Source organism: Gossypium hirsutum, chromosome A11 (genome assembly GCF_007990345.1).
Source record: "Gossypium hirsutum isolate 1008001.06 chromosome A11, Gossypium_hirsutum_v2.1, whole genome shotgun sequence".
Taxonomy (NCBI): Eukaryota; Viridiplantae; Streptophyta; class Magnoliopsida; order Malvales; family Malvaceae; genus Gossypium; species Gossypium hirsutum.
In genome coordinates this window covers 113,637,080-113,698,314 of record NC_053434.1, presented here as the reverse complement: position 1 = coordinate 113,698,314, position 61,235 = coordinate 113,637,080, and the positions used below count along the sequence as shown (strand labels likewise).

The 61,235-nt window shown below is 32.9% G+C and overlaps 5 protein-coding genes across 7 annotated transcripts; 3 read left to right on the top strand and 2 right to left on the bottom strand.

The window, feature by feature from the left end:
- Positions 1-14,712: 14,712 nt before the first annotated feature.
- On the top strand, positions 14,713-18,243 carry LOC107886505 (probable receptor-like protein kinase At5g18500). Its single transcript, XM_041079950.1, has 8 exons — positions 14,713-15,211; positions 15,487-16,183; positions 16,287-16,391; positions 16,509-16,631; positions 16,698-16,868; positions 16,955-17,084; positions 17,351-17,563; positions 17,725-18,243. Exons 2-8 carry the CDS (start codon positions 15,516-15,518, stop codon positions 17,845-17,847), a joined length of 1,533 nt encoding a protein of 510 aa, XP_040935884.1. The 5' UTR covers positions 14,713-15,211; positions 15,487-15,515; the 3' UTR covers positions 17,848-18,243.
- A 473-nt stretch (positions 18,244-18,716) lies between these two features.
- LOC107886484 (E3 ubiquitin-protein ligase ZNF598) lies at positions 18,717-22,933 on the bottom strand. Of its 3 annotated transcripts, XM_016810468.2 has the most exons (8): positions 22,761-22,933; positions 22,168-22,389; positions 21,730-22,032; positions 21,020-21,228; positions 20,874-20,922; positions 20,702-20,791; positions 20,535-20,597; positions 18,717-20,362 (listed from the first exon to the last, which is right to left on the bottom strand). In XM_016810468.2, exons 2-8 carry the CDS (start codon positions 22,333-22,335, stop codon positions 19,028-19,030), a joined length of 2,217 nt encoding a protein of 738 aa, XP_016665957.1. In that variant the 5' UTR covers positions 22,336-22,389; positions 22,761-22,933; the 3' UTR covers positions 18,717-19,027. The 3 variants fall into 3 exon arrangements, with proteins under 3 accessions (XP_016665957.1, XP_016665950.1, XP_016665963.1); XM_016810461.2 differs by lacking the exon at positions 22,761-22,933 and having other exon boundaries at positions 22,168-22,746; XM_016810474.2 differs by lacking the exons at positions 22,168-22,389; positions 22,761-22,933 and having other exon boundaries at positions 21,738-22,032.
- Positions 22,934-27,977: 5,044 nt separating this feature from the next.
- Positions 27,978-31,376, bottom strand: LOC107886475 (ATP-citrate synthase alpha chain protein 3). Its single transcript, XM_016810450.2, has 12 exons — positions 31,063-31,376; positions 30,805-30,981; positions 30,329-30,490; positions 30,139-30,219; positions 29,916-29,967; positions 29,487-29,601; positions 29,306-29,387; positions 29,115-29,210; positions 28,884-28,985; positions 28,676-28,792; positions 28,469-28,585; positions 27,978-28,354 (listed from the first exon to the last, which is right to left on the bottom strand). Exons 1-12 carry the CDS (start codon positions 31,159-31,161, stop codon positions 28,283-28,285), a joined length of 1,272 nt encoding a protein of 423 aa, XP_016665939.1. The 5' UTR covers positions 31,162-31,376; the 3' UTR covers positions 27,978-28,282.
- A 3,509-nt stretch (positions 31,377-34,885) lies between these two features.
- LOC121209361 (uncharacterized) lies at positions 34,886-36,194 on the top strand. The gene has a single exon (XM_041079949.1). The coding sequence runs from the start codon at positions 34,978-34,980 to the stop codon at positions 36,124-36,126; it is 1,149 nt and encodes a 382-aa protein (XP_040935883.1). The 5' UTR covers positions 34,886-34,977; the 3' UTR covers positions 36,127-36,194.
- A 4,377-nt stretch (positions 36,195-40,571) lies between these two features.
- LOC121209360 (importin subunit alpha-like) lies at positions 40,572-45,244 on the top strand. The gene is made up of 11 exons (XM_041079947.1): positions 40,572-41,255; positions 41,570-42,650; positions 42,745-42,801; positions 43,052-43,139; positions 43,222-43,316; positions 43,443-43,616; positions 43,807-43,970; positions 44,082-44,160; positions 44,373-44,501; positions 44,579-44,706; positions 44,805-45,244. Exons 2-11 carry the CDS (start codon positions 42,639-42,641, stop codon positions 44,965-44,967), a joined length of 1,089 nt encoding a protein of 362 aa, XP_040935881.1. The 5' UTR covers positions 40,572-41,255; positions 41,570-42,638; the 3' UTR covers positions 44,968-45,244.
- Positions 45,245-61,235: the final 15,991 nt, after the last annotated feature.

The window sequence follows — 61,235 nt, the reverse complement described above, 5'->3', positions numbered from 1 at the left end:
ATTGCCAAGAGCACATGTTTCCTCTAAAGCACCAAAAACCAGAAGACATATTTGTTGACAAGTTGCAGTACTGCCTCAAGATCTTAGTTCAACTACAATATAAAGCAAGCATTCAGCAGAAGAAATCAAAAGCTTACTTGTTCCTCGTTTTCAGCAGAAGGGAATCTCTACTTACTCTGCCTATGTCATGAGCACCAATGCCAGAAACTAAACAATGAAGCTGAATGATGTCCATCACTGATCCTATGAATTAAAACAATCAATGCAATCAGCTAAATTCAGAAAAACAATTCAGAAAAACAATTACATGACAATGAAACATGAAACATGAAATAGTATAAGAACAATTTTATTACCATAATCCAAGTTTTGGTTAGTTCCCATTGCAACGGTAACATAGACACAGAAACATGCTTAATCATAATGACAGATACAAACACAATAACATCAGTCGAGGAAGATTACCACCATTTGATTGATACGCATGAACCCCGCAATAGTACATTCAATGACATAGAGTTGCAACCAGTAGCTAAGGTTAAATCCAGACGCACCATTGGCAGTTTCTAATGAAACTCTGAGTCGGTTTTGTACACCTCTTCTTAGACTGCCTACGACTCTTTCCCATTTGACTATCTCTAGATTTCAGAAGGATGACTTACAAAGATCATCTATGTGACTGTGTCTGTTATAAGAGAATGTCACAATAGCACAGTAATTGTCTAATAATAACTGCAGGTATACGGAGAAGAGAACAACAAAGTGAAATATTAATAATATTTGGGCTTTGCATAACTGAATGCATGAGGAAATCATATGCGAAGTGCTTGAATTATATTCCTTATAAGCTCACGGTTTTCTTTGGATTCCCCTCTAGTTCATCCTCACCAAAGAAACGAGATTCATAGGTTCACAGATTCACAGATTCTAACATGTAGGTAGTAGCACGAATTGTAAACAAAGAAAAGGATTTCATGAAGTTTATTACAATTGATTCTCCTAATTTGTGGTTGTTAATTGCATAAATATTATATTTGCATGAGCTTGCATTGTATTTTCTTACATTCCAAACATATGAAAATGGTAAATAGTAAATATATTAAACTCTCCTAGGAGGAAGACAACTTCATCCATGGGGGACTGCAGGACACAGTTCTGGCATTTACTAATGGTTTGAGGCTGTGGCTAAGAACGAGCTCAAATGAATACAGACAGTGAGATAGGATCATCTCAAAAGATACTGGTTTTTATTTTCATTGCCACATTACGAGTTTGTATTCTTTGAGAGTTTCTAACAATTCTATGCAATACCAAGATGCAAAAGATCGATAGCCCAACAAAGGGGGCGGATGATCATTTATTTTTCGTTCTCAAAGCGGAACATTCATCATCAGTCTTAGATATTCATCCATCGAAACTCAACAACAAACAAATTATTACCATTTACCATAGGTGAAAAAAAATCTTTGCAACCCACACATCACAAGACTTTCACACAAAAGGTAAGAACACAAGGAAGTGTTGGGGAAGCTCATTAGCAAGTTTGTTATAAGTAACCTATGAACATTTAAACATGTCAATGCTCAAACTCGCTCACCACTACCTTCTGATTCCATGGCCTTTAAACTTTCTGCCATCATTTGATCTCTGTTCTGTCTTTGTCTTTCTACAGCAACCATATACAGGGCTACATAAGAACTAATTGTGAATTACCAGCAAGAACAAGGAAACAAGATGAAGTTTATAATTCAAGAGTGAAAATAATTCAACAAAAAAGTGAAAATAATCCAATTTATCTGTCCGCATCTATCCTTCCTACAATTCACCTTTTAACAATTATAGACCTAGTAAGAAACCTATAACAATCACAAAAGGCAGCAGCCAAACTTTACCTTCCCGGTAGGGAGCCCACTCATGCTTACGCAGATGATGTGGAGCATCAAGTGGAGGCAACATCCCAAATTTCAGCATAATAGATGGCCTAAAACAATAATTAGACCATTAAACAAATAAGAAATTAGGTTAAAAAAACTCATTGATCCGAAAAATAGTAGCAGCATGAGCAATTTGACTCGCCAACTGAAAGAAAAAGGAGAAATTAAATGAAAATTTGTAACATAGGGTAGAAAGAGTGAAGAGAAACAGAGGGATTTTCCATTACTCGAGTGGCGAGCTCGAAAGACTGAGCGTTGTCAACGATAGAACCAGCGATGGCTACGGTGACAGTGGGGATATCGTCGGCTTTTTTGGTTTCACTGGTTGAGAAGAAGAAGGTCGACTGGTTGAGAAGGCAATCGAAAGAGTGGCAGAGCGAAAAAGAAAAGAAAGGAAACGGAGGGAACAAATCGACAGCAAAGAGGCATAATGGACTGGGAGGAAATCGGCAGAAAACAAAAGCAAAGAAATAAGGAAGGAAATCGGATGAAGGAACAGAAGAGAAACAAGGGGATGGGGGGAGGGCAAATCAGGGAGGTGATGCTCAATCGGTAGCTAATCTGGGCAAAGAGGGGGGAATAGAAATCAGTGGTTTTCACCGATTAAGAAGGTAATGGATTAGATGCGTATTACCAATACATCAAACCAAATGACGTGTTAGAGAGGTATTAGGTGGGGCCCACCGATTAGGGGTGTATTGGCAAACCAAACAAGCTGTAAGTACTAATCGATTTATAAAGATTGAATTATTCATCAAAACTTGAAAGTTTATTTTTAAGAATTTAAATAAAAATAATAATTATTTTCAAAATTTGGAGGAAAGTATTAAGCACGTTTAAAATATAAGTTAATATTAGATTCTAATAATTAAAGTTTGAGTTCAACTTAATTTATATTTTTAATTTAATAATATATTTTTTATTTCCAAACTATGTAATTTACATCATAAAAAATAAAAATATAATTTTATAATGTAAATATAAAAAAGTGAGCTACATATTTTTAATGTGTAAAAGTTTAATAAAATAAAAATTATAATTTACTAAATCTTGGAAAGTAACATTTATAAGAAAAAGTAATATAGGTGGATCTAAATAATTTATGTTAGTACTATCTATAAATAGGTAAAAGTACTATGAAGATCTCTATATTAAGAGTCAGATTGCATTTTGTTTTCTTCACTAAAAAATAGGTAAATTAATCCCAACAAATAGGCCATTTTCGTTAAATTTTTTATCCATTTTTACTGTTAAAAATTGGTGTAGCTAATAGAATAATAAGACAATGGCATGTGACACACCACATGTATAGTGTACCTCATGTTGACATACAATAATAATTTTTTAATAGTATAAATGGATGAAATTTTTAGGAGGAGTATCAATTTACTCTTTGATCTAATGTACATAGATTAATTTATTCAATTTTGAGTAAAATAGAGTAAAATGCAGTTTGACTCTGGGTACAAGAGCCTCTATGGTACTTTTACCGCTTAAGCTTGATTCGACTCAAACTTAGTCTACAAACGCTTCGACACCATATATAATCTATGTGTATCATTTTATTTTAATTTTTCATTGCTTCTACATAAACTTGTTCAGTAGTCGAGTTATTCATCCAAATCCAAAATTTTGTCTAATATTTGAGAGGGTTTATACAAAAACATTAAGTCCGAAAATTGAGTTTAAGTAAAAAAAAAATTAAATCATATTTTAAAATATGGATTAACCTTGAGCTCCAATATTTAAGGTTCAATCCTATCTCAAACAGTTTTTAGCTTATGTAATATATTGTTTTATATTATTTATATATTTATTGTAATTTATCTCATATAAAATTAAATTTATAATAATATGTAATATTAAAATGTAAATAGTAAAAATACATTAAATATTATGTTTAAAATTTTAATAAAATACAAACATATTAAAAAATTAGCATAATTTTGTATAAAAATAAAAATAATATAGATAAATTTAAAACGAGCTTAAGTTAACATTTCACAAATATGATCAAACTAGAAAAAAATTAAAAATTCATATTACAGATAAAATCAAATATGAGAAATGTAAAATATGTTACAAAATAAACTCAAACTAAACCTGACTCCCCTTTACTTTTACACTGCTTTATGTATTTTTTTCATGCCACTCAATCTTATGCACTAGTAGGTGTCACTACAATGCAATAAATTTTATTTCTCCAAACAAAAATGAATCCTCAAATTGCAAAAAGAATGTGTTCAATCAATTTTAGAAATGATATTGTTAAAGTATTGCATGACTACATATACATGAACTATATTTGATCCTCACGTGATATTATGTGTCCGGTACTTGTTTTACGGGATTTGAAGACTATATAAGTCACCCCAAATGACTCAAATAAGGGGACTCTCTCATTTGGAGAAAGGGAGAGCTTCTCTTACTCTTCTTATTTGGGCCTAGTTTAGAAATGTTTCTCAAAAATGCTTTTGGAAAAAAAAATACTTTTAGGAAGCTAAAATTTTAAGCTTCTAAACAAGTGTTTTTGGGTCAATTTTTTGCTTGGAAGAAATACTTTTTCTTTCAAAAGTAGCTTGTTTAGTACTATTTTTATCCGAAAAGTACTTTTTAGAAGTAATACTAAATACACACTACATATATATGAACTATATGCGATCCACATATGATATTATGTGCCCTACACTTGTTTTATAGGATTTGAAGGCTATATAAGTCGCCCTAAATGATCCAAATAAGAGGACACTCTCATTTGGATAAAGGGAGAGTTTCTCTTCTCTTTCTTTTAGAAGACCGCATGTGACTTTTGATTTCTAAGCGAATTATCATTAACCGCTAAACCCATACTTGTTTATAAACTCTATTAGACAAAAAACTAGTATGGCTATAGGTAAAGAGATACGAAACTCGATATCCCTTAAGTAAGTTCTTGGATTTGAATTTTGTGAAAGATGAAGGATTCACAAGCAAAGCATGAATATAATTTATGAATTATAGGGTGTGGAGGGAGGGGGTCCAAAAAGCAGGTCTGCCCTATAAGAATAAGGCATGGGATCCGTTTGTACACAGAAATACGAGGGGAAGGCAGACATAATAGGAATCCCACACCTATTTTAATATCTTCTGCTGTTTATATTATTGCATTATTGTGATTAACTAAACCCTAAAATTTGCTTCTAATACAAGCCACTTGATTTTTATTTATTTTATACATATATTGTCTATTATTATGGATAATGGGTTTGTTAAGACTTTGTTTGTTTGTCTAATAACATAATTAGGTAAGCAGACAAGCCAACCAGTTGAAAGCAGTTTGCCAGATATGTGTTCTTCATTTGCCTTTGTAGCCCCCCTCTCAAGAACTACTGCTCCTTACCACATTAAATACTATTTCAAGTGCACCTAGCAATAAATATTAAAATTTTAAATTTTTTATTTTTAGGAAGGTAAAAATAAGTAAAATCTAAATTATTGATTTTAAAAAATATTTAGGGAAATGTGTTATTTTTTTCGATATTTTGGGAAGTTATTAATTAAAAAGATTAAAAAAACTTGAATGTAATGTATTTATTAATTAAAAATAAAAAATTCGAAACATCGTGAAAAAAAATTATAAAAGTTCTTAGAAAATGAATCAATTTGAGATTCAAGAATAAAGTTACTATTATTTAACCATATCACAAGAGGAGCTAATATATTAAAAATAGTAATTAAAATAAAAACAAAGCTTAAAACAACCTAAAATAAAAATATAAATGTGAGTAGGAGAGAAATAGAACCCAAGACTTAAGGATAAAACTACTAATATTTAACTATCTTATAAAAAAAATAACATGTTAAAAAAGTCAGAAAAAACGCACTATAGGATGAGCTTTCATTTGAGATGACTGAAAGCGTGCCTTGTAGCTCACATTTTCGTCTTCTCTTTCCATTCCTTAAATATTATAGAAATTGACTCATTTCCTTAATTTTTCTCTAAATTTGGCCTTTTCATCAAATTTGGCCAGGTAAAAAATGTTAACCTTTTTTAATTAGTAGTTAAAAAATTGGAGTTAAAAGCCGATTGAATCTTAGTTTGATTGGCATTGGCATTGTTGTTAATATAGGAAAACGTGCGTTCAAGTGCGCTGAAGCGCATTATCTTCCTATTTATGGGTTGAGGAAGAACTATGGGTACTTCTAAGTATTATACTAATTAAAAAAACAAATATGATAACAACATCTATTAAAATTAATATTAAAAAAATAGTTAAAAAAAAAAAGGTTTTGTTTAACCGAGGGTGCAAGGCAATGGTCCCCTATGGCTTTTTTTATTGCTATTAGTGTGTATTGCGTTTACGTGAAAGTTCAAATTGATATGAGGTTTGACCTATGAATAATATGTGCTTCGAAAAGCCTTAAAGACATTGAAATGGAAGTGAACTGCTTTTGGTGCATACCTACGTTCTTTTTCCTTCTCAGAGGTTCTCTAATATTTCCTTCTCAAATTCGTAGTTAAATCGAGTTGGACTTTTAAATGGAGAGAAAATTTTTATCAACTTTCTTTTTAATCCATAAAATTAAAAATTTGGATATCACATATATAATAATGATAATTACATTTTATTATTTACTATCATGATAGGTTAGCCTAAATAAAAAGTGATCTAATTTGGTTAGAATTTTACTGGGCTTTTAATTATTAAATAAAGTATGGGTCAAATATGTGTAGATACTCTTCTAATCAAATTCTAATTAATGATAGGCTAATTAGAATTTGATTAGAACTAATATGCTAATGTTATAAATATTAGGGTTATAGTCCTCAAATTATACACAAGATATCTTTTCTAATATCCATCATTACGAAAGAGAGAGCAGATAATCTCTGAATTTGTTGTGTGCTAATTTGGAAGATCAAATCCCCAAGTTCCAGAAAGTTTCAAGGAATCCATGGATTCAGATACGCTTCTGAATCTAGTTTTGTTCTTGATTTATTCTTAATGATTTGACATGACAGATCCTAGTTTATTAAGTTATATTGTAGATTTATTTTATAAATTCTAACAAGTGGCATCCGAGCCTCATCATATCAAATCATTGGGAATTGATTCAGGTTCTTCGTTTGAATAATTGATTCATGAAATTTCATGGGTTTTATATTTCGGATATATATGTTGTTTTTTGAAGATTTATATTAAAGTTTTTTATTATCTTGAATTCATATATATAAAAAAAATTGGTGAAATTAAGTTTTGATGGATATCATTGAAGTTAAATTTTTTTTGTTATGGTTATATATTCAATTTTATGGGTGCTTTGGTGCAAATTCTTGTCAACTATATACATATTTAAATATTTTGGTTTTAAATTTGGTTATATAATCTTAGGTTTTGGTATCTTATGATTCTAAATATTTGGTTAAATTATGATGATATGGTTTATTGTATGAATTGTGGGATATGCCAACTATTATGATTTTGTTTTTTGAGATTTATTGGCTTGAAAATATTTTTCAAATATTTATGTGAATATCTGTTTAATCATAAATACAAATTTGGATTTACATGATAAATTCAGGATAAGTTTTTCTATTTGATTATGAATACATGTATATGCATAAATTGCTTTGGTGTCTTTATCCATGCCAAAATTATGAATACATGTCCTTGTTAATTATTTGGCTTTGAACCACTACATTATTTCTATTTGGTTTTGATATATATGAAGACAGCCTTATTTTGGATTATTTCAGAGTCTATAAAGTAATAAAAAATAGTTTTGACATTTGACTATTGGGGAAATTTAAATTTGAATATTGCTATGTTTATATATATTTTAAAAATAACTTAATTGAAGCAAAAAGTCACTAAAGTGATGATTTTTTTGTATAAATTATTTTGTTTTAAAATTATAAAAGTTTGTGTGCATGTAACTTAAGTTATGTTAATATTGATTGGCCCAAGTGAAGGTTAATAATATTACATGTGCAACTATGGTGATAAACATGTGACAGTTTAAATTATTATTTTTAAATTATTTTGGTTTAAATTTGAAGTCTTATGTTAAGTTGTTTATGGTTTATGATTTATTTAACTATTATTATATTTGCCAACATCATTGTGTGTTGTTTTGGGATTACTATATATATTATTATTATTATTATCTTTTAATTTGATTGAAAGATGAAATTAAGGTAAATATTTTGAAACAAATAAATTCAGATTTTGGCTTTTAATTAAAGATGTTTAATATTTTAAATAAATTAGTTGAAACAAAATGCCGCCAAAGTGATCTTTTTTGTGTAGATTAATTTATTTGAAATATTAAGATGATTATATGTTTTTGTGATTCATGCGTTTATTAATTTTACCCAAAGGTAAGTTAATATTTGACAGAATTACAACGGCATCTGTGGTGATAAATGTGTGACAATTATAAGGTATTTTATGTGAGCAATAAGTTAGTCCAAAGATTAATTCATTATTTGACATAGTTTATTGTCAATGTTTGATTGCTACAACAAAAATACCGCTTACTGTTAATATTACTGTCCAAAGACTTGATATTAATGTTGTGTTTGGTATCTTGAGATGGGATTAGCCATTATCCTGAATTTATTATTTACTATGAATGTTGATGTGAGCTTTTTTTTTAAAATTTAATATTCTACTGCCACAATATCTGTTAATATAAATTCTATACCCATACTTAATAGGGCTAATTTCAATGAATGGAAAAGGTACTTACTTATAGTGCTTGGCTATATGAACACAGACCTTACACTAAAGGAAGAACTACTCGCACCTCTCACTGCGGAAAACACCCCCTATTTTCAAAGGGATTTTGAGAGGTGGAATCGTTCAAATTGCATGAGTCTAAAGATCATGAAGCACAACATTTTAGAAGCCTTTAAGGGCATAGAATCTGAAAAGATTACTCAGGCCAAGGTTTCCTTGATGAAATTGAGAAACGTTTTGCTAAAAAACGATAAGGTTGAAATGACATCATTATGACTTCTTTGATGTTTGTAAAGTTAAGGGTTAAGGAAATTCTGAGCAATCTAAGGGCTATGAATTTTATGATCCCACAATTAGGAATATTTTTGAGACGAGAATTGCAACATTCTTTTAGGACGTTGAGTTTGGAGGGAGAAATAAAGTTAGAGACATTGTTTTTAAGGAGGAATTGAATTTTAACTCAGTTCCTACTATCACTTTTGATGATGTTTAGGTTCTCATACCTATCATTGATTAAGAAGTGAATCTAGAACCTCAATAAGACAATGTTAAACAACTCCCTATTCAAGATGAGGTAATTGTTCCAGAAGAACAAACTCAACAACCTCAAAAATGTTATTAAAAATGTCCACTAGAGAAAGGGTCATAATGGCTTTAGTGGAATATTTTGACTTTAAGTTACATCAGATGAATATTAAGTTAATGGTTTCTCAATGGTAACATTGATTATACATTTATATGGTGCAATTAGAAAACTTTAAATCTGATGATGCAAAGGTAATGATTTGAATATTAAAGAAATTCATCTATGGGCTTAAGTAGACTTCTTATCAATAATATTGCAAAATTTACCAAATGATTATCTCATATGAATTTTGTTGATAATCGTATATACCATAAGTTTAGTAGGAGTAAAGTTCTATATTTGGTTTTATATGTTAATGACATACTGCTTGTCTATAATAAGTATAGCCTCAATTAATGCCCTAAGAATGATTTTGAGATTACAAAAATGCATAAGATTTTTTACATTTTAGCAATGGAAAATCTAATGTACATTCAGGTTTGTATAAATTGGAATATTGTGTATATTATTAGGATGTTAGGCAGATATTTTAAGCAACTCTGGTTTAGACCATTGGACAGCATCCAAAAGGGTTATAAGGTATTTTTAGAGAACAAAAGATTACAAGCTCACATATCGGAGATCTAATTAGTTAGAGATCATCAGGTATATAAACTCCGATTTTGACGGAATATGGATACAAGATTTTGTCACTAAGGTGCAAATTGTGAAAACAAATTGCAGTCTTTTATTCCACTAGCAACAGTAGCATATTAAAGTCAAAACACATAGACTTTAAGTTCCTGGTTGTTAAAGTAAAAGTTCAGAGTGGTTAAGTGCTTATAAAGCATATTAGGACAAACTCCATAATTGCAGATCCGCTTACTAAGGAACTACACCTACGGTTTTATAAGAGCACATTGCTCATATGGGTGTAATGTCATTTAAAGAATATTTGGTTTTAGTGGGAGTTTGTATTTTTAAATGCTTTTATGTTATAGACACATTTTCAGTTATTTCAGTTTAAAGACAATAAGTTTATTTTCTGCAGAAATAAAGTTTATTTGGTTTATTCACACTCTAATTTTGGTAAGGTTTGATCTCACTAAAGAGGACCAGTTGGAAATAGACATGTTTAGATCATATTGCATATAATTTCCATGCTACACATCCATACTTGATCTATGTCATTTGGTTGTGTTAATATATGTGATCATGGATGGATTTAGTTACGATATTTGTAACGAAAGTCGCCTTGGTTCTATGTTAACATAATTAATGGACGAGATTGTACGGAATGCCTTTTAGATTTGAGAGTAAAATTTTGAGCTCATAAGGTTATATAATGACATGTAATTATAAAGTAATTAGTATATATATGTGGTCCAAATTAATTAATGATGGGCTAATTAGAATTTGATTAGAACTAATATGCTAAGGTTATAAATATTAGGATTATGGTCCCCAAATTATACACAATATATCTTTTCTAATATCCCATCATTAGGAAAGAGAGAGCATATATTCTCTGAATTTGTTGTGTGCTAATTTGGAAGATCAAATCCCCAAGTTCCAGAAAGTTTCAAGGAATCCATGAATTCAGGTACGCTTCCGCGTCTAGTTTTGTTCTTAATTTATTCTTAATGATTTAACATGATAGATCCCGGTTTATTAAGTTATATTGTAGATTTATTTTATAAATTCTAACATGATACACCAAGTAAGCGCGACTACCATAAGCTTTCAGTCTTTAATCCACTAGGAATCCAATAAGAAATGAAGAGCTAACTTAATCACCATAATTTTAGTGAAATTAGAATCTGGGACACTTAAGGGACCTGAAACATAGCAATGACATGATCCTTCGAATTTCTAAGAACCTGTCCACATCCTGTTGGACCAAGTTTACCTAATGCCAAAGCATCATCGTTAAACTTTAACCAACCTCCATTTGAAGGTTCCTAACGCGCCACACTCTTGGTATGATGGCTACGAATACTCCCTTCACAATCTCACAGACACTTCCACCACATTGACTCGACAAAATTCACACCTTCTAGCAAGACTTTTATCCAATGCAAAGATCTGAATTTAACTAGAAAAAAAGAATCGCCACTAAATTAAAATCTTTTCATCTAAACATAGAATCATTTCATGCACTCCAGAGGGTCCACAAGGCAGCCATAATAGACATCAACCACGAATTAAACAAAGGTTAAACAACAACTTATCAAAGCATAACGAAAGAACGGAAAAAAGACCTCTAGGAAGCACCCAACAACATTCCACCATCCAACAAATTCATATCAGAATTTGTTAACTCCGGTACATTTCAGCAAAACGTGACCAACATCCTTAGATTCCACTTTGCACCAACGGTAGGAGTCCTTTCCAAAATCACCAACCATACAAAACATTGTTGCTTTGGCAGAATGTTCAAGGGGCTGGTTTACTTTTAAGCATGTTTGGTTTGCCATGTTTTTTTTTTAAAGACATTTGTCATGGTACTAGAACTCTGTTCAGAGATGTTTTTGCCGGTATTGATCCAGATTTGGATGCTCAAGTGGAATTCGGAGCATTCCAAAAACTTGGAGATCCAACTTCAAGAAGATAAGTAGTTGGATACAAGATTGCTTTGTTATTTTTTGTTTCTATTCGTGATTTGCCACATGCTGTTAGGAAAATATTAATTTAAATAGCTGACTTTTCTTTAATTATTATTCTTTTTTTATTTTATTCGAGAGATTATTCTAAATAAACAGGTATGGAAGTTATAATTGTAAACGAGGATCGAATTTATGGAAGCATTGTACATTCCACTTAATATCTACTTTAGGGATGCCTAAAAATCCAACTAAAAAAATAAATGATTTTTCATTATTTAGGTATTGATATATTTGTATTTATTTGTGTAGGATAGTTTCTAGTGGAGGGAATAGAAGATATGGAGATAAATAGACTAATTTCATGTACATATAATAGCTAGCAATTAAAAAAAAAAACTATGTCAACTGTTTCTGAAATTGTCAACCATTTTAAATTTGGTAATTTGAGACCACTTGAGAATTTTAAAAATATTATATAAAGTTTAAAAATACAAAAATATATATTAAAAAAATAAATTTTTTAAGTGATGATTTGATATTATTTTAGAGTACCACGTTACCACATTTTAAAATAATCAAAGTTTAACAACTAAATTGAAAAAGAGTTTCCAAGTTACATGATTGATGTGGGCCAAAAAAGTTCAAGGACTAAAATAAAATATATCAAATTTAAAGATTAAATATTAAATTATGCAATTATATCATAAGCATCGATTTCATGGTAACAATCGTGGAAGCAGAGGTGGATCTAAGGGAGACTAGCAATGGTCTCGACTCCTTAAAATGAATTTTTTTCATCTAAGTCCTTTATAATTTATAAAATTTTAAATTAGTAATGGCAAAATTGCACTTTGGCCTCTCAAAATGATAAAAATTGATTTAATCCTCAAAATTATAAAGATCTAGGCGATTAAAATGACGAAATTGTATTTTTACTATCATAAAAATATATAATTTAATTTCGGGCCTCCCAAAAAAAATTCTGACTTCACCCTTACCCCCAAGTCGTATTTCTAGATCTGCCACTGTGTGGAAGTATTGTTGTATATAAGACAGAGGCACTGGCAATATTGGTGCTTGATATGGAATAGTAAATAAGTTAACTACGGGATATGGTGTGAGGTCGAGGGGGGTCGATCTCTGCTCATTAAAATGGAACGCATTTCATGGTCAACCTTTTATTTCTTTAAAAAATACTTATGATAAAAGAATTAGTCACTACTATTGACGATAAGTATTCTAATTTTTTATGCTTGCAAATTGAGCATTCATTAAATGTGTATGTGTATATTTGGCTAAATTGAGCATTCATTAAATATATATATGTGTATATTTGGCTGACGGGCTAAATGAGAGAAGGTGGCACCACATGCCGTGCATTTCGGGCATCCTGGCGTGTGGACCTTCCTTCACCTTCCTATCTTCTATACTATACAACACTGTGTTTTGGCTTTTGGCATTATCCCCCCTAAATTTTGAGTTTTGGGGTTAGGATCTTTCAATTTTTTTTTTAAAGTTACAATCGTCCGAATAAAATTAATTATTATAAGTTAAGTAAATATACATGAATTTCCCCTTAAAGTTTAATTTAGTATCTAAATTTTATCGAGGCTAATTTGATATTCGAACTTGGTTTATAATTTAAATTGATTTAAATAAGTAATTTATCGTAAGTATTAAGTTGGATAAAAAAATCAAATTCAAATACCAATTTGAATCAATAAACTAAGTTTAGGTACCTAATTGAATTAAAATAAATTTTAGATACTAAATTGAAATTTAAAGTCAAGTTTAAGTATCAAAATGTATATTTTTAATAATATTATTATAAGTTCTGATTATATTTATTTTTTATACAATGTTTAGAATTAAACTACCCATAACTTCTCCCCAACTCATACATAAAAAAAATAATGCGCTTCAGCGTATTCGAATCTACGTTCTCTTTAATTGATAATAATAATATTCATGCTAATCGAGTTAAGACTCAATTGATTTAGTGTAATTAACCTTTTTAAATTTATAGCTGCACTCTCCCATAATCTCCTTCATTTGCTTGTTTTATCCTGTACTGGATATCAACATGATTGGCTTTGTTTATCATCATGTTTTTTTTTTCTACAGTTCTAACAAAATTCCAAACAGAAACAAGACATTATGAAAGACTACGTTAAAGTCAAATAATTATTACATTCAATGATAATAGACCTTACACACCATACACATATATATATGTATATATATTATTACCCACACCATATGTGGATAAGAGATGGTACTATAATTTTTTTCCATAATGTAATCATTTATGATTTTATCTATTCATAAGTGAATGATGAACCTGTTTCATGTGCTGGTTACCATAAACCCCAAGTACAGTAAACTTATATATTCTGAATTTTTATTTAATTACAGGTTTTTTTCTTTAATTTTTTATATGGGTAAATTATATTCAATTTCAAAAAATTATATGATGACTGAATTTAAGTTATTGGATTGTAGAAAATCGTTGTTACATGGTATTCTTTGTTCGTATCATTTATATTAATCGATTTTTTTTCTTATTTTAGTTTACTTTTTAAATTCTTTTCATGAAACAATTTTAAATTTCATGAATCTATAAATTAAAATTAGTGTAACTTTCTTTTTCATATTTGACATTAACTGTTATATCAAATTAGATCAAATGTATGTCATTTTATTTGTTAATGTGTATTACTTATTAAATCATCACTCAAAACTTACTAATTAAACTTTAAAAAAAATCAATTTAACAGTTCAAAATAGTTTGGGTGAATGAAAGGAAAATTTTTAAATAATTTATTAGTGACTGTGGGTGGAATTTAGCCTTAAAGTCAAGACTTTTTTTTTGCAAAATGCAAGCTTGAAGTTGAATGCTTGTGTTTTACAGTGGTGTTTTTTTGATATAAAAAACTCATCACCTACCACTGATAATTCAATCCTTCTTCCCTTAATTTATTTTTACTCTTAATTTTATCAAACCCCACACCATTCATTTTCACCTTCACAGCCTTTCTCTCAAAAAACCCACTTCCATGTCCAATATCCCCTTCATTCAGTTTCAAGCCTTTCATTATCAATTCTGCCTTTTGCCTTTACAAGGACCTTCATTTCTGGTGCAAGATAGCTCCATTCCAGCTTAGATTCATGTCCACATTTCCCCACAAAACCAATTATCTTCTTTTACTTATTTAAGCTCCTTTTTTTTTCTTCTTCTTTTTGTGTTTATTGGACAAGTGGGTGCATTTGAGGGTTCTTCAATTAGTTCACCTGCTCTTGTTTCTGGGAAATGGCCACATTGGGGGCTTCCTTTTCTGAGATCTGAGATTATCTTTTCAAAGATCTGAGCTTTACCGTTGGAAGGTGAAGTTGCCACATTTGTTTAATTCTTAATGTTCTATTTATGTATCAAAATTTTTGCTTTTTTAGCTTACTGTACATAATTTTTTTTCCTTGTATCTGAATCTTAATTGACTTATCTGTTTATTTACTAAAATTAAGGGTCTCTTTTACATAGCTTGATGCTTTTGCCCCATGGTTAGTTTTCTGCAAATGCTGTATAACAAGTGAAATATGAGATTTGGAATGTAATTTTGAATACTAAGCCTTATTTTTATTGAATTTCGTAAATTTTGTAGGTGTTGAATATCTGAAACTAGGGGGGAAAATGGCAAATGATCTCAATGCTGAAATGTCCAAGAAGACAGCCATTTTTGGACTTAAAGTGTGGGAAGTTATTGGGATTGTTGTTGCTTTATTTATCATAATCATCCTTTCTTTGTTGTCATTTTGTTTAACTTCAAGGAAGAAGAAATCAAGAGCTAGAAATAAGCTCCCCCTTACTCAAATCCCATCTATATCTAAAGAAATCAAGGAAGTTCGAGTCGAACAAGTATCAGCCAACGATTTCGTTCCTCGGGACGGTATTCTTCTCACCATTCATGATAAATCCAGTGACAAAGATTCAGATAGGGTTATGGTTCATCTTGGTATTGGGAAATCAAGGAATGGAGATAATAGTAGTCAGTCAGGTTCATTTCACCATTTAGAAAAAGATGGTGCAGGATCTCAATCAGGAGAAGAAGGGAGTTCCGGTACCATGACTGTCTATAGACCATCTTCTTTGTATCCCGTCACTGCTCCATCTCCTTTAGTTGGCTTGCCTGAATTCTCTCATTTGGGTTGGGGTCACTGGTTTACATTGAGGGATCTTGAACTTGCTACGAACCGGTTTTCAAAGGAAAATGTTCTTGGAGAGGGTGGATATGGCGTTGTTTATCGGGGTCATTTGATCAATGGAACGCCAGTGGCTGTTAAGAAAATACTCAACAACTTGTGAGTATATATATATATATATGTCTATGCAGACTTTAAACATGGTGTTATTTCCTTGTCCCAAAGACTTGTTTAGCTAAACTGCCTATCATCTTCTTTGTAGGGGCCAAGCAGAGAAAGAATTTCGAGTCGAAGTGGAAGCCATTGGGCATGTTCGTCACAAGAATTTGGTCCGCCTTTTAGGTTACTGTATTGAAGGAACACACAGGTATAGTCTTCTTTTACTATGTTTTTGCATGGTTAAATATTTTTGAATAGTTGACTATAAATTGGATCATCATTAGCAGTTATTGCCGTTAACGAAGGACATTGTTTAAAAATACAGGATGTTGGTTTACGAGTATGTCAACAATGGAAACTTAGAACAATGGCTTCATGGAGCTATGCGTCAACATGGATATCTTACCTGGGAAGCTCGCATAAAGATTCTCCTTGGAACAGCTAAGGCGTAAGTCACTATATCTTCATACATTTTCAGGTCCGGTTCTCTTTTGACACATGTTTTCTCGTGCAGTCTTGCCTACTTGCATGAGGCCATTGAACCAAAGGTTGTGCACCGAGACATAAAGTCCAGCAATATTCTGATTGATGATGAGTTTAATGCCAAGGTTTCCGATTTTGGTCTGGCGAAGTTGCTAGGTGCTGGGAAAAGTCATGTTACAACCCGAGTTATGGGAACATTTGGGTATTTTATCTCTCTAGTGCATCTTCATGTTTATATATTTAGGACCTTTAGTCATCTCTTGACAACTTTTTCCTTAAATCACGCAGATACGTGGCGCCTGAATATGCAAATACTGGCCTTTTGAACGAAAAGAGTGATGTCTATAGCTTTGGGGTTGTACTATTGGAAGCCATAACTGGTAGAGATCCCGTGGATTATGGTCGTCCTGCCCATGAGGTACACGAATATGTATTTCTGCAATTGAATCTTCACCCCTTGTGGTTTTGGATGTATTTCTACCTTCCCGAGTTTTAATTGTTGTTCTAAAGCATCCCTATAACACGAATATGTAAAAGTTAACAGCATTCTACACCTATACTATCATAAGACCTTGATGTTTCGTCTTGATAATCATTGTATATCACTGATGGATTTCTTATTTTGTATTCTTTTTTTAAAGAGGTTTTTAAATTTTATTAAATATAGAATCTTAATGTTTACAGGTTAATCTGGTAGATTGGCTGAAAATGATGGTTGGAAGCAGGAGATCAGAGGAAGTGGTAGATCCAAATATCGAGGTTAGACCGTCGACACGAGCTCTAAAACGTGCCCTTCTAACTGCTTTGAGATGTGTTGATCCGGATTCTGAAAAAAGACCCAAGATGGGTCAAGTTGCACGAATGCTCGAGTCTGAGGAGTATCCTATACCAAGAGAGGTTAGTGTTGCATTCATTACTTAGCAATGTCAATATGCATACATACATACATACATACATACATACATACATACATACATACATACATATATATATAGCTCTGACATTCATGAAGTGCATGGTGGTTTTTTTTATCTGCTGTTCTGTTTCGATGAAATCAGGACCGGAGGCACCGTCGGACTCATGAAAACAGCTCTGAAATAGACTCACAAAAGGATAATTCCGATACAGACAAGAGCGATTATCCAGCTTCAAGGTCAGAGAGTAAGCGGACACAATCTTGAAACTCGAGCGCAAAGAGGGTGGCAATGAAAGGTGGGATCCTTAAAAGCTTGTTTTGTGTTGAAAAAGTCATCGGCTTTGTCTCGGTATTAGCAGTTGTTGATAAGTAGGGAATTGTGGTAAAGAGTGGGGAAAAGGGGGAAGGACTATTGCTTTTATCAAATATTATTATTATCATAATTTGTTTTGTAATTGAATAGTATTAATTTGTAGATGGTAGGGATGATTTGTTGTGTATGAAATTGGTGTTTTGTGAGACTTTTGAAGTGAGACCAAATATAAGGTTTAGTGATGGGGGTGGTGGGGATTTGTTTCATTGTTTTAGGTGTACGGACTAGGATTAGCTCTTTTTGAAATTTGTTTTGCTTTAACCTCAACTGAAATGTTCTTATTTTTCATTGGTTGGAGTTGCTTTGCTTGTATATTAATTTGCTTATTATGAAGAGTATCAAATATGCATACACCAATACTTTGTTATTGCCTTTGCCATTTTTCTTTTGTTCAATAAGCTTCATTGTCCAAGAACAACAAAGAACATGGACAAGAGCATCGAGACAACGAAAGGAAGCAATGGGAACCCCCCGAGTTCGATTGCAGACCCCCAAGGTCAGCCAGAACCGATACCAGGTATTCATGTGAATAAGGACCAGGCCGATGACGATGGTTTGAATCCTAATGTTGCAAGGAGACATGTAATATCAGTTCATTACAGCAACAAAACAGCCTAAGAACTAGACAACAAAACGGCAACTTAATCAGACAGCAACAAATTAACGCGGTCTTCGCCAAACACCATCAAAGGAGGCTCGGGTCTGGTGCTGGTTATGTTCTAGAATCATTTTCAGTGATTCTGTAGTAGAACCCAAATAGGTCCATTCAATTTCAATACAAATAATAAAAAAGCAATAACAATCGGTCAATCACCCTCTATTTTCCCATTATAATAATGTCATTCACCTTTGTTCAAACAACCGTAAATCTAATATAGTAAGGGACCCATACCATACCATGACAGTACCATAGGCACAAAATGACAAAAAGTGGTGTAGCACAAGCAACATCTCCAACAAAAGTGTCTGATTCATTTTGTACCATTACCAACATCCATCTTCAACAAAAGCTCCTGGGAAAGCAATCAGCGCTCAGTCATTTCTATAAGAACTATAATATATATAATAAATATCAAAGGCTTGCTACTCTTTGGGTCTTTGCCATGAGTCTCTGCCCACCACCATCTCGCCATACACTGCGAACTGGCAATCTTTCCGGTGGTTCCTTATTTTCGTCTGTTTTTTCTTGAATCTCACACTTTCCACCTTCAAGTTGTGCAGCCAAAGCGTCGCCAAGGCGATTTCTAAGGAACTTGGAGACTTTTTTCCGTTGCTTATTTCCCCCTCCTTGAGATGCCAAAATTTTCTTCGAGCCACCAACATCTGGCTCGACCTGAGACTGAGGTGGGACATGTGAGTTAGCGTCTTCATCACCCAAAACCTTTGATTTGCCTTTGGAAGTGTGACTGTGATGCCCATCCTCCACTAATACTTTCACCCCACTATGGATTTCACCTGCAAAAGTATGTTTTGAATCAGTACTGCCATAGTCTTCACACTTCTCCTTTCCTTTCTTCGACCTTTTATCGTTTTTCCATTGACCAGCATCATCATTGCGAGAATAGCTGTTACTTATGTTAAAATTGTATATCTCCACAAGTTCTCTTTGTTTCTCAACGTTGGGGCATAACCTAGCTAGCTCAAGAACAAGATGTGATAAACCAAACTGGTGCACATAGGCAAGATACTCCTCGGTGCTAATAAAACCCTGCCGATATTCACCGGTTATTCCTTTGAATGCAGAAAACTTGTCCTGATCAAATTCCAAAGAAACACGGATCTTTTCCACTAGAGCTTTGTTAGCAGATTGAAAATCTTCCACCTTGGGTAAAGATTCCTTAATCCTAGTAGGCTTACTTTTGGAAGAGCCAGATGAGTTATTAGTAGTTGATAGATTCGAAAATTTTGTCACAGTTCTGGACTGGTGCGTACCAGCAGCGGACATGTTAGGTTGAAAGCTCACTGCAGGCCAACCCTGAGCAGTATTAGAAACAACATTTGAAGTTCCATTGTGTCGGTGACGTGAGGGAGCAGCCATGCTCCTTCTAGCTGGTCCCTGTAAACTGTTTCTAACTTTTTGTTGACTGCTATTTGATGCTGCTGGAAGGGGAGGGAATGACGAGTCTTCAAGAGGTCCACCCCTAGAGTTTCCTAGTGCTCGGCAATTTCTTGAAGATGGCACGGAATCCATTGTAGCTAATGCCTCGAAAGGGCCAACGATAGAAGCTACTTCACTATTTAGAACCGTTTGGTCACTTGTTGAAGTAGAATGAAAACTTCCAGCGGTCACGAAACTAGCTTGCATAGCCAACGAAAGTTGACTATCAGATGAATCGGGATGAGAGACATGTCCTCTTACTGGATGGTCCTGCCCACAACTCCGCCGGTACCGGAAACTTATCGGTATCTGGATATAATGAAAATAAAAATTACTAGCAATCTACATCTCCTTATAATATACAGTGGAAGATTACAAGTGACCAAGCAATGAATTGTCTAAAACAAGCATACCAAAATAAATATGTAATAAAATAAGGGACATTGAAGAAACATGATTGTTTTCAATGATCCGAACAAACCTGCAATGCAGCATGACGCTTGGAACGAGACATGCGCCCACCGTGTTCGAGAGTATTGTGCCTCTACAGAATTTTGTTTTTCTTAAAAAAAAGGAAAAAAGAAAAAAAAAAGATTGTACTTAAAATAAGAGGAAAATGTACATAAATATAACAACTATGCCACAGACCTTCAATTCAGATTGAGTCGCAAAAACAACAAACTTTTTGGCACGACAGGTCTCGTCCTCGCATAAATGATGCTCCCGACTAAAATGGATCTGCGACAAAATTTCTGATTCTATGGAGAATCAAAATGGAACAATTACAAGAAGAACAGGAAAACACGAAATGGATACTGACCTCCATGTCATCATAATTTCTATAGTATTCATATTGTCCGGGATGCCGCCTGCATTGAGCCATGTCAGTTGAATGCATGAGAGAACTAGCAATACCTAACATATGCAATCTCTGAACTATAATTATATCACAATAATAAGGCTTACCTTTGGCATATGTGGCAAGTGAAATGTTCAGTAGACATATGCAAGTAGAGCTCATTCTCGCCATAGAATGGATTTTGACAGAACTCACACATAGGATGTCCTGTAAAACCTCCCCTTTCACTTTCAGTGCCATCAACCACAGAATCACCTGTCTTTATATGCTTATCCAGTTGTTCTCTAGTATATAACTTTTGCTCACACATAAAGACCTGACTCGGATATTAAAGATAATATCAAATACATCATTGTGCAGCCAGCGGTTCTTGCCTCACAGTCTTAGTTAAAACAGGGTGTATATCTAATGAAAATTCCAACTGGGTAAAACGAAGCAGCAAAAGAAAAGATCAACAATCACATAAATGGAAGTACTTTAGAGATCAAACTAGATCACTGTCTCCTACTTTGCTCCGACTCTTCATTTTTTTTCTTGGGAATACGTGTCCAACACATATTTGGACATAAGTAAGAGGATATGACCTTCCAAAAATCCTCCAAATGCATGGAAAACTTTGTAAAAATTGAACAAATAATGTCTCATACCAGTGTCCGAGCAACATAGGTATTCTCTCATTCGCAGAATGTATCTAGGAGGGTTATCAATAAGAATGCAAGACGTATTGTTGAATTAGAACGCCACTTGATAACATTTTTCTAGCATAGTTTATAATTTTTAGGGCATTCATAACATAATATAACCAATTGTATCTCACCTTCCTACCTTCAAGACACAGACTGCAGTTAAGCAGTCTATGCCGGTTAAACAAGTGACTCTTAAGCTGCTCAATGTTCTTAAACTCTGCTCTCTTCTTTGGTCCACCATTTCGCTGTTCATCCTTTTTATCGCAAACAGTACAAGATAGCCTGCACATCGCTTTTATCATCTTGTAGTGATCCAGATCATCGAAATATGCTTGTGTCCCTTCATGGTACCAGTAAGAACTAACTTGACCCTCAATCGGATCAACTGGAAAAGCCGAGAAATCATTTATCACCTTCGTATAATCTCCCAAAGCCTGAAAAACTCATTAGATGTAAACTTAACCAGATATTGTTTCCATTATTCAGCATAGACATGGTTCAATATTATCAGATGTCAATCTCGAGAACATAAAAAGAATGACCTCGAGAACATAAAAAGAATGACTAACTTTGGTAATAAAGATAGTTTTCAGTTCGGACTTGCAAAGGCAACAACGGTAGTCATCGCAGATGAATCGGAGACGAACGATGCAAGTTGAACATACTTCTCGATGGCCACACGGCCCATATGCAACCCACTCAAGTGTGTCAGCACATACAGCACAACTATCATCCATTTTTTTTATTTTTGGCCTCCTCTGAATCTGACCCAACAAAGGAAATACGAAATCCTGCAAACAGAACAAATTTGTGCTAAAGGGGGAACCCATTTCTAATTCATCACCATACACAGATCAATTCCTCAAATCTATTTGGCTTTGTAATTTAGTTTGGAATTTCAAATTAATTTACTGCTCTGCACTGCGTTTTAAGTATTAGAACAGAAAACAAAGCTGAAACTCGAAACTTGCATGAAACAGCATTCACAATTCACAAACCCTAAAAGTATCAGATCATTTTGGTTGACACTTCGAACAACAAGTATATACATGTATAGGCGAAGTTATACTTATATTCATTGAAGTAAGTACATAAAGCGGGACAATGCAAGTTAATTACAAGGAACTTTAAGGGGGGAAAAAGTCAAAAGGGAAGTACATACCTGCTTTCTTGAATCTGGATCCTTTGTTTTTGAGTTTATAGCACAAAATAAAAAGTACAAAAGTGACAGAAAACACTAAACCGTTGTTTATATGCACTAATCAAACTCAAAAAGACAAAAGGGAGTCAAAGTAATCAAATTTTTGCTATTTAGTCGCTGGGTGAAAAAAAGAACCCCCAACAGTTATTTCAACTGATTGAATAAAAAATAATTAGCTGGACAGTTTAATCTCAAAAGTTAGATAGGAAAATAAGAGAATCCATTAATGTTTACGGGTTGGATTATTCATCCAAATTTGAAGGTTTCGATGGAGATATCAAATATTAGGCCAAAAAATAGATTTGGGTAAAAAATCGATTCATTTAAAATATGAATTGAGTCTGAGCTTAAGTAATAAATGTTTAATCTCATCAGTTTAATCTTATCAATTATTTCAACTGGTTGAATAGAAAATAATTAGTTCGAGAGTTTAATCTCATAAGTTAATAGAAAAATAAGAGAACCCATTATGTTTATGAGTTGGATTATTCATCTAAATTTGAAGGTTTGTACAAAATTTAATAAGGTTTCGATGAAAATATTAGGACAAAAAGTAGGTTTGGGTAAAAAAAAAGGTCTGATTAAAATATGGATTGGGTTCGAGCTTGAATAATGAATATTTGTATTATGTTAATTTTATATATGATGTAATTTATAACACTTAAAAATTAAACCTATAATAGTTTATGATATTACTATAATGTAAACGATAAAAAAATGTTATGAATACTTATAAATGTTTAATTAAAAATAATATAATATATTTTTATTTAAAAATAATAATACGAGCGAGCTTAAAATGAGCTTAGATTTAGCTATTTCTAAATATAGACAATCTTGAGCAAAATTTTAAGCTCGTATTTTGAATCGGATCAGGCTTGAACAAGCATAAATTGTATTAGTATTATGTTTAGACCAGATCCAATTCATGAACACCTCTAATATATTGGAACTAATTAAAATTTGGGAATTATAAACAACGTAAATTGATTAAAAATAAATTTCTTTTAATATAAAGTAGTAATTTTATTAAAACTCGAAATGCTAACACAACTTACAAGTTACTATAATCACAACACTACCCATTAAAGCAACGGAAGTTAATTACATCTTCTATATAAATGACAACAACCGCTATACTGGTAGTGCTAGAACTACTAGAAATGCATCACATTAATCAATCACTTATAATTGCATCTTACCCTAACCTTGTCACTATCAAACTATGCCGATGATAAACCATTTATAACTCATTCTAGTCTTACCATTGTTGAAATGTGCCAACAATAAATCTTGGTCAACCATGATAACATGCATCCTAACCTTATCACTACAAAACTACGACGACAATAAACTCCGATCAACCATGATGACAATGTTAGAAGTCCTTGATGCCTTGCGAAGCCATTGACCATGATGACAATGCTAGAAGTCCCCTAAGACTCTTCCACACTGATTATGTAAAAAAAGCAGTCCCCTAAGTGACTTATATATCATTTCGTTTAAATGGCAATTAATATTATTATGATACTTTTATCTTTTGCATATTTTTATGTAATATTTAAATAAAATAATTAAGAACCATATACTCAATTATCGAATACATATTTAATAATATATATATTATCACTCTACTTATAATAATTATGTAACATAATCTAATAGTTAATAGTACTATCACACCCCAAGATGGAGCATGACACAACAATATTGTCTTAGTACAATACTCAATAATTTAAGTATTATCTTAAGATGATATAAAGCCTTCTATAAAAAAAAATAAGCTCCCTTTAATAAGTAAGGTCTCAAACCACGCAAATTTTTGTAATAAGTAAAAACATCACATCCACATTTCTCATAAAGAAATAAAAACATTATTACAAAAGTACGATATTCTCAAAATTAATTGGACAGTTTTATCATTTTTGAGGGTCAAGTGTAATTTTATCATTATTAATTTAAAATTTTATAAACCATAAAAAGGTCTAAAATTTCATTTTAGCGCAAGTCAGGTCCTGCCAATATCAACCCTTGAATTCAACACCGAATAAGAGTCCTATTATTAAAAAAAAAAGTGTAATTAAAACGTTAAATTAAGCTTCCATGATAATCTTCCCCACTAAACATCTAAAAAGTGAAAGAGAATAAAAGAATGAGTGACTAACGCTCAATAAGTATAACCATGACTTGTTAAAAGCATTGTTCTACTATTAACCTATGAAAATGAGGATAGTTGGGAAAGAAAACAAAATAAAACAATAAACCCCAGTTAAGTTACTAATATGTTTGGTTACAATTTCTCTTGAGTGTCACTATGATTTCACTTAAATTAGAAATAATTTGTCAGTTAAACTCTGTTTATTTGTTTCAATCAAATTCTAATTAGTCTAGATTATTTTATTATTATTTGACCTATGGATTTAGCCTATAAATAGGCTCTTTTACAACCCATAAGATGTTTTGAGGTTTCTTTGTTTTGGTGTATTCGAGGTTAGTTTTTATCTTCATCTTTTGTACTCTTTGTTCTTTTGTCATTATAGTAAAATTATCTTTGTCAATTGTTTTTTATCCTCTTTGAAGGGGTTTTTCCATGTTAAATTTGTATGTTCAATTTATCAATTTCTTCTGCTATTTTTATTTGTTCATTGCTTAATCAGGTCGATCCCCAACAATTTCGAATTCGTTATTATATGTTTATTCTAGTTTTTGTTGTTTTGGATGTTGAAACGATTTTTCTTTATCCATGGCAATGAGTTTCGAGGTATTGAGGGTACCCACATTCATGGAATCTTTCATTTTTGTGCTCATCTTAATTGTTGGTTCAGTTTATATATGGCGAAAAAGAGTATTGGAATGGTCTTAGTTCTTGAATATTCAAATAATAAAAAGAAAGGGAAAAAAAGTAAAAATAATAATAACATTGAGTATGAACTCCATCGAATTTTCCTTACTTGATGGTGTCAGTTGTTGTTTTATTAAATTTGTTTTGGAGATATCCCAATATTACCAATATATTTTTACTAAGAAAATAAATAAAATTCCAACCAAATAATGAAAATTTGAGCTAACTACTATAACCCGTTAACAGTAATCTTTTAACTAAGTCTAAACAAATTATTATAACCCGTTAATAGAGCCGATGTGAATCAATTATAAGCGAAGCCAGAACAATTTTTAAAGGGGTCAAATGAAATTTTAATTTTTTATAGTCTATATCTTTACAATTTTTAAAGGATTAAATTGAATTTTTATAATTTTAGGGGAAGCCAAAGTACAATTTTACCTTTACTGATTTAAAATTTTAAAAAAAATTAGAGGGCCTAAATGAAAAATTTTCATTTTAAGAGTGGCCGTTCTTTTTGGGTTTTGGTTCTATGTTGGCAGAATATTTTGGTTTAATAACTAATAAGTCCTTCCCCTCTTGAAGTTTTTATATTTTAAGCCCATAATTAAACATTCATTACAAATAAAGCCCAGCCATAATACAATATATAAATTATGGGTTACAAATATCTTTTAACTTAATTGGTTAAGTTTACAATTGAATCAAAATGGAGTGGAGGGCCGGGTTTGATGCTTTTCAAGAACAATGTTTCCTAATTTCTCACTTTTCAATTGCATTAAATATTATATTAGTCAAATAGAAAATAATTAGTATCTATTTGCATTAAAAAATAATTTTGTGCTGAATTAACTAGTAATATAATCAATATTCAACATTCCTTCAAAAATATCAAACATAAATTAATGTGTACATATAATTAATAATTATAACATGCTTTAGCGTATTTGAACTTACATTTTCTTGTATTGATAACAATATTCATATTAATCAAATTAAGACTCAAACCACCACTCAAAATTTTTAACTGTTAAACAAATTATTAAAATTAATAGGCATACAATAACAAAAAATCATTATATATATATATATATATATTTCCAGCTCCTAATGTATAATTGTCACTTAAAATTTTCACATATTAAATAAACCATTGAAATTAATAAGCATAGAGTAACCTAATATCATTTGTTTTTCTCAAAATTTTAAAAAAAAAGGCTCAATTTTTAAAATTTTTAAATGTTAGAAGACTATGGAACCTACTGAAATTGTATGAAGCACTACTCCTATAAGACAAGTGTTGTTTCCAAAGGCATGCTTGAACTGCTCTCAACCATTCTTTGTGGGTTAGCGCTGAGAGAAGTGAAATGTTTTGAATTAATTATAGAGAAGTTATAATCTTTAATCAAAAGTTAAAAAATGTCATTCAATTAGTTAATGTGTCAAATCAGTAATTCATTAGTGGATTAACGAATTTTTTAACGATGATAATTAATTTAAACAATTATCTTAATTAGAGTGACTAAACTAAAAAATAATCAAAATAAGACAAACTTTATTTTAGAATAACCTTACCTCTAATTTACTCTATATAAAATCTACAACAAAATAAAACTTGAACGTAGGACATCATAGTTTCCAAAGCCTTATTTGATTTATTTTATTTTATAAATATACTTTTTTACATAAAATTTTATTACCTATATTGTGTTTCATAATGTGATTCTATTATTAAATCATTGATAGTGATTAGCATTAATTGACTCAGTAATACCAACTTAATAATAAGAACACATAAGAACCAAACTTCAAAATAAACAATAAATTCTATTAGTTATGTCAATAAATTTATTTTATGATTTATACTATTATTAAAATACACACTTCATATTGGATATTAGGAAAAGTGATACGAGATGAAAAGGGAAAGTGGATATTAGGGTATAATCATTTCTTGAGAAAGTATTAAATCTTTGTCACTGAGTTATGGGGCATATTGGATGCTTTACTTCTACTTCAGAAACAAGGCTATCATAGGTTACCATCCAATATGATAATATTGAGGTTGTTAAGAGTTATTGGTGACAATAAATTCAAAGGATCAAATTCATCACTGTTTAAGAGAATTCAACAAATTTTATCAAATGAAGAGAAATGGTTTTTGAGATACATTCCTAAAGAATCCACCGGCAAAAATAGCCCTTTTGAATGACCAAGACTTGTTTTAAAAGAAGATAAAACTAGAGGCAATTTGTTTATGAATAAGTCTATGTAAACCATTCGCTTGTTTTAGTTATATTACACCAAAAACACACACACACTTCGCTCTTGCAAGATACTGGGAATTGCATTTTCGCATTTTCTCGTTAATTCAAACATTTTTCCAGCCCATCATAAAGCACAATTATAATCAGAAACACCAAAATACCAACTACCAACAAACAAACATGGACCGACAGAAACCAAGTTTCGTGTTTATTGCACAAGAACACACACACACACACAAAAGAGGATGAAATACTCAGTAATTTGAGTATTTCGGTCTACAACAACAGTCTTGTCCAGCTTATGACTTCAACAAAGAATACCAAACTGCATTGGCAGCATAATTCGACTTTGGAGAACAAAAATAATACCATACTTATGCTTCGGACAGAATGCAATCTATAGCCTGCTTGCATATGCCAGTCATCGTGGCCTCCGGCCCGTAAACCTGTATCAAGACAACAGTAAAATAGTCAAGTGGTAATACCAATGTTTCCTTTGCTAATTACACCACAACATCAGTAATGCAGCATTTTCAAAGAAGCACACTGTGATTTCATACCTCAAGGGGTACTCCTAGTTCCTCCCCAAGAGCACGCATCCTTGCCAAACCAATTTGATAGTTTGGACCACCTCTTCGAGCAAAGATGTGCATTCTTGCTGCTTTTAACTTGGCTTCCTGGAGAGAGGGGGAGGAAAAAGGACCGGAATGTCAAAGAAGAGTCTCAACCATTGAACTAAATTTTACTTGTTTTCAGCTGAATCGTACCTTTTCTCTCAATGCTCGAATGATTCCGTTGAAAGTAGCAGCTACATCAGTGAAGTTAGCAATGCCACCTCCAATGAGAAGGGCTCTCTTACGACCATCAGGGTTTGCAGTGGCACACTGCAACATCCCAAATCAGTAAAATTTTCCAGAAACTCTAATGGCGAATTTGCTTCTATTAAAATGGCTTAAACCAGTCACCGTTTCTTACATCAATAACAACTCTTGCATATTGCAAGACCTCCTCTTCATTTGGTGCTCCACTATACTCCGCATAGTTTCCCAGTTCTGAAGCATAACCTAAATCTCCTACCTAGTTAAATAAACAGAAATAACTCTAAATCCTTAGAATGGCATCAAATGATATCAAACCTGCGGAAAATAACGATAAGGTCAGTGGAACGTAAAACAAAAAACACAGATCCTTTAGAAGGCCACTTACAGTATCAGCATAAATGACACTAGCACCACCTCCAGCAACCATTGTCCAGATACGCCCTTTTGGATTCAAAACAGTGAATTTCAGAGATGCACTTGTCTGTAATATTAAGCGAAGATTATGATAAACAAATGTCCTTCAACCATGTGAAAAGAAATCTACATTGAAACATGGTCTACAACAAGAATGGCTACCTTTCCATCCAATGAATAAATGAAGCTTTCTGTAGAGCTCAGGACTCTCCCAAAAGGTAGAGGAAACTCTATGTTACCCCACCTGAATGCACAAAATTGTTTTGATGCAAAACAAATCTATATGAGATATATATTTCGAGGAGATATATAGCTATCAAGCTTGGCCTGGAAAGAAGCTTACTTGTTGAAGTTCTTGAATGCAGCAGTGTCGTCCAGCTCCCCCCTCATATCCAGTGGGTATGGTTCTCCATTCACCAGTGTAAATGGATTCATCTCGAGAAAGCTGAAGTCAAGATCTGCAGCCAACAGAAAACATTGGCATAGATGCTAAGACAAGAGAGCTTTAGAACAATACAATAATGTGTTGAACTAAGGATAATGGACAAAATCAGAGATATTGTAAAAATAGAAGCCTCTATCCCAATAAAAGAGATGATGATATTCAAGATCATAGTGAAAAATACTAGACATTTGGTGATCCTTTTAAATTCTGGCATTTAAGTTTTATATAAACGGGTGGATTATTGCATTTTCAGTCATGAAATGCAATTTCGCTGTTCGGTGAATAAAACATAGAGCCAACAAATCTGAAACCATCAACTCCATGTACCTTGAAAGACAGAAAAGACACCCATGATGAAGTCACCAATCTTCCCGCGGACCTACGTGATGCTTAAATGGTATCAACACTAGCTATATAAATGCAAGACTAAGACCAGTAATTCAAATAATACATTGCAAAATATAAGTATATATGAAGGATATGAGAACAAAGGCCAAACAGATTCCATTAAGGAAATAAAAACAACCGGGAAAATACTAGTGAAACTCACTTCCAAAGGAAGTGTAGCTATCAACGGTGCACATGTCTCCAAGGTCATAGGTTTCTCGGTTGGAAGGAAGATGGTTTTAACCTGCAAAACCAAAGATGAAAATACATGTAATCTTTTAAAGTCACATATCCCTTCAACAAATGGTAAAGGAATTCAATCGAAAGAAACAAAAGACCAAGGCAAAACAAACCTTATCCCAGTTCTCTTCAATATCAATACCTCCACATTCCGAAAAACTAATGGTAAAACCAAGCCTTTCAGAGACTATTGAAAGGTAATACTCTTGTTCATGGGGTACAAAAGGTTCAACAATGAATGTGGTTATAGGAGCTTTGCAACCGCCCATTTCAACCTAAATAAATAAAAGATTCGGATCAGTATTACCAGGAACGCAGACCAATCCAGTATGAGGAAAAAAAATTGAAACATAAATAGCTACTTGTGCGAAATGGAATTAAATGTACATAATTCTAAATAAAGTATTAAACTTGTGACTCCGTTTCATTCAATAGTTTTGTGATCTACTGAATTAGATAGCTAGAATTCGATTGTGCAAACCAATCCGAAAATCACCATGGAGATAGCGATTTCTGGTAACAGTGATTGAGATAATGCATGATTGATAAAAAAAATGGCAGCTGCAAACAATGAGAGCAAAGCGGTTACCTCAGTGCCGAGGCGAGCTTTGACGAATTCAGCAACTTCAGCAAGATCCAAATTGAGAGCAACCAAGCCACTCTTCCCACGTTTACCAAACAACATATCCGGCTTAACAACTAATCTGGTGGACGAAAGCCATGGTTGTTCGTTCGTTAACTCGGTGAAATCAGTAGATTGAGTCACCTAACAAAGAAAAAAAAACACATATCATACAATTTCCATTGCTTAGTTGGGTTTTCATATTATAATTAAATAAATAAAAACCTGAGCAGAACAGATTTGGAGGTCGATATTAGCGACGCGTTTGAGGTGTTGTTTGAGAAGTCTCTTGGAATCGTATTCTCTGATCTTCTTGCGAGCCATTTTAAGTCTCTGAGAAGCTTAGATTGAAGAAGATCTACAACCGCAACAACAACAACAACGCCGAGGCCGAGGCTTTTTATTGATAGAAAGGAGGAGGTAGGTGGAAGAAAATGAAGTGTTGGTTGGGAGAGGAGAGGAGAGTGAAGATTGATGGGTTCAATGGCAACGGGCGGGGCGGGCGGTTTTTTTACCCGCATTGGCCCTGACCCTGATCCAATTTTAACTTTATAATTTATAAATATTTGAACCCCCTTTCTTGGTTTTATTTTAGGGTAAATTACACAATTACTCACGAAATTATGAGTAAAATTTTTTTGGTCATTTAAAGAAAAAAAATAATTTGGTCACTAAACTATTCAAAAATTTTCATTTGAGTCACTAAACTATTCAAAAAAATTATTTAAGTCACTTGACTATTAATTTTTTTTTCTCTTTTAAGTTTTGTCAGAAAGCTCCAAGTAACAATTTGACAAGTGATATAATTGATAGTACCCATCGATGAGTAGAAGAATATAACTTAGATTCAAGTTGATTTGACGACCAATATCAGAGATCAGAGAAAAAAGTTAGTTCAATTTTGATTCACAAATTTGTGACGTCTAAATCTATTTCATTAAAAAAAATTGAATGGTAGAAGAGAAAGGGAAAGAGAGGGAGCTTTCAATTGGTACAAATAGAAAAAAAAGTTATATAGCATTTATTATAACTGTCCAGTGACTTAAATGAAAACTTTCGAATAATTCAGTGATCAAATTATAACTTTTTTAGTTAAAGGACTAAAATGAAAACTTACTCATAGTTTAGTGACTAATGGTACAATTTACCTTTTATTTTAATTTTTTCAAAGAAATTAAACTTGAGCTAAGACGGGCTGACCCGACCCGACCTGTGTTGGAGGTGTATTTAGCATCCCAATTGATTGGGTAGGGTATCGTCCATTCTATTTGTTAATTACAAGAAAAAGTGGTTTGTCTTATCTTGTGCTCACGCCTTACGCCTCGCACCCAATTTCGTGTATTAATCATTTGGTTTAAATCTGTCATAGGTCCCTGTACTCCTCATAACTTTAAAATTTAGTCTCTATACTTTTATTTATAAAAATTTAGTCCTATAATTTTAAAATTCAAGTTAAGTTGCTAACCTTGTTAATTATTTCATTAAATTTATTGATGTGATATTTTGAAATAACAAAACTATTTACATGGTAGCAATTTAACTAAAAAAAATAGCATTATAATGAACTTGAATTCAACAAAATAAATTTAATAGGGTTAACAGTTGAACCTGAATTTTAAAATTTAAAAAGTAAAAAAACTAAATTCATAAAAATAGTAGGGGTTAAATTTTAAATTTATGAAAAATATAGAAACTTATGTCATATTTTAACCTAATTGTTTCGTTGGTTTTATAAAAAAATTTAAGATTTTCATAGGTTTATTTGATTCCTATATTTTTCTATTCAAAGTGAGTATCAGATTCAAGCTAATGGAATCGAGTGAAAATATTTAAATTTGTTGAATTGATAAATTTTGATTTAAAATAAATTTTATAAAATTTAATCGAATGAAAAAATTAGTAAAATTAATAAATTTATTCGAGCTAATAATAAAATTGCAAAAATATTATAATTTAATTATTAAAATAAATAAAGTTGAATTTAAGGGTCTTTTTTGATAGACATTTACCTCTAATGTGATGTGTTTAACTTTCTTTTTATTTCACGTTACAGGATTACAGTATTTAATTTCACCACCATTATTGTTTTTACACTAATCGTAGGCCCTAAAATTCGAATAATAATATCAACATAAATAAATAAGGGTAAACCACCAAAATAATCGCTTTTGTTTACCACAAGTTACATTTTCGTTCCTTATGTTTGACATGTTACGTTTTAGTCACTTATACTATTGCGTTGTAACATTTTAGTCAATAAGTCGTTAACTATTATTAACAGTATAACGGTAAGTTGACATGACACGTTAAATCATCATTTCAAACAAAAGTTTTAGGTTAATTTATACGATTGGTCCTCATAGTTTTCTGTTTTGAGCAATTAATTTTTTTTTATGTTGTTTTAACTTTCACTTTTTTCTTTATTTTCCATTCTCTTCTGCTTCTCTCTCTATTTTCCTCCCTTCTCTATTTCTTTATATATGATTTAACGTGCCAAGTCATGTTACCGTTATAATTTTAACTGCAATTAATGACTTAACGACTAAAATATTACAATACAATAACGTAATATTTTAAATATAATTGACTAAAATATAATCTGAATCAAATAAAAAATATTATTTTAATAATTTAACCAATAAATAAATAAAAGGGAAGGAAAGGTAGGTTTGGGGATTGAAAAATTTTGAATACAAAGTAGGAAAGAATGGAAGCACGTGATGTGTGCAGGTGGGATGTGATTGTGGGTGGAAGCGTATCGATGAGATTTTGTTATGTCACTGTAACAAATAAAATAAAATCAGTTACATTGAATTTAGTTTTTATTTTTTAAGTTTACCTAATAATAATACAGGAATTTTATAAATACAATATATATTCAATAAATTATAATATAAAATCAAATTAATATAAAACATTATAGATAAACAATCGACAAAATTTGTACATCATTATAAATAAAATGCATTATAAATTATTATTTTAAAAAGTTTATTTATGTCCTATATCATTTGAGAAATAAATTCTTCGAATTAACCTTTAAAACTTTTTTTTTTCAAATCGTTTACTTTTGCTCAATGATGATGCTAACTTTTGAGTTGGTTATCGCTCGTCTTTTTTTCCCTCCCATTAATTTTCTTTTCTTTTTTTCTCTTCATTTACTCCATGTGGTTGTTATTGCTGAAACTCCACAAACTGTGATGGATAGATAGCGAGCTTGTTATTTTTAAAACTCCACCAGTCACCAGTAATTTCTCTTGAAGAGTGTGTGACTTTTTGTCAATTTCTTAATCTGCTTTTTAAAGAATATTTCAAAATAATAAATTATTTTACTAGTTAGTTTGGATCCATATTGTATTGAGTTTTATTTGGTTTTCATTGCTTAATAAAATTTCTTTTTTAGAAATTTTTATCTGCTCTTATAAGATGTTTTTTAGTCTCTTATGCATGTAGTATTGCTTTTGTAAGTAATTTTAATGATGGTGTTGTCGTTGTCCTCTCCAGTTTGGTAAATGCTTAAATTTTATCGATTTTGCCTGCCCGCCGTTTTGGACTATCTGTGATTGATTTCCTTATCGCGATAGTTGCTTGCAATTACGTTAGATATGTTGTGCTTGAATTATAACAAAATCAATTATCAATGTGTCGTAATTTTCTATTAATACTGATACTGAAGCTTTTGTCGTGTTAGTAGAACTTAATACTTCGGCGTCAACGATGAATGTTTATTATTTTTTCTTTTAATCGAATTATATCATCTCATTCATAAAATCTCATTTAAAAAAATCTTAACCTTAATATTTTAATTTAAAGATCTGGCCATTCAATTCCTAAAGTGAAATCATGGGTTATTCCTTACTTGATTCTTTTGACAATTAAATCTTCTATATTGTGACAATTTTTAATTTTATTTTATTTTATTCGAAATAAATAAAATTATTTAAAAGTTTTTTGTCTCAGTAAGGTTTATGTATAGATACTGAACGTGTTACCATCAGAGAAGAAATTATACTTCTTTACGTATCCTTTCGCTCCCATAATACAATTACTTCATTAGTTCCCATCTCTCTTCTCCATTCTCTATCTTTCTCTTTGTTTAATCTTAAATTTCTACATTTTCTTTCTTCTTTCTTCTTTCACATGGATATCATCATACCTCCCTGCAATCATACATCTCACTTGTCATACATATATCTTACGAAGACTAAAGAGAATCGTTGTGAAGAATGCGGAGGGAAAATCTCGGGTACTGCCTTTTCTTGTCATTCGTGCAAGGTTTGGAAGCACATTTCATGTGCGGATAAACTGAATCGTGATCTGCCTCTTAAGATTTTTCACCCCCTCCACTTGCAACATCGACTTCAACTACAATGGTATTATCCGGAGGAATTCATTTGTGATAAATGTTCGTATATATCTACTGGTTATAGATATAGATGTTCTTCATCATGTGATTTCAATCTTGATCTCACATGTGCTTCTTCGGTCAGTGGTCAGCTGCCTAAAGATCAAGAGCCATTGAGTTTCAAAGATGAAAAGAAAAAGAAAATCTTGCACTACAGCCACAATCACGAGCTGAGCTTCTTCAAATATAGGAAGGTACGCGAAGAAGACTATGATTGTTTATGGTGTGAAAAACATCTACTGCCATCAGAAGTGTGCTATGGTTGTAGATATTGCAAGTTCTATCTCCATCAGGTGTGCAGTGATAAGATACCCAAGACACTTTCTCATTATTTTCATCCTAAGCACCCTCTTCGCCTAACCTGTAACCTTGCCTTTCCTAGTGATAAATGCAATGCTTGTTCAAAGTGGTGTCGTTTTGGTACCCCTTTGTATGTATGCGAGATGTGCAACTTCCGCCTTGATTTTGATTGCGCTAAACTCTCGCCTTCCCTAAAACTTGATTGCCACCATCACCTTCTCACTTTTTTCAAAGATTTTAAGAAAAGTGAAGAAGGGCAAGATTCATATTGCAAAGCATGTGGTAAGCATTATAGTGGTGGTAGCGTTTATAGCTGTGTGCAATGCCATTTTACTCTCCATTTAAAATGTGTCGTACCATCTTCAGCTAGACATAAATATCACAGACATCCACTTACTATGATGGAGTTGATTAAAGAAGATGATTCTGAAATATATTATTGTGATGTTTGTGAGAATGAAAGAAATCTAAAAGATCCTGTGTATTATTGTCAAAGTTGCATATTCATAGCTCATATTCAATCTGTACTTAGTCAGGTAATAATATTTTTCACATTTCAATTTAACTTTCACAATCAAATATGAAGTACAATTTTTAAGCTCTCCACTGTGATCAGTCTAGATGAAATAAATTGTTGAAGCCGTGGCCTGCATTGCAACAAAGAACCAGCAGCAACAAATTGGTCAATAGACCAACAGCAGCAAATTGTACAATTTGAGCTGCTATACTGTTTTGTAGCAAAGAAATGGAGTTGGTTCAGTTATAAAATTACTTTTTGAATATTTGTTCCTATGGAACTTAGTCTAAATCTTTGTAATGAGTTAGCTAAGTTAGTAGGAAAGATTGACTGATGTAATAGCTGGTATGCCAGCTTTCTTTTGTATACAAGTTGCTATATTGGTAAGTAAGAGCAGTTAAATTAGTAGGTAGCTGTCAAATACTTTTGTAACCATCATATATTCAAAGTTTGAATGAAAATTATGATGACATCTCAGTTACAATTTTTCTTGCTGAGTTCTTTTCTTTTGTTTTTCTTTCAATCGTTTTTGCTTTCTTTGCTACTGCCATTGTTCCAACAAATGGTATCAGAGCCAGGTTTCAGTCTTTGAGGGCCTTGGTTGTACACTGTCATTAAGCAATTTTTGTTTGAAACAAAAGAAGAAGAGGTTGTTTTGCTTGCTAAAAAATGAGTTTTACACCACCTCCTCCACCTGTCTTTGCTGGAGAAAATTACAACATCTGGGCAGTGAAAATGAGAACATACCTGCAGGCACACGACCTGTGGAATGTTGTTCTCAATGACACTGAGCCACCACCACTAAGAGCCAACCCGACTATAGCCCAGATTAGGCAGCACAATGAAGACTGTGCCAAGAAGTATAAGGCTATGTCGTGCCTTCAAAGTGGAGTTTCTGATGTTATTTTCACAAGAATAATGGCTTGTGACACTCCAAAGCAGGCCTGGGACAAACTCAAGGAGGAGTTTCAGGGGTCTGACAAGACCAGGCAACAGCAGCTGATCAACATGAGAAGAGATTTTGAAAATCTCAAAATGAAGGACTCAGAAACCATCAAGCAGTATGCTGACAGAATCATGGCTACTGTCAACAACATAAGGCTGCTTGGGGAAGAATTCAGTGACCAAAGAGTGGTTGAGAAGGTCATAACAACCTTGCCAGAGAAGTATGAAGCAAAAATTTCTTCTCTGGAAGATTCAAGGGACTTGTCAACAATACCTTTGACAGAGCTTATAAATGCTCTCTATGCTCAAGAGCAGAGAAGGGCAAATAGGCAGGAGGACCACTATGAAGGAGCTTTTCAGGCTAGAAGCAGAGAAAGCTCAAGTGCAAACTTAAATGCCAAAGGCAAGAAGCCTTGGACTGAGAAGAAGAAGAAAGAACCTGTCAAAAGGAAGTTCCCTCCTTGTGTCCATTGCAAGAAGACTACTCATCTCGAGAAATACTGCTGGTACAGACCAGACATTCAATGTAGAGCCTGCAAGCAATTTGGCCACATCGAAAAGGTCTGTAAGAGCAAGCCAAAACCACAACCACAATTTCAAAACCAAGCTCAAGCTGCAGAAGAGGTTGAATCACCTGAAGAGCATGTTTTTTCAGCATCATGCTTTGCAAGCTCGAGCAAAGTTAGTAAAATATGGTTGATTGACAGTGGATGTACCCACCATATGGCTTCTGAGAAGAGTATATTTAAGGAGCTTGACACCACTTTCAAGTCCAAAGTTAGAATTGGCAATGGTGAGCTACTGGAGGCAAAAGGGAAAGGCAAGGCCTTGATAAGCACCAAGTCAGGTATTAAAACCATTTCTGAGGTTCTCTATGTACCTGACATTGACCAAAATTTGCTAAGTGTTGGCCAGCTATTGGAGAAGGGTTACTCTCTGATTTTTGAAGGCAAAAACTGTTTGATCAAAAATGCTGCTGGTGAAGTGTTGACTACAGTGGCTATGCAAGACAGAACCTTCATTGTGGATGTGAATCAACTGCAAGCCAAAGCATACGCATCTCAGTCTGATGAGACAGACTTGTGGCACAGGAGGATGGGGCATGTGAACTATAATTCACTGAGCATGCTGCACAAAATGGATTTGGTCAGTGATATGTCCAAAATTGAGCCAAAGGATGCTGTATGTGAGGTCTGTCAGTTTGGCAAACAAACCAGATTACCCTTTCCAGTCAACAAGGCATGGAGAGCACAAGGGAAGCTTCAGCTTGTTCATACAGACATCTGTGGACCAATGAAGACTACCTCCTTAAATGGCAGCAGGTACTTTGTACTCTTCATTGATGATTATTCAAGGTTCTGTTGGGTAAATTTTTTGAAGCATAAGTCAGATGTTTATGACTCTTTCTGCAAATTTAAAGCCTTGGTTGAAAACCAAGCAAATTGCAAACTAAAATGTTTGAGGTCTGACAATGGTTCTGAGTATGTATCTCAGAAGTTTCAAAAATTGTGTGATGATGCTGGAATTCAACACCAATTGACTACTGTGTACACACCACAGCAAAATGGTGTTTGTGAAAGGAAAAACAGAACAGTCCTTGATATGGCTAGGTGTTTGTTATTTGAGGTTAATATGCCTAATGTTTTTTGGGCTGAAGCTGTGAATACAGCTATTTACCTGTTGAATAGGTTGCCAACTAATGCAGTCAAAGGAAAAACTCCCTTTGAAGCCTGGTTTGCACAGAAACCATCTGTCTCTCATTTGAAGGTATTTGGTTGTCTATGTTATGTGTTGGTACCTGAGGAGAGAAGAACCAAGTTGGACAAGAGGTCCATGCCTGGGGTGTTTGTTGGGTACAGCAATGTGAAGAAAGGATACAGAGTCTTTGATCCACTGACCAAGAAGGTTGTAGTGAGCAGAGATGTGAAATTCAGTGAAGCAAGTAGCTGGAAATGGGATGGAATTGAAGCAAATTTGCCAGATGAAGAAGAGATTGATGTTGATCTGCAGCAAGCTGAAAATGATGAAGTAATTGAAAATGGCTATGATGATCAACCTGTTCGAGGCACCAGGACATTAATTGACATCTATGAGAGATGTACAGTAACTATAGTAGAGCCTTCATGTTTTGAAGAAGCTGCAAAAGAAAAATGCTGGCAGGATGCTATGGAAGCTGAATTTAAAATGATTCAGAAAAATGATACATGGGAGCTTGTAAACAGACCTGAAAACAGAAAAATTATAGGTGTAAAGTGGGTCTATAGAATTAAGAACAATGCAGATGGCTCTCTTAATAGACATAAGGCCAGACTGGTTGTTAAAGGTTATAGTCAGCAGCAAGGGGTTGATTTTTCTGAAACCTTTGCACCTGTTGCAAGGTTGGATACTATCAGATTGCTGCTAGCTTTGGCAGCTCAAAAGCATTGGAAGGTGCATCATCTGGATGTTAAGTCAGCCTTTCTAAATGGCTTTCTTAATGAAGAAATATTCATTGAGCAACCTGAGGGTTTTATGGTCACTGGTGAAGAACAGAAGGTCTACAAGCTGAAAAAGGCTTTGTACGGTCTAAAACAGGCTCCAAGGGCCTGGTATGAGAGGATTGATGGCTACTTAGCAAGGCTCGGGTTCACAAAGAGTATCAGTGAGCCTACACTCTATGTTAAGAAGGATCAGAAGGAAACCTTGTTAATTGTTTCCTTGTATGTTGATGATCTGTTGGTTATTGGCTGCAAAGATGAACTTATTGAAGACTTCAAGAAACAGATGCAACATGTCTTTGAGATGACTGACCTTGGTCTTATGACCTACTTTCTTGGCATGGAGATAAAACAAGGAAGTGATGGCATTTTCATAAGTCAGCAAACATTTGCTTCCAAGGTGCTTGAAAAATTTTGCATGTTGAAATGCAAATCAGTCACTACACCAGTTGCATTGGGAGAAAAATTGTCAAGTGCCAGTGAACATGATCGAGTAGATGAGAAGGCTTATAGAAGCTTAATTGGTTGTTTGCTTTATTTAACAGCAACTAGACCAGACATTGTCTATGCTGTTAGTCTACTTTCAAGATTTATGCACTGCAGTAATGTGGCACATCTGAAGGCAGCAAAAAGAGTGTTGAGGTATGTCAAAGGAACCATTGATACTGGTGTGAAGTTTTGGAGGGCAAGGGAGCTGAAACTCGTAGGCTATTCTGATAGCGATTGGGCAGGGTCAGTTGATGACATGAGGAGCACTTCAGGTTATTTTTTCACCTTAGGCTCGAGTGTTTTCAGCTGGAGTTCGAAGAAGCAACAAACTGTTGCACAATCTACAGCAGAGGCTGAATATATCTCAGCTGCAGCAGCTGTGAACCAAGCCATTTGGCTTAGGAAGATCTTGAATGATTTGAATGAAAGTCAAGTTCAGCCTACTGAGATTAGAGTGGATAATCAATCAGCTGTGGCCATAGCCAAGAATCCAGTCTTCCATGGTAAGACTAAGCACTTCAAAATCAAATTTCATTTTGTTAGAGAAGCTGAGCAATCTAGGGAGGTTAGCTTAATTCATTGCAGCTCAGAAAATCAGCTAGCTGACATTTTAACTAAACCATTGGGAGCCAACCGATTTAATGCTTTGAAGGAAAGGATTGGTGTTTGTTGCATACAGACCAAGGAGGAGTGTTGAAGCCGTGGCCTGCATTGCAACAAAGAACCAGCAGCAACAAATTGGTCAATAGACCAACAGCAGCAAATTGTACAATTTGAGCTGCTATACTGTTTTGTAGCAAAGAAATGGAGTTGGTTCAGTTATAAAATTACTTTTTGAATATTTGTTCCTATGGAACTTAGTCTAAATCTTTGTAATGAGTTAGCTAAGTTAGTAGGAAAGATTGACTGATGTAATAGCTGGTATGCCAGCTTTCTTTTGTATACAAGTTGCTATATTGGTAAGTAAGAGCAGTTAAATTAGTAGGTAGCTGTCAAATACTTTTGTAACCATCATATATTCAAAGTTTGAATGAAAATTATGATGACATCTCAGTTACAATTTTTCTTGCTGAGTTCTTTTCTTTTGTTTTTCTTTCAATCGTTTTTGCTTTCTTTGCTACTGCCATTGTTCCAACATAAATATTAATATTAATATTTGTTTGATTTATAGGATAAAGTTGCATCAGGAAAGGTCCCATCCTCGTCACCTCCCCCCATGGAAAACAAAGCTTTGTTTGTGGATGAAATGGAGCAGAATGAAGGGACTAATGTCATCCGCACTCTGGTTTGCATCTGTATTATGAATATATTAACAAACTTTTAGACAAACTACCCAAAGTTTACCACTTGATTTAAAGTCAACACTCTTGTTATCAATAATGAGATTGATATGTTACAATATTTTTTCTCAGTAAAAATTGATGATTTTATTAATAAGAAAAAGGCATCAAGATGCCATGCTACATGTAGAAAAGCACCATACAACCAATAACCAAACACTTGAAAAACTTAACCCAACTTTTTATATATTTCTTAATTAAGAAATGAGTTTGCTCATTCTCTGATTTCTTTTCTTTTTATTTATTTGTAAATACCAAGGTTCGACCTATCATCCATCGTCACCAGATGTATGAAGTAACTGAAGAGTTAAAAGGAGAAAATTATTGCATGGGTTGTCGTCTGGTACTTAATGGTTCAAGCTACTTCTGCAAGACATGTCCTGGTCTCTACCTACATGAAAAATGTGCTAAATTGTCATATGAAATACAACACCCTATTCATTCTAGCCATCCTCTTAACCTCTATACTTCAAATGTTTGGGGTTTTAACTTCATTGCATGTGATGAGTGTAGAGACATTTTTCATGGCTTCATATACATTTGCGAGCAGTGTAATTTCAAGCTTGATATGAAATGTGCAGCTTCAACAACTCATAAAATTGGGGTTTTAGAAGAAAAAAAGATGGGTAGAGTAACTGAGTTGCACCATTTCACCCACCCCCATAAGCTTTTCCTTGTCAATTTTAATGACCCTGTATATAAAACAAAATGCAGCATTTGTAAATTGCAAATCTTAGGTCCAGCCTATTTTTGCCCTGAGAGATGCTGCCAGTATAAACTACATGAATCTTGCCTTAGGTTGCCACAAAAGATTCAAGTCCCATTTCATCTAAATCACATGTTGGTTAGTCGTCTGCTCCCTAATAACCTCACTTCAATGGTGTTATGCTTGCACTTTGACCTTAACGCCGGGTGAAATTGCATATAGCTGTGAACATTGTGACTTTAACCTCCATGCTATATGTGCTAATTCCTTAAGGCGACGGTTTCACCTGAATGGTCTTTATTATTTTGGGAGAAATCATAAACCACTCTTTGATTTAAAAGAGGGGATAAATTTTGATTGTGAAGTATGTGATGGAAGTTGTGAAGGAAATCCCTTTTATCGTTGTCTAAAGTGTGATACCAATTTTCATTTGAAATGTGTTCCCATACCAGATATTGTGAAATCCAAATATCATATTCATCCTTTAGTCTTAAAAGATTCTTTTATTGAAGATGATTCTGGAAAGTATTATTGTGATTTTTGTGAGGAAGAAAGAAATCCAAATGATGATATATATTATTGTGAAGAATGTAATGGTCAAACAATTGCTCACATAGAATGCATGCTGGCTGAAGTAAGTCAATTACATACTTAACTTTTTAAATATAAAGATCCAATAAATTTTTTCTCTAATAGATCTCTAACATGATATATGCTCTTACTGTTAGGTAGAGGATAACATAGAGATTAGGAAGAACAATCACGAACAGCATTTGCGAAAAAAGGTCAATTTTCAATTTTTATTGTAAACATACAATGTTAAGACAATAACATTTTCACATTAGCAATTTAGTTTATTGGTTCTCGTAAGTTTGTTCTTGTAAACATGCAATATTTTTAGTTGATTAAGTCGCCAAAATAGTACTTCTATATTTGTGTTTGGATTCAGTTTATTTGTTGGCAAGACATTGAATTATTTGCATGATATGTTGATTGGTTCTGCTTGTGTTCTTATCATGTTCCACTCGACAACAGCTGGAAAATTTGGTTGCCAGTGTCTGGTCTGATGATAGTAGTTTGCAGCTTCAAGCAATCACTCGGTTTATGAAACTGCTTTCAAGTAGTGAGAAATTTATTTTGTAATAAAATTTATTTAAATAGTGATATAAAGTTCAAATAGTGATATCTTTTGCAATTTATCACAGAATGTAGAGCACCTATTGAGGAAGTGATTCAAGCTGGAGTGGTTCCTCGCTTTGTTGAGTTACTTGGTTCCCCAAGTGATTCTATTTGTGAGGAGGTATGCATATAAAATGAAATTATTATAATTAAGAAGTGAGATCAATTAAGTTTTACTCAGCAAAAGCTTATATATAATATTTTATAATATTATGTATTCTTCTTTTTTTCTTTTTTCAAAATTCAGGCTGTTTGGGCATTGGCAAATATTGCTGATGATTCTCTTAGATGTCGTGATCTTGTCATTGGCCATGGTGCTTTGCTTCCTTTTTTGGCTTTGTTGAATGAGCATGCTGAGCTTTTTATGCTCAAAATTGTTACACGGACACTGCCAGTGTTTTGTAAGCCTCCATTTGATCAGGTTTGATCCTAAGTCCCTCGGGAGCTATTGTTGGTTTAACAATTTTTTTTCATGTAGAATGTTTTTTTCCTTGTAACAATTTACAAGTCTAAACTAAAACAAAGCAAACCACAAACACTTAAACAAATCATCAGTCAAACAACATTAAATTGATTTTTGTCTTACTATTTATCTTTCATTTACTGTTCAGGCTAAGCTTGTACTCTCTACATTAGCCCGTCTTATTCATTCAAATGATGAACAAGTGTTGACTCATGCATGTTGGGCACTCTCACATCTTTTTGATGGCACAAATGAAAAAATTCAAGCTGTTATTGAAGCAGATGTATGTGGGCGTCTGGTGAAACTTTTGATGTGAGTTAGACTATTTTTTTGTTGCTTGACTTTAGAAGTCATTCTATTTCCAAGCTATTTTGTTTGGGTTTTTTTTTATTACCAAAATTGTAAAATTTTGGGCTTTCACAGGCACCCATCTCCTTCAGTGATAACTTATGCTCTTCTTACAATTGGACATATTGTTACTGGAGATGATGTGCAAACTCAGGTATTAGGCACTCTGTTTGGTTTGCTTTTCTTTTTAAATGATATTACTAAAATATGTATCTTTTTCCATTTATCATATCTTTTTCTTTTACTAACTAATTTTCTCACTAAAACCACATTTATACCCCCTTTGATTAGACTAAAGATTGTTTGGGTTTAGTTGTTAAAGATGATCTGTTTTCTCATTTATGGGCAAACTTTTTTGCTACACAGTGTGCCATTAGTCATCAGGTATTGCCATGCCTTTTAAACCTTTTGAAAAATGATTATGAAAAGAGAATCAAGATAGTTGCTTGTTGGACAATCTCAAATATCACAGCAGGAAATAAAGAGCAGATACAGGTATCAATTTCGAACCTAAGGTTTTATCTGCGTTGATTTTTATAATGAAACGATATGTAATGGTATGAATTTTACAGGCTGTAATTGAAGCTAATATTATTGCTCCTCTAGTTTATTTGCTTCAAAATGTTGAATTTGATATTAAGAAACAAGCTATATGCGCAATCTCAAATGCTACATCTGGTGGGACTCATGATCAGATCAGGTACGAAAAATGGTTTCCTATATTATTTTTCAAGGGAATCATGTCTTGACAGAGTATGCATGATAAATTGGCTCAACTGGGCATGTCACATATTACAGGTTCCTTGTAAGTCAAGGTTGCATCAAGCCGTTGTGTGATCTTCTCAACTGCCCCGATCCAAAAGTTGTTACAGTTTGCTTAAAAGGGCTTGAAAACATTCTCAAGGTAGGAGAAGTTGATAAAAATATGGGCACTACTGAAGGAGCGAATCTCTATGCATAAATGATTGATGATGCAAAGGGTCGAGAGAAGATTGAGAATTTACGGTCTCATGACAACACCAACATTTATGAAAAGGCTGTGAAAGTTGTTGAGACATATTGGTGAGCTCTATGTTTCTTCCACGGGATTCAATGAAGATCTCAAGATATTATTAATCAAGACTAATTTAATCTTTGTGCTACTTAAATTTGAAAGATTGATAAGGACCATGTGATTATATTTGTTGTGTGGAATTCTTTAAATTTGGCAATAAATGATATTAAGATATTTCTTTCCATTTCCAAGTTTTACTTATAAGTGTAGATTGTATATTATCAAATCGTTATAGAGTAAGATAAATTTAGTATCTTTTATAAAAAAAACAATATACTTTTATTACATTATGTTAATATAAATTTAAAAATTTAAATTCAAAATGTAAATAAATATAACAAAATAAATTAAAGTGTAATGACAACACAATAAAAGGGGTATTTGTTTCATGAAAAATAACTTACGGTAAATTATTTCTACAAATTGAACTTATTTTATGAATGTATATATATATATATATGTTTGTGTGTGTATTGTGTTTGGATGATTCTTGTAAAACATTTTCCGTTATTTGATAATTGTTTTCAAAAAGATTGTAAATTCATTCAAAACTACTTTCAAAAATCTTTTTTAACATAATATTTTTTGAACTTGAATCAAACAATTGTTATGGATAATTACATAAAATTTAATTTACATATTTAATTTTTGTAATATTTTTTTATTAAAATCATGTATTATCTTATGTTGCATGCATGTGTCACAAGACTAGAACTTTAGTTTGGCAAACTACGCGGCTTTAGGCCATTTCATTGCTTCAAATCTTCCTAATTTAACCAAACTCTCAAAAATGAGAATTTACAAAGGAATTTCTCTAAGATGTCGAAATAAAGCTGAAGTAAGTCGGAAAGACAAAGGGACTTGAATCGAATAGAAAAGCCACAAGAAAATAATAGCACACCAAGTATTTGAGTAAATGCTCTCAAAAGTATTCACTTACTTTGAATGAAATACAAAGGATGAAGTGATTACAAATGAAGGGGAGGGTTCTATTTATATTTGAGCTCCTACAAATCTAATGATACAAATTGAATTACATTAAAGACTGAGATTAGTGCCTATCTAAGAGGTGAGAGTCAAATTTAAACTCTATATAGTCTTATCCATTAGGATTATAAAATATTTACCCTAGTAACTCTAGTTTTAATGGAGTGTTCCACTGAGCCACCAAGGTTTCAAGAGATGAGCTTCTCCATTTGTTCCACGAATTGGGCCAGTTCAAGTGGATTAAATAAGCCTCATTCGATTAGTTAACCTTCATGGGACGGTTTGTGTGCATTTGTCACAGGCTTTGATCCGTGGCCTGTGACATTCTCTTTAACACCCCTAACTCGTATCCATCACTAGAATAGGGTTACGGAGCATTACCAAAAATTACACTTCAAAACTATCAAAAAACTTTAAACATTTAACATCACAACATCAATCATAGCAAAGTCAATCAATAACATACATATTGTTCCTTATACGAGCCCTCGAGGCCCTAAAACCACATTAGAAACAAGTCAGGAATAAATCGAAAACTTATAGAATTTTTCAGAAAACAAAGAAAATTTTTAAAACTGTAGGGGGTCACACGGCCATGTGACTCACACGGCTGAGAGACACACTGGTGTCTCAGGCCGTGTGGGCATTCGAAGTTGGTACACACGGTCGTGTCCCAGCCCGTGCCCATGTAACTCACTAACTTGGGTCACACGGCCAAGCCACACACCTGTGTGCCAGGCCGTGTACCTTTTGAAATGACCTCACACGCCCGTGTGTCAGGCCGTGTGCTAGGTCATGTAACAGCCTGACTTGCAACCCTTTGAAAGCTACAGGGGACACACGGCTATGTCACCTTGCCTTGTGTCACTAGAAACACGAAAACATACACAATTTTTCATGCCCTTTTTAACTCAAATTCATGCAGTTTTGATAAAATTCTTGTCGAAAAATATATAATTATTATGAAATAATTAAATTGTACTTAAATTATGAACATGTTGAATTTTAATTAATTTTATAATAATATTTGATTAATTTTGATTATTTTCGACAGATTTGCACAAATGGCGAAAATTGGCTCGGCAGACACTGTTAGAAGTACAAAACCGAGAAGCGATTTTTAAAGCATCGAGGCAAAATAAATTTTCAGTCTAAGACGGTCCAAATTATGTATATTAATTCATAATATAATTAATTTTAATTTTAATCTAATTTAATTTGGGTTAAATAAATTATTATTAATTAATTATGAAAAGTGACCCAGTTGAGCTGGACCGAGAAAACCGATCCAACCGAGCATTGGGCAGTCCAAAACCGTCCCACATGCTGACCCAATCAGCTTGTTTGGCTGATTATTTGGCTTGCAAAATGGCCCTTGAAGACTCCTTCAATTTGCATTCAAACTCTCCCACTATTCATGCCTTTCAAGATTTGCCCCTATTATGCCACATGTGTGGCCAGCCATGGGGGGAGTCTTTGGCTGCTGATTTTGGCGATTTTTAGCAGCCTTCTCAACCTATAAATATCCCCCTTGGCTGCTCACTTCAAGCACACCTCAACTTTCTCATCTCCTCTTCTCTCTTAATTTTCTCTCTTCATCTCCTATCCATTTTTCTTTATTCTCTTGCTGATTTCACCTCTTGAAAAAGAGTCATTCATCCACCATTTGGAGCAGCATTAAAGTGTTCGTATCAGCCTCGATTCAACAAGAACAAGCGGAGAAGGAAGAGTGGAGCAAACCGGCCAAGCCACAGAGAAACACCGTATTTGATTCTTGTTCCTTATCCTTTTAATTTTTGTTTTTGTTATGATGAACATGTCTATGAATATTTGTGATGTTGAAATATTTAATTTAATTGATATGACTTAAATTTAATTCGTGTTAGGTTGATTGCATTTCGTTTACTTAATTTATTAAAATTGTGTTTGTACTGTTATAGGCCTCGGTAAGATGTTTGATTAAGTAAAACCATGACTAAGTTATTCTTGCATTACAATTGTAAGGTAACTAAAGAATTAATTATTTAAACGGATTAAAATTGTAATTAATTGACACGATACTTAATCAGTGCATGTTTAATCATCTAAGGTAGCTGAGGGTTGAATTAGCAACGGTATCTAACAATACATTTGCCTTGCATAACTTGCAAGATTATTGTGATTAAACTGTTTCAAGGTAGAAATACATTGTTACTAAAAGTAATATTTTATGTGCTTATAAGATTGAATTAATTGTTTGAATTGGCATAGAGATAGGTACAAGATATTATTTTAATTTCATAAGTATGTATGTGCATTAACACATTTGTTTATTAAAATCTGTTTAATCGGTTGAATTGACATAGAGATATAGTCAAGAGATAAATGGATTTTGGTAGGTAAGTATGTTCATAAGTTAGCAAATTACCGAGTTGTCATGAATTTATTTGTAACAACATAAACATGGGTTTAATAATTCTAAGTTAAGAAATGTAATTAATCTAGCACAATTATGTCATCTTGATTAAAATCATCTTTTGAAATCGTACATTGGAACTTTGATTTTCTTTTTATTTATTTTACTTAGTTAAAAATATGAGTTTTTAATCACCTCCTCAAATCAAAATATTTTTCTTCACCAATGTGTTTTTAATTGCATTCATAAATAATTCTTTTCACATTCCCTGTGGGTACGATAACTCTACATTTACTTGTCACTTTATTACTTGTTGCGATTGTGTACACTTGCATATTTCAATCGTTCTAGTCACATACGACTGAGACACACGCCTGTGTCTCTGCCCGTGTGGACGAAAAATAGGCCTTTTCCAAGCCATTTTTCTCACCCATTAAGCACATACCTACAATCAAATTTCTACATATAAACAAGTCTTAAAATTGCACTAAAAACATGCATCATCAAGCTACCAATTTAAGGTATATAAGCTTACAACCAATATGCCCAAAGGGCACCTCAATCTCAACACCTAAACATGTACAATTATATGCACAATTTGGCCAAATGTTCAACTAACCTTTAGCTAAGTTTATGCCAAAACATACCATTTGGTTTACCTATCAATTTCACACCAAAAAGTACCAAATGTACCATTCACTATCTAGAATTAATAGTCATATATGTCATTTATAACAAAAGTAAAAACCACCATATATAAACATATCACAAGACCATTTATAACATACATCTTAAACTACCATTTCATCTTCAATCATTCAAACATAATAAGCCAATATATCAATCCCTTTAAGGCCAAATATATACATGCCAAAACTAAATCCATTTTATCACCCAAAATGTCATAAACACAAGCCAAAACAAATGGCTACTTCAATAACCAAAATACCTATACATGTCATTATAACCAAAACTTGAAACACTAAAAGCACTGATATAGCCCAATGGATAGTGTGATATAACTCCGGCAAACTTCCAACCTGAATGAGCTTTCGATTCATTATAAAACATGAAAAATAACACAAAGTAAGCATAAATGCTTAATAAGTTTGTATAATGTAAAACTTAACTTACCATTTCACTACATAAGTAATTAAGTTTAACATGGCATAATCTAACCACAACTTGGCCAAAGCCTAAGCATTTACACCAAACATGTTAGTCATATAAGCATATAATATAAACAATTTAATCATGGATGATCACAACATTTAAACATGTATCATATGCATATATCTTCCATCTCGACTTTCATTATACCATGTATCCAATTGAATGTAATTCACATGTGTTTATGTTTTAGTTCGTATCGAACTCTTACCATTTTCTTTCAGATGATGCCTGTTGAACCATTTAGAATACCATTGGATACCCGGGATAGCTCACACATAGTGTGCTAAATCATATAACTATAATCTGTCAATTCCTGTACATGTATGCTCACACGAGCTGTGAATCAGAATGCTCACACAAACTATGAATCAGAATGCTCACACAAGCTGTGAAAATGGGCCTGCTCACATGAGTTGTGGGTCAGAACGTAGCTACATGATGCTGCTCACACGAGCTGTGGAGTATCCGCAATACATGTCAGACCTCAGCCATCGGTAGGACGTTCAAGACTAGCACCCAAATCATGTAAACCCTAATGACATGTCATTTGTATCCTAAAAATTCCTAAGGTTCAAATAGGGCTTGGCAATTGATGTGATATCGTTGGATATGCAATCGGTATATAAACATGACAATTCACAATACATGTATAATTCAATTTAAAACATATAAATTTGATAAAATTACACGAACTTACCTTGACGATTAATCGTAGATACGGAGACGATTATTCTAAAACTTTATCTTTACCCCGATCTAAAGTCGTACGAGGTTTGTCTTGATCTAAACGAATAAATTCAGCTTAATTCAAAAATTATTTTATTCAATTTAATCGAAATTCATATTTTAGAAAAATTAAAATTTTCTCTTATACTTTTAATTTCTTTTCAATTTAGTCCCTAACTCATAAAATGAAAATTCATGCAATTCATCCTTAACCCACTATAGTCAAATTTCATATAGGTCCCTAGCAAGCCCTAAATTTCATTTATTTCACAATTTCCTCCATGTATAATTTTTATTTTTCAATTTAATCATTATTTGACAATTTCACCAAAAATCACTTAATAAAAGTTGTGTAACTAACAACAACCTTTTATGTTCTTCCATCAAACATCACAAACAAAACATACACATTCATGGTAAAACCCTATACTTTTAACGATTTTGCAAATTAGTCCCCGGGCTAGCTAGATTAAGCTACAACAATTGTAAAAACATAGAAATCATTAAAAACGGGACAAAAGCTACTCATATACAAGCAAAATAGTGATGGCCGAAAGTTTCAAGCTTCCATGGCTTCTTCTATTTCAATTTTCAATTGAAAAGATGAACATGCAATATTTTTCCTTTTTTCTATATTTTATTATCTTTTAATGATTAAATTACAACTTTAGCGTTATTAATTAACATCTATAATTTCATTTTAAATGGCCATGAAAGTCCACTAGCAATTTATATGGGCTAATTGCAACATAAGACCCTCAACCATTTAATTCCTTAGTCATCTGATACCTTTAACTAATAGAACTCAAGTTTTGCATTTTATGCAATTTAGTCTTTTTTATCGAATTGAGCATGCAAATGGCAAATTTTCTTAACAAAATTTTTATCCGGTACTACTATCATGCTGTAGAAAATAAAATAATAATAAATTAAATATTTTGTCAGTAGATTTGTGGTCTTGAAACCACTATTCTAATTTCACTAAAAACGGGTTGTTACATTCTCCCCCACCCATTCTCGTGATACCCTCGTCCCGACCTCAGCATGAAACTAGTTTGACTCGTCTTGGAACTATCTCAATGCCTTAGTCGTTTCTCAACTAGCCTTTCTATCGAGTAGTCTCTTCCCTCGTAACCTTTGCCTCGGCTTATGTCTCTATCATCGTTTAACTTGAATTGTTTCTCTCCTTTGTAGATCTCGTTTGCAAGAGCCCATCGCTCTTCCTGTGCCCCATTGTGACTTGTCTCGATTAGGATCCCTTTGATCTTCACAAATAGGCTTCAGCACACCCACATTGAACATCAAGTTAACCTTAAGTATTGCCGCTAACTCTGGTTTGTAAGCCCTTTGGCTTACTTGCTTTAAAACTCTAAAAGGGCCCAAACATACACCTAGTGAACCTTATTCTTATCAGATTTATTCATTTTGGAAATATACTCAAACAAATTCCCATCAAAACATTCATTGACAACTTCTTTTATAGAGAACCATTTTCATCTATTATAAGCAGATACAAAAGCATCCATTTTGCCTTTGATATTAGCTTGCAAAGAGTTCAAATATCTTAGGAAACAAAGCATTTATTGGATCAAAAACACAAAATTCAAAGAAATGGGTGATTGAAAATACCAACCAATGAATTCATATAAGTTTTAATTAGCCTCAGTCATGTGCAACACTTGTCCGAATGATAACTTGTTGGGTACAATTCTAGCGTATTTACTGAATATACTCTCAAAATTCATTGGCATAAACTTGAAATTTCACATTCATTGCATAACAAGGTTAAAACTATTTTATCTCTTGATGTTTTTAATGATTTCATTATGATATGCTAATTACCTTCCTTCAATGTCAATTTGAAGAATCATTTATATTTTTTTATGAAAGGCAATACAAAATAAATTATACTAGATTAACTTGGCCATCATCGTCCTCTAATATGTTAGAAACTAAAACTTTTATGACCCTTAGATGGATTATCAAAAACCTGCAAATCTTCCTATTGAGAGCCAATTTGACAATGCAATCCGCAACTTTAATATTTTCTCTATGACAATGCAATCTTCCTATTATTTTCTCAATGATTTTCCTACTGCTAAATCTATTGAATCTGCCTGATCAGAGGAGAATTTGAGCCTACCAATGAACTTTCTTGGATAGCTTTGACCACCTGCATGCTATCAGGTTGAACAACTACCCTGTCTTTAATGGAGGATCAGACCATCCTAAATGCCCCATAATTCAACATAAAAAAACTAAACACTTTCCCAAATGTTGAGTATACCCGAGAATCCATCTCTATTCCCATTTCGCAACACTCCTCTAGCGGCTCCAATTCTCGAGTCCAATTTAACCACAGCATCAGTATTTAAAAAGGCCCAATTATTTGTCAAAAGCTGTCTAGAACTAGCCTCATGGTGACTAATCTAAATGTCCTTATGAGTTAAAGTGTACTAATTTTCCCAACTATAAGAGATTTATGTTCTTCCAAATATGCCATACAAGCAAGCTAAAAAGACAGAACCAAAAAAATCCTTCTAGAATCACCTTCGAGTTATTCTGTAAATTAGATACCAGCCACTAATGAGAATTAACCAAAAAAAAAACCTATTATGGTGACTAATCAGAACAACATGAGCCTAAACTTCCTTGGCGGCTATACAGTCTCTAAACACGTGTAAAATATCTTCCAACGCATGGCCACAGGACGAAAAAAAGTTATCATTTCCAATTCCATGTTTCACTTGTTCTACATTGGTACGTAGTTGTTGTTTGAGAACTAACCAAATGAATAACCTTACCTTTTTGGGACCTTAAAACTTCCATGCCATTTTCCAAGCAGCATATCTGAGAGACCAAGTTCTTTCTCGTAACATCCAATACACACTTTTAACAAAAATTGACCCTGTTGGAGTACCCTCCAAGTGATCCTATCCAGTCCAAGAATACTCACAATTAGTCTTATAACATCTTTCAATAACCAATCTCGGAAAAGATCAAGATTCCATGTACCTTCTTTCATTACCATTTCACTAAACAAACAATCTTCTAATATATATAAGAACAATAGTCATAAAGTATAGTAAAACTTCATTGTTTAGGTTAGGGCGATATTTAAGTAATTAAAGTCCTTTGAACAAAAATAACTCCAAGATTAAAACTAAATTCAAATGTTTGGGGAAGAATTCAATTGCCATTTTTTTCCAACCACATATGGTTTAGTTAAGATATTATTACAATAAATTGTTTAAATTTTATATAAAAAAATATTTATCATATTCTATATATTGCAAATAATCTTTTACTAGTTTTACAATTTAGTCCCTATACTTTATTTAATCACTAATTTGATAAAATTATCTATCCAAAATTCAATGCACCTACTATATAACTTCATACATATTATATTAAATATTTACAAATCTGATTTACGAAAGCAATGTCCCAATATCTCATTTTCCAACACCAATGACTTTAGAGTCAAAACACTTGTACCTTAATTAACTATCAGATTGTCAAAATTGGAAGACCAAACTTTAATTAAAGTTCATACTAATCAGATATAAGATACTGAAACCACCATTTCTAACACTACTGACTCTCATGTCATTCAAAAGTAAGTAAGGAGGAAGAAGGATAATGGAAACCTAGTGGAGGAAAATGAGACTGTGCTTTTAGGAGTTTAAGGTTGCTGAATAGAGGCCTAGATTGTAACACTTCTAACTCATATTCGTCGTCAGATCAGGGTTACGGAGCATTACTAAAAATTTCAGAACAATTACAAATAATTTAGATAAGTAACTAATCATTTTTTTCAAAATCATTCATAATATTCCTTAAATGGACCCTTCAGGCCCAAATTATATATTAGAAACAAATTGGGACTAAACCAAGAACTCAGGAAATTTTTTTTTACAAAATTTCAAAATTTTTCTCATGTACAGGGGTCACACGCCCGTGTGGGTAGGCCGTGTAGTTCACACGACCAAGTGACACAGATTACACGACCGTGTCTCCAACCCGTGTAACTTTCTGACTTGCAAAACACTAAGGTGCAGTTTTCACATAGCCAAGACACACACCCGTGTTCTAGGTCGTGTGGCACACACGGATGAGACACGCGCCCGTGTCTGTACCCGTGTGCTCAATCCTAAGCATTTTATTTCTCAAATTTAAGGTGCAGGGGACACACGGCCGGATCACATGCCCATATACTAATTTGTGTGTCTACCCATGTAGACGAAAATAGGCCATTTTAAGGCCACTTTTCTCACCCTTTTCTAATTCCAACCTGAATAAAACATTTCTTTATACCAATATAACTCAACCAAGTAACCAAATCAAGTCAAATATCAAGTTTTAAACCTATTGTGTCATCATATTATACATTTGCATAAACTTACCATGTAATTCCATTCATTGACTACTATTAAATACAAGCACATAAACTAACATATATGTATAAGGTCTAATCATGGTCATATTACAAATTTACTTTCATTTCATTCAATCCTATACATGTCATATAAACCATAAGTTGTTTTATAAAATCTACCAGTGAATTCTGGATAGTGTGGCCCGATGTGTTGATCTGATCCTCCGAACTCTTGTTAATCTACAATGAACATTTAACACACAAAAGTAAGCTTATGAAAGCTTAGTAAGTTCATAGGTTTTTAAATAAATCTTACCAAACAAATAATAACAAAACACTAAACAAAGCATTTCATTAATATTCCCTGCCAATCACAATCTCAAATGATGAATTCACTTGATTGAGCTTAATATCAGAACTGATTGAATTCTATCACTTTAATTCATATAACACTTACCATTTCTTGTCAAATTAGAGAACGTCGTAGGAATTTGAATATATCGTTGATTTGATGCATAGTCCAACTATGGTCTTACATAAGTATTGCCATGGCCCTACCATGATCTTTCACTCATGATGCTATAACCCAATTATGGTCTTATACATGTACACTTACTGCCATGGTCCAACCATGGTCTTACGTTCGCTGTGCCATAACTCAATTATGGACTTTACAATGAAATGCCTAGCCAACTATGGTCCTACATATAAACTTTTCCATGGTTATACCTTGACTTATCCATCAATTCATCACTTGTCACTTCACTTGTCACTATACAATTGTACTCAACCCAGCATTCTACTCAATTTGAACTTTGGTTTCAATATTCATTTTATCTTAATAATCATAATTCCATAACAAATATATGAAATAATACATTATATAATCTCAAATTTTAACAATCAATTATAAAATTCAACCATATGAACTTACCTGAACCACTCGTAGAATTTGTAGAAATTTAGGAACTATTCTACTACTTTTTCTTTTCCTCGTTTATCTTTGATTTCTTGATCTATAATATAAAATTTTCCATTAATTAGCATTTAATTCAATTCTAATTCACTTCACAATTTATGCCCTTCAATTTTCAAAATTACACTTTTACCCTAAACTTCACAGTTTTTATAATTTATTCCCTAATCAATTAACCCATCAATTGAACTAATTTTTCTCAATCAACACTTTATTCCATCATTCTAAAATATTACACAACTTTGGTATTCAAAATTTCAGCACAAAACCCTAATTCTTAACTTTTTCACAATTAGGTCCTAAAAATCAATTTTTATTAAAATCACTTAACAAAAATCATCACATAACAAAATTAAAGCTTCAAATCCATGTTTGTTCATCATAATATTCCAGAACTTATCCATGGAAACTTTCAAAATCACCCATAGAATCAAAAACTAAAAAATTCAATAGGTGGACCTAATTGTAAAAGTCACAAAAACATAAAAATTTCAAAGAAAAAGTAAGAATTGAACTCTCATGGTGTAAAAATATGAACAATCATCTTAGGAGGCCTGCTATGGCATTTTTAGCTAAAAAAAATGATGAAATCTCTAGATATTTCAATTAAAACCTTTTTAACTAATAAATTTTAAATTATTTCCAATTTTGCCCCCTTGTTCACATTGTTTTATTACCTATTTCATGCCCCAAACCATCCAGCCCATTTAATTTGGGTATAATTTCCTTTTAAATCCTTCTTTATTAGTTATTTAAGCTATTTAATCTCTTTAGCAAGTTTTGCACCTTTTACAATTTATTTCTTTTTAATTGATTAACTATCAAAACGTTAAAATTTCCTAACGAAACTTTAATACTAACTTTAATATTAACTATCAAAACGTTAAAATATTTATGGCTTGATTTATAATTCGAGGTCTCAATACCTCGTTTTTGACCCATTTTACCCAATAAATTCTTTTAATTCATAGAATTCACTAATTCTAAAATACTTCTAATGCCATACTTGACTCGTAAATGTTAATTTATTTAAATTTTAAAACTCACTTTCCAGATTTAGTGATCTCGAATCACTGTTTCCGACACCATTGAAAATTAGGCTGTTACAACTCTCCCCCTTTAAAAAATTTTGTCCTCGAAATTTGTTACTTGAAAACAAGTTTGCATACTGTGATCTCATTGCTTCCTTTATTTCCAAGGTTGCTTCCTCCAAACCATGCCGATGCCATAACACTTTAACTAATGGTACCCGTTTGTTCCATAATTCTTTAACCTCTCGAGCCAAAATTTTTACTGGCTCTTCTGAATACGTCATATCTGGTTGAAACTCAATTTCAGTGTGAGGAATTACATGTGAAGGATTTGATCTGTACTGTTTTAACATAGACACATGAAACACATTATGAATCTTTTCAAGTTTCGGAGGCAAAGCTAATCGATAGGCTACAGGACCAATTCTTTCCACAATTTCATATGGTCCAATAAATCTTGGACTCAGTTTCCCTTTTCTACCAAATCGTAACACCTTCTTCCATGGTGAAACCTATAAGAACACTCGATCACCAACTGCAAACTCTATATCTCTTCTTTTTAAATCTGTATATGATTTCTGACCATCTTAAGAAGTTTTCAAACTATCTCGAATGATTCAAACTTTTTCTTCAATTTCTCGAATCAAGTCGAATCCAACTAACTTAGATTCACTCAATTCAGACCAATATAATGGAGTCTTACATTTTCTACCATAAAGAGCTTCAAATGGTGCCATTTTGATGCTAGACTGATAACTATTATTGTAAGCAAATTTAGCCAAAGGTAAATAAATTTCCCAACTGTTTCCAAACTCGAGTATATAGCATCTCAACATGTCTTCTAAAATCTGAATTACTCGCTCTGATTGTCCGCCTATCTGAGGATGAAAAGCTGCACTGAAATTCAACTTAGTACCCAGGGCTTCTTATGGTTTACTCTAGAACCTCAATGTAAACCTCAGATCTCAATCCGAGATAATGGATGTTGGAACCCTATATAGTCTCACAATCTTAGACATATACAACTCCGATAACTTCTTAATGAAAAGTCTATTCTAACCTAAAATAAAATGTGTTGATTTTGTTAATCTATCAACAATCACCCAGATCGAATCTTTCTTTCTCGGAGTTACAGGTAATCCGAATACAAAATCCATCATAATATGTTCCCATTTGCTGACAAATCAAACATTTTGCAACAAATTCATAGATTTCACGTTTCATTCCAGGCCACCAATTCATTCTTTTCAGATCACAATACATTTTCGTACTATTCGGATGAATAGAATACATCTCACTGTGTGCTTCAGAAAGAATATCATTTTTCAGATCTGAGTTATTCGGAACACAAATTCTATTATGACAATACAACGTACCGCTATCATCAATGTTTTATTCTGAACTTAAATTATCTCGAACCATCTGTTGTTTCAATACCAACTTCGGATCATTATCTTGCAACTCCAGAATTTGTTGAAGAAACACAAGTTTTGTCTTTAACTCTACCAAAATATAACCATATTTATTAAGAGACAAATAAATATTCATTGCCCGAAGTGCAAATAAGGAAGACTTTCGACTAAGTGCGTCAGCTACCACGTTAGCCTTTCCCGAGTGATATTCAATGACTAAATCATAGTCTTTCAATAATTCTAACCACCGTCTCTGCCTTAAATTTAGTTTCTTTTGAGTCATGAAATATTTCAAACTTTTATAATCTATATACATAAAACATTCCTCTCTGTATAAATAATGTCTCCAGATTTTCAAAGCAAACACAATTGCAGCCAACTCAAGATCATGTGTAGGATAATTTCTCTCGTGCGATTTTAACTGCCATGAAGCATAAGCCACTACTTTTCCTGACTGCATCAATACACAACTCAAACCATTCAAAGACGCATCACTATATACAACATATGGCATACTCAATTCTAGTTGAGTTAAAACTAGAGCTTCTGTTAACATTTTATTCAATTGATCAAAGCTCTGTTGACATTCATCAGACCATACAAACTCAACATTCTACTGTAGTAACTGGGTCATTGGTGAAGCAATCATCGAAAAGTTATTGACAAACTGGCGATAATACCCAGCTAAACCCAAGAAACTTCGCATTTCTGTTACACTCTTTGGAACTTTCCAATTCACCACTGTTGATACTTTGCTTGGATCTATACGAATCCCTTCAGCTGACACAATATGGCCCAGAAATCCAACCTCATGAAGCCAGAATTCACATTTGCTAAACTTTGCATACAACTAATTTTCTCTCAAAACTGTAACACAATTATCAAGTGTTGTGCATGCTCAGATTTTGTCTTGGAATAGACTAGTATATCACCAATAAATACAACCACAAATCTATCCAGATAAGGCTAAAAAATTTGATTTATCAGATCCATAAAAGCAGCAGAGCATTAGTTAATCCAAAAGGCATTACCAAAAATTCATAATGACCATACCAAATTCTAAAAGTTGCCTTCTGCACATCACACTCTTTAACTTTCAACTGATAATATCCGGATCTGAGATCTAAATTTAAAAATACTGCAGCACCTTTCAGTTGGTCAAACAAATCATCGATATAGGGCAAAGGATACTTATTATTGATTGTAACCTTGTTCAATTGTCTGTAGTCTATACATAATCTCAATAAGCTATCTTTCTTTTTCACAAACAAGACAGGTGCACCCCAAGGTGATGCACTCGGTCTGATGAACCCTTTGTCCAATAACTCTTGCAACTGTGTCTTCAATTCTTTTAACTCAACCGGTGTCATTCTGTACAGTGTTATTGATATCAAAGTTGTTTCTAGAACCACATCAATCATAAATTCAACTTCACGATCTGGTGGTAAACTCAATAATTCCTCAGGAAATACATCAGTGAACTCGTTAACAACTGGCAACTGTTCTATCTTCAATTCAAAACCCCGAGTATCAAGAATATAAGCTAAAAATGCTTCATTACCTTGCTGAATCAATTTCTGAATTGTAAAGGCTGAGATAATCTTGACAACGTCTTTTGTGTTTGCAAATTCAGTTGAAATTACTTCCCCTATTTGATTTTTCAGATCAATTTTTTTCTCTACCGTTTACTATGGCATTATGTTTGGTTAGCCAATCCATTCCAAGAATAATATCAAATTCTCGAAAGGGTAACAACATCAAATCAGCAGAGAATTCACAGCCTTAGGTTTTCAATGGGCAATTTTGACATATTAAATTTACTAACACACTCTGTTCTAATAGATTAGTGACTTGCACATCATAATCAGTGGATTCAACAGAAAATTTCTTTTCTGACACTAATGCAGTGCAAATTTACAAATGTGTAGACCCAGGGTCAATTAATGCATACACAAAATCATCAAAAAGGTAGAAAGTACCAGCTATGACATTTGGAGCTAAAGCTTCCTCTCTCGCCCGGATGGCATATGTACGTACAGGTGCTCTAGCTTCTGACCGGGTAGTAGAACCTCTTATACCCTAACAAGTAGTTCCCGTAGTACTACTTTGACCCGAGTGTTTGCCTTTTTGAGAAATGGTTTATTGTTTTTCTTTTTGTTCTCCTTCTTCTTTTAACGATTGAGGAGAGTCCCAAATAAAATGATCAGTAGCCCTACATTTATAACATGCCTTTATCTTAACTCTAGATTCATCTAAGTGAAATCTCCCACCATACTTGCATTAGGCCTGAAAACATTCTGTACACTGCTAACACTAGCCGCAGGTTTAATAGTTACCTCAAGCTCTTGCTGAATTACTCTGTTTCCGTTCAATCATTCCAGCATTGTAGTAGATCGACTAAAACCTTCTCTAAAATTTTTGGCCGAAAATGCTAAAAATGACTTGGAAGAACTTCTTTTATAAGATTCTTTACTTCTTCTTTCCCGTTACATCTTTTTCTTATACACTTATTCCTTTTTCTGGGCTCGATCTGATAAAACAACAAATTCCCAAATTTCTGTACTTCATTCTGATCTCATCATTCAGCCCTTCTTCAAATCTAATACACATTTCCTCTTTAGTGGGTACAATATCTCGAGCATATTTACTGAGGTATATAAACTCCCTTTCATACTCAGCTACAAACCGATTCCCCTGACGTAAATCAAGGAATTCCCTCTTCTTCTTATCCAAATACCTTTTTCCCACATATTTCTTTTTAAATTTGCTTTGGAAAAATTCCCAAGAAAGTTTCTCTTCTAGCACTGCAACTTCTATAGTTTCCCACCAATTATACGCTTTTTCTTTTAATAAAGAAACTTCACATCTTAAATAATCATCTAGAGAATATGCCATTTGTTTAAAAGCTCTTACTAAATTTTGTAGCTAGTATTCAGCTTTGATCGGATCATCATCCGACCTTCCACGAAATTCTTCGCCCCCATACTTTCTGAGTTTTTCTATTTGATTTCGCTTACTAGATTCAATTGTCAAAGGAGGTGGAGGAGCAACCGGGGGTACTACTGGTGGTGCAGTAGGGGAAGGAGGTTGCTGAGCC

Coding starts and splice junctions, on each gene's coding strand:
- LOC107886505 (XM_041079950.1), top strand. CDS start 15,516: ATGGCAAATGATCTCAATGCTGAAATGTCCAAGAAGACAGCCATTTTT. Junction 16,184..16,286: donor AAGAAAATACTCAACAACTT/GTGAGTATATAT, acceptor TCTTCTTTGTAG/GGGCCAAGCAGAGAAAGAAT. Junction 16,632..16,697: donor CTCCTTGGAACAGCTAAGGC/GTAAGTCACTAT, acceptor TTTCTCGTGCAG/TCTTGCCTACTTGCATGAGG.
- LOC121209361 (XM_041079949.1), top strand. CDS start 34,978: ATGGATATCATCATACCTCCCTGCAATCATACATCTCACTTGTCATAC.
- LOC121209360 (XM_041079947.1), top strand. Junction 44,161..44,372: donor GAGATGATGTGCAAACTCAG/GTATTAGGCACT, acceptor TTTGCTACACAG/TGTGCCATTAGTCATCAGGT. Junction 44,707..44,804: donor GGGACTCATGATCAGATCAG/GTACGAAAAATG, acceptor CACATATTACAG/GTTCCTTGTAAGTCAAGGTT.
- LOC107886484 (XM_016810461.2), bottom strand. CDS start 22,428: ATGGGTTCCCCCTTTAGCACAAATTTGTTCTGTTTGCAGGATTTCGTA. Junction 20,923..21,019: donor ACTTGCCACATATGCCAAAG/GTAAGCCTTATT, acceptor GGCTCAATGCAG/GCGGCATCCCGGACAATATG. Junction 20,792..20,873: donor GAAATTATGATGACATGGAG/GTCAGTATCCAT, acceptor ATTTTGTCGCAG/ATCCATTTTAGTCGGGAGCA.
- LOC107886475 (XM_016810450.2), bottom strand. CDS start 31,161: ATGGCTCGCAAGAAGATCAGAGAATACGATTCCAAGAGACTTCTCAAA. Junction 30,982..31,062: donor TCCAAATCTGTTCTGCTCAG/GTTTTTATTTAT, acceptor TTTCTTTGTTAG/GTGACTCAATCTACTGATTT. Junction 30,220..30,328: donor TTGAAGAGAACTGGGATAAG/GTTTGTTTTGCC, acceptor TTGGTTTTGCAG/GTTAAAACCATCTTCCTTCC.